The sequence below is a fragment of the Lolium rigidum genome, chromosome 4 (genome assembly GCF_022539505.1).
Source record: "Lolium rigidum isolate FL_2022 chromosome 4, APGP_CSIRO_Lrig_0.1, whole genome shotgun sequence".
NCBI lineage: Eukaryota > Viridiplantae > Streptophyta > Magnoliopsida > Poales > Poaceae > Lolium > Lolium rigidum.
In genome coordinates this window covers 44,219,075-44,291,163 of record NC_061511.1, presented here as the reverse complement: position 1 = coordinate 44,291,163, position 72,089 = coordinate 44,219,075, and the positions used below count along the sequence as shown (strand labels likewise).

General features: G+C 45.7%; 1 protein-coding gene and 1 long non-coding RNA gene across 2 annotated transcripts; both read left to right on the top strand.

Moving 5' to 3' along the window:
* The first annotated feature begins 48,338 nt into the window (after positions 1–48,338).
* LOC124707940 (diacylglycerol O-acyltransferase 2D-like) lies at positions 48,339–51,717 on the top strand. The gene is made up of 9 exons (XM_047239624.1): positions 48,339–48,724; positions 48,910–48,984; positions 49,096–49,181; positions 49,958–50,064; positions 50,168–50,323; positions 50,449–50,535; positions 50,753–50,850; positions 50,965–51,052; positions 51,369–51,717. Exons 1-9 carry the CDS (start codon positions 48,510–48,512, stop codon positions 51,468–51,470), a joined length of 1,014 nt encoding a protein of 337 aa, XP_047095580.1. The 5' UTR covers positions 48,339–48,509; the 3' UTR covers positions 51,471–51,717.
* Positions 51,718–53,846: 2,129 nt separating this feature from the next.
* Positions 53,847–55,490, top strand: LOC124708547. Its single transcript, XR_007005198.1, has 2 exons — positions 53,847–54,029; positions 55,231–55,490. It is a non-coding gene; the product is annotated as an uncharacterized LOC124708547 (long non-coding RNA).
* The last annotated feature ends 16,599 nt before the right edge of the window (positions 55,491–72,089 follow it).

The following is a 72,089-nucleotide window of genomic DNA, read 5'->3' as shown; positions in this document are numbered from 1 at the left end:
CAGGTAAGCGACATGCTGCCTAGATCGCATCTTGCGATCTAGGCAGCACAAGCCCCTACGTTGTTCATGCGTTGCTCGTACTCGAAGCGTCTTTGATGGCGAGCAACGTAGTTATCATAGATGTGTTAGGGTTAGCATAGTTCTTCGTATAACATGCTTACGTAGTGCAACCCTTGCATATCTAGCCGCCCTCACACCTATCTCAGGTGTGGGGGCGGCACCCCGCTTGATCATTATTTAGTAGATCTAATCCGTTACGATTGCTCCTTGTTCTGCAAGGATTAGTTTAATATCTGCAATAGTTAGGCCTTACGAAGGGGGGGAGGATCCAGCGGCACGTAGGGTGGCGTTCGCAAGTCCTAAACAGGATGTTCCGAGGATCAACTTCATGTTGGTTTTTAGGCCTTGTTTAGGATCGGCTTACGATCACCGTGCGTGGCCGCGAGGCCCAACCTGGAGTAGGATGATCCGATTATGCGGTGAAAACCCTAAATCGTCATAGATCTCATTAGCTTTATCTTGATCAAGCAGGATCACCATATATTCGTGCACCCCGTACGAATCATGGGTGGATCGGCTCTTTGAGCCGATTCACGGGATAACCCGAGAGCCGATCGAGGCTCGTATTTAATGTTTACGTGTATGCCATGCAGGAAACTAAGCGAGGCATCCCCATCACCTTCCTGACCAGGTATAGGTCAGGTGGCACGCCCTTGCACTTCGCATCGCCGCGTGTGACCAGAAGAGCATTGCGGGTCGTCGCTCGGAGGGGTCTCAGCCAGCCGCAGCTCTAGGCTCTTCCCGGCTCTACCGTGTTGACAGGCCGCTGCCCGCCGGTGGGTTTTGGCAGTCAACAAGTTCGCCCATGGACTACGGGTTCTAGCTGTAGCTAGTTGGTATTCTCTCCCCCATGTACTTCAATACAATGATCTCATGAGCTGCCTTACATGATTGAGATTCATCTGATGTAATCGGTGTTGTGTTTGTCAGGATCCGATGGATTGTTACATTGTGATTAGTCTATCTATAAAGTTGTGAAGTTATTGTTGCTGCAATCTTGTTGTGTTTAATGCTTGTCACTAGGGCCCGAGTGGCATGATCTTAGATTTAAGCTCTATACTTATTGCTTAGATTGTAACTACAAGTTGTTTGCACATGTCTACGTCCGGAACCAAAGGCCCCAAAGTGACAGAATTTGGGACAACTGGAGGGGAAGGCTTAGATATGAGGATCACATGTTTTCACGGAGTGTTAATGCTTTGCTCCGGTGCTCTATTAAAAGGAGTACCTTAATTTCCGAGTAGATTCCCTAGAGGCCCGGCTGCCACCTAGGCTGGTAGGACAAAAGATGTTGTACAAGTTTCTCATTGCGAGCACGTATGACTATATATGGGAAACATGCCTACATGATTAATAATCTTGATGTTCTGTCTTAATGCTATTTCAATCCTATCAATTGCCCAACTGTAATTTGTTCACCCAACACTTGTTATTGGAGAGTTACCACAAGTGTAGATAGCTGGGAACCCCGGTCCATCTATCATCATCATATACTCGTTCTACATGACATTGGAAGTAGTATCAACTATTTTCTGGTGCCATTGCTCTCATATTACTACTACTGCTGTTGTGTTACTGTTACTACTGCTCTCATATTACTCGCTGCTTTCACATCACCCCTGTTACTAGTGCTTTTCCAGGTGCAGCTGAATTGACAACTCGGTTGTTAAGGCTTATAAGTATTCTTTACCTCCCCTTGTGTCGAATCAATAAATTTGGGTTTTACTTCCCTCGAAGACTGTTGTGATCCCCTATACTTGTGGGTCATCAAGACTATTTTCTGGCGCCGTTGCCGGGGAGGCATAGCTCTACTCATAAGTTCACCTGGGGAGTACACTCTACCTCTCTCTCTCTTTTTGTTTTATTTTATTTTGTTTTGCTTAGTTTATTTCTATCTAGTATTATTTTGCTTAGTTTACTTTTGTCTAGTTTGTTTTTGTTTTGTTTTATTTTCCCTATATACCCGAAAATCCATAAAATTTTAAAAAAACGAAAAATTAAAAACTGTTGCTATGGGAGAACCTACAACCTATTTGGAGCATATTGAATTATATAATAATTATAGAGAATCAAGAACGGGTAAAGTTATGAGTGTCGTGATAGAAAAACTGAATACAATTGCTAAAATCTTGCTTAAACGCCATGATATAAACTGTTGCTCTAAACAGGATACTTGACGAGGGATCACCTCGGCAATGCCTACGTATTGTAGACTAGGGTTTCGGGAGAGAGCGACGATGGAGATTCCGGGGACGAGATTAGGCACACGACGTACCCAGCTTCGGGTCCCCTCGGTGGAGGATCCCTACGTGCTGCTAGCAATCTACTATATGATCATAAGTATCTTTACATGGTGCCGCCGTAGGCGGAGCTATGTTGTCTATCTCTCTGTTTATCTCTTGGCCCCTCTCTTTCGGGTGCCCTGGCTAGCTTTATATATGCAACCAGCCTAGGGTTTTACAAGAGTCCTAGTCGACTACTTCTTCGGGTTGCCTTGTTGGGCCTTCTCCATATTAGGTCTCCTCCATATTGGGCCGAGCTAGGTATACTAATAATGGGTACCCGAAGGGTATGCCCATGTCGGTAGCCCCGAGTTTATAGGGAAGTCGAAGACTTGCGTAGAAACTCCAAGCATAACCATCTCCGGAGTCGAAGAAAATACAAGGCAAGGTCCATGTCGTAGATCATGTGTAGCGTAGATGATGTCGATGATTCTTGAAATTATCGGGTGCGCGGCAGCGCTCCCGATGGGAGTAGCCCCCGAGTCTATGGGCAAGTGCTTGCACTTGGACATAGACTCAAGTTGTACTACTCGATGAAGAACTTAACTATATTTCTGGAGGACTCGATGAAATCCATGTGCTCCCGATGGGAGTAGGCTCCACTCGAGTCGTAGAATCGAGTTGAGTCTGCAAACCTTGATTGTCATAGATGTTGTCGAAGTTATTTTCTATCGGGTGCGCGACCAGCGCTCCCGATGGGAGTAGCCCCGAGGCTACAGCCAAGTGTTTGCACTTGGGTGTAGGCTCAACTTGCTTTAATCGACACCACAATTTTTCCTCTTTCTTGTATCTTATCGGGAGGATGAACAATACTCTCGATAAGAGTAGCCCCGAGCCTATGAGCAGGTGCCGCACCTAGGCATAGGCTCGAGTTGTACTACTCAATAATCAACTTGGCACAGCCCCTCTTTTTTATCGACTCCAGGTCTTTGCTATTTTTATTTGACATCCATATCTATATTGTACAGGGATAATGGTAATTGGGGCTAGTTCATCTGACGGATCAGGTACTAGTTAACTGCTCTAGTGGCAATCCGCAAAAACCTACTTCAAGATCATGTCCCTGGACATGATCTCGGGATACTGGTGTAAACTTCGACAGGTGCCGCTTAAGGTCTTACCATTCTGTCGAGTACCAGTCATATTTATCGGGTACCTAACGCGTCCGTTAGGATTTTTCTTCGTATCTGTTGATACGGATAAAAGTAGCAGAGCGCAGTCTTCGGCGATGCCACGCCCAGCAGAACGGATCTGGGGTCTTACCTTCGCAAATTTGCGGCATTCAGAAATTGATCGCAACTTTGGCGTTCTGAGAATATATTGTCGAGTGCCTTGTTCGGCTGATGCAATGACCCATTTTGCGGGTTCTTCTATTTTTTCTCAGGCTTAATGAGACAGCCGAATATATTGGTGCTTCTATATTGTCGTCAAGCACATCGCCGATGCTCTTGCTCAGAACAAATGACGAGTCAATGGACCCGAAGATTTGTCCATCCTCTTTTTTTTTCTCCCCTTTTTTTTTCTACTCCTCTTTTTTTTTTTTTTGGTTTCTCCTTGATGATAATTTCGTCGAGTTCCTCCCTCAGGAAAATTTCTTCGGGTCCTCCTTGAGGACAATTCTTCGGGTCCTCTTTGAGGACAATTTCTTCGGCACCTCCTTGAGTATAATTCTTCGGCACCTCCTTGAGGATAATTCTTCGGCACCTCCTTCAGTATAATTCTTCGGCACCTCCTTGAGTATAATTCTTCGGCACCTCCTTGAGTATAATTCTTCGGCACCTCCTTGAGGATAATTCTTCGGCACCTCCTTGAGGATAATTCTTCGGCACCTCCTTGAGGATAATTCTTCGGCACCTTCTTGAAGATAATACTTCGGGACCTTCCTGAAGAAAAAATTTCGGAACCTTCTTGAAGAAAAAATTTCGGCACCTTCTTGAATAAATTTTTGGCGGGTGCTCTTTTGATTTCGTCGGGTTCCTCCCTGAAGAAGATTTTGTCGGGTTCTCTCTTGAAGAAAATTTCGTCGGGTTCTCTCAAGATTTCGTCGGGTTCTCTTTTGAAGACAATTTCGTCGGGTTCTCTCAAGATTTCGTCGGGTTCTCTTTTGAAGACAATTTCGTCGGGTTCTCTCTTATATACTTTGAATTTTGCTTTCTCCTGCACAAACAAACAAAAAAATTTCTATCTTTTCCTTGACTCTCTTTTTCGCATGTGGTGTCAGATGCTCAGATTTGATGATATGTAAAGTGAATATATGCCGCGCATCCTCTGAGTGTCGGGTGCGAGAAAAGTAAACGATAATCAACTTTGTACAAAATAAAAGAACACTTAGCTTTTTGGACACGACGAAGTTAATGCATGATGAAATCTTCGAGTGTAGATAAGAAGTCAAACTGAAGTAGAAACCACCAAATATCGATAATAGATGCCGCCAAATTGTTGCCGAAGAAATAGCCAAGCCCCCGAGCGCTGCTGGGGTGATGTCATGATTGTTGCTTAGGCGCCATGTCGCAGTTGTGACCCTGGACGAAGTCATTGTCGAGCCCCCGAGCTTTGCTGAAAACATTGTGCCGAAGTAGTGGTCGCCTGGAATATTATATTGTAGCTCTGCTCAGAGGCGAAGTCGTTGTCGAGCCCCGAGTGTTAGATACATGGATATGCGACGCCATTAAATATGAAGCATATGAATCCGCCGATATCATAGAGGATGAATCCATTGACCCGAAGAATCCAGTAATAACCATAGAAGATGAATCCATTGATATTATATTGGATGAATCCATTGACCCGAAGAATCCAGTAATAACCATAGAAGATGAATCCATTGATATTATATTGGATGAATCCATTGACCCGAAGAATCCAGTAATAACCGTAGAGGATGAATTCGCCGATATCATAGAGGATGAATCCATTGATCCGAAGAAAATAGTTCCAGTAATAATCATAGAAGATTAATCCATTGAACCGAAGAATCCAATAATATAGAAGATGAATCCGCCGAAGAAAATAAATCCAGTAATAATCCTCGATGATAAATCCAGTGACCCGAAACGCCTCGGGTAATGTTGTACAAGAGTAAGCCAGTAATATTCATATAGATGAATCTTATAAGATGAATCCGATGAAAAAGAATCCAGTAAGCCGAAAAACATGAATCCACTGAGCCGAAGAAAGTAATTTCACTAAGCCGAAAATAAATTCACTTAGCCGAAGTAGATATACCCAGAGGCGAAGAAAAGAATTTCACCAAGTAATCGAGTGTATTTGTGGTAACAAAGTAATGGCAGAGCCCCCAGTGTTAAGTGTATTTGCTGTAATATTGTAATGGCAAAGCCCCCAGTATTTGGGTATGGCGAATAATTGACTCTTGGAAGATGAACACTTAGCTTTATTGTTGGATGCAGCGAGGTCGAGGTGGAAGTAGGTCGTCCGGAAGATGGAGTCGACGAAGCGGATGTACTTGATGCAGCGGAGCCGTGCGGCGTTTAGCCGAAAATATTTGATACGGTGGAAGTAATCGGCATGGAGGAGAGAATCGTCGAGTTCGCGGTGGGCGAGCCCCCGAGCATACGACTGTACGCGGCGAAGTCGTCGAAACTTGTTCCGATCTGTAGTTATATTACGGCGCAAAAAACTGTGCGCAAATAATAGTACAAGTCGAAGAAAATATTTGGCAAAATAAATTTCGCGTAATTGAAAATATAGCACCTGATAATCTTTGTGTCGGATGGTGAATTCGCAACAGATGAGTCCGCGACCCACAAGTGCACACTGAAGGATCCGTGCTGCCGTGTAACATGTATCCACGATGTCGAGATCTCCACGTGATGAAGACAGATGATTTTCCGCCCAGGGTGTAGCCGGATCCTCCAAGCTTAGAGAAATAACAATGTACGCACTAGAGGAATCAGAACCCGTACGCATTAGTCGCGCACTTTTTTCCTTGTAGAACTTCAATCCGGTTTGTTGCTCTTTTTTGGTGTTTCTCGTGGTAGGAGCCGGACGCGCAACGTACTGCTTCCTTTTAGAACTTCAATCATTGATTGTTTCCTGATATTTCCAGCCGATCAACCTTGATGATTACTTGTGAGCAACGCCCGCGTACATGACTTTTTTGATTTGTACGGCCCGATGGCTACAGACTTGATATTTTCTGATCGCTGATGATGTCGACATAATTCTCTCCTCTTCGTGCTTGGATTATCTGAATTGACGGGTCGCTCGCAACATACTCTTCCAGGCGGCCAGACGAGATCTGGTGACTGTCCATGACGCGAAAAAATCCGGCCGACCGGCAGCTGTAGTAGTTGATGATGAACTAAGTTGTTGATGATGAACTCGACGGATCCCGCCCGGATGACAAAATCCAGTCGTCGCAGATTCCCACAGACGGCGCCAATTAACGAGGGATCACCTCGGCAATGCCTACGTATTGTAGACTAGGGTTTCGGGAGAGAGCGACGATGGAGATTCCGGGGACGAGATTAGGCACACGACGTACCCAGCTTCGGGTCCCCTCGGTGGAGGATCCCTACATGCTGCTAGCAATCTACTATATGATCATAAGTATCTTTACATGGTGCCGCCGTAGGCGGAGCTATGTTGTCTATCTCTCTCGTTTATCTCTTGGCCCCTCTCTTTCGGGTGCCCTGGCTAGCTTTATATATGCAACCAGACCTAGGGTTTTACAAGAGTCCTAGTCGACTACTTCTTCGGGTTGCCTTGTTGGGCCTTCTCCATATTAGGTCTCCTCCATATTGGGCCGAGCTAGGTATACTAATAATGGGTACCCGAAGGCTATGCCCATGTCAATACTAAACATCTTAAATTTCAATGTGACCTTAGTGAGGAAGTTTTAATTAAGAACTATAATTGGAATAGCTATATTCATTTTGGGTTCGAAGAGGTAGAACAATTTGTCTTATTTATGGGAGCCTCTGAGATAGAATCCTTCATAGCTAAAAATTATGAAACTTGTGTTGTTTGTAAGGACCTTAAAGATTATGTCTCTTCTATTCTTAATTTTTGCATAGAAAGCTACAGTGATAATCCTTATATCATTGATTATAAAGAGAGACTCATTAATGCACAAGAATGCACTCACAATATGCGGGAACCGAGTGGAAGAAGAAATTGATGAACCCGAAAGCTCATTGGATGAAAAAGAGGAGGAAATTGATGAACACGAAAGCTCATTGGATGAAAAAGAAGAGGAGAGTGATGAACAAAAGGAGGAAGAATGGATTAGCTACCCATGCCAACCTTCTAATGAGAGTAACTCTTTATCTCTTACACTATTTGATTGTCCTCCATGCTTACCAAAGGAGGTTGAATGTTATGTTCCTGTGGATTCTCTTGAAATATTCCCTATGAGTAAAACTTGTGAAAATAATTATGCTCCTGTTATCTATGATAATCCATTCTACTTTGATAAATCTTATTATAATGCTTTGTTTGTGCCTGATGTCGAAATGCATGGTACTAAAGAGTTTTGCTTGGCAAATGTTTATGATAAATCTCTAGATGATGGTCCTATGTTACTTGATAATATTAATTGTACTACTAATGAAAATGGGATTGGAGAGGTCTTGACTTTGTCTATGAGTCCCATACCTTTTAAGATTGATCAATCATCTTGTTACATTATTGATAAAAGTGGGTTTGAAAGTTTTAATCCTATTATTTCTGAGCTTGATAAAAATTATGTGTTTCCGAATCATGAAAACATGCTTTATGTGATAGTTATGTTGTTGAGTTTGTTCATGAAGCTACTAAAAATTATTATGAGAGAGGAAAATATGGTTGTAGAAATTTGCATGGTACTAAAACACCTCTCTATATGCTGAAACTTTTGAAGTTACTCTTGTTTTATCTTCTTATGCTTGTCACTTTGTTCTTCATGAATTTATTTGTGTACAAGATTCCTATGCATAGGAAGTGGGTTAGACTTAAATGTGTTTTGAATTTGCTTTTGATGCTCTCTGTTGCATCAACTCTTATTTCTTGCGAGTGCATCATTAAAATTGCTGAGCCCATCTTAATGGCTATAAAGAAAGCACTTCTTGGGAGATAACCCATGTCTTTATTTTGCTACTGTTTTGTTGTGTCTTGGAAGTTGTTACTACTATAGCAACCTCTCCTTATCTTTATTTTATTTCAATGTTGTGCCAAGTGAAGTCTCTAATAGAAGGTTGATACTAGATTTGGATTACTGCGCAGAAACAGATTTCTTGTTGTCACGAATTTGGGTAAGATTCTCTGTAGGTAACTCAGAAAAATCTGCCAATTTACGTGAGTGATCCTCAGATATGTACGCAACTTTCATCAGTTTTGAGTTTTCCGATTTGAGTAACGGAAGTACCTCTTAAAAATTCGTGTTTACTGGCTGTTCTGTTTTGACAGATTCTGTCTCTGTTTTTTTGCATTGTCTCTTGTGGACTTTAAGTGAGGCTTTCTAGACGTGGAGAGCTGTAGCTAATGTTTTATTGAGTTCTTGCAATGTGTCACTACAGGGCCAAGGTGGATTAAAGTTTTTTGAGTACTAATCCCTCTAATGAAGTTTATGAGAAGTTTGGTGTGAAGGAAGTTTTCAAGGATCAAGAGAGGAGGATGATATATGATCAAGAAGAGTGAAAAGTCTAAGCTTGGGGATGCCCCCGTGGTTCATCCCCGCATATTTCAAGAAGACTCAAGCGTCTAAGCTTGGGGATGCCCAAGGCATCCCCTTCTTCATCAACTTATCAGGTTTCTTCTATTGAAACTATATTTTTATTCGGTCACATCTTATGTTCTTCACTTGGAGCGTCTGTGTGTTTTTATTTTTGTTTATGTTTAAATAAATTCGGATCCTAGCAATCCTTGTGTGGGAGAGAGACACGCTCCGTTTTTCATATGAACACTCGTGTTCTTCGCTCTTACTTTTAATGTTCAATGACAAAAGTTGGAAGCTATTGCATTTATTGCTATTTGGTTGGAAACAGAAAATGCCTCATATTGTCTTGAATAATTTGATACTTGGCAATTGTTTTGAGCTCTCAAGTAGATCATGATTAAGCTCTTGCATCATGTAGTTTGAACATATTAGTGGAGAAATACCGTAGAGCTTGTTGAAATTGATTTGCATGATTGGTCTCTCTAAGGTCTAGATATTTTCACGGTAGAAGTGTTTGAGCAACAAGGAAGACAGGTGTAGAGTTTTATAATTCTTGCAATATGTTCTTATGTAAGTTTTGCTGTACTGGTTCATACTTGTGTTTGCTTCAAACAACCTTGCTAGCCAAAGCCTTGTACTGAGAGGAAATGCTTCTCGTGCATCCAAAACCTATGCCATGTGTGTCCACCATACCTACCTACTATGTGGTATTTTCTGCCATTCCAAGTAAATACTTCATGTGCTACCTTTAATCAATTCAAAACTTTATTACTCCTTATTTGTGTCAATGTTTTATAGCTCATGAGGAAGTATGTGGTGTTTTATCTTTCAATCTTGTTGGGAAGCTTTCACCAATGGACTAGTGGCTTCATCCGCTTATCCAATAATTTTGCAAAAAGAGCTGGCGACGGGGTTCCCAGCCCCAATTAATTAACTTTCATTAATAATTCTCTTCACATGTTTTGCTTCGATTCATCAGTAAGCAACTTAATTTTTCAAATAGACACTCCTTCATGGTATGTGAATGTTGGAAGGCACCCGAGGATTCGGTTAGCCATGACTTGTGTAAGCAAAAGGTTGGGAGGAGTGTCACCCATAAATAAAAACTAAAGTACATGTGTAAACAAAAGAGAAGAGGGATGATCTACCTTGCTGGTAGAGATAACGTCCTTCATGGGAGCCGCTCTTTGAAAGTCTGTTTGGCAAGGGGGTTAGAGTGCCCACTACCATTCGTTGACAACAACAAACACCTCTCAAAACTTTACTTTTATGCTCTCTATATGATTTCAAACCTTAAAAAGCTCTAGCACATGATTTAATCCCTGCTTCCCTCTGCGAAGGGCCTTTATTTTACTTTTATGTTGAGTCAGTTTACCCACTTCCTTCCATCTTAGAAGCAAACACTTGTGTCAACTGTGCATTGATTCTTACATACTTGCTTATTTGCATTCATCATATTACTCTGTGTTGACAATTATCCATGAGATATGCATGTTGAAAGTTGAAAGCAACTGCTGAAACTTAAATCTTCCTCTGTGTTGCTTCTATGCCTTTACTTTGAATTTATTGCTTTATGAGTTAACTCTTATGCGAGACTTTTGATGCTTGTCTTGAAAGTACTATTCATGAAAAGTTTTGCTATATGTTATCTATTTGTTAGCAACTATAGATCATTACCTTGAGTCATTGCATTCATCTCATATGCTTTATAATAGTATGATCAAGGTTATGCAAGTAGCATGTCACTACATAAATTATTCTTTTTATCGTTTACCTACTCGAGGGCGAGCAGGAACTAAGCTTAGGGATGCTGATACGTCTCCAATGTACCTATAATTTCTGATGTTCCATGCTTGTTTTATGACAATACTTACATGTTTTGCTCGCACTTTATAATGTTTTTATGCATTTTCCGGAACTAACCTATTAACAAGATGCCGAAGTGCCAGTTCCTGTTTTCTGTTGTTTTTGGTTCCAGAAAGGCTGTTCGGGCAATATTCTCGGAATTGGACGAAATCAACGCCAAACATCTTATTTTTCCCGGAAGACCCCAGAACACCGAAGGAGAGTAGAAGGCGAGCCAGGGGGGCCCACACGCCAGGGCGGCGCGGCCAAGGGGTGGGGCGCGCCCCCTACTGTGTGGGCCCCCCAGAAACCCTTTTGCGCCGCCTCTTCGCCTATTAAAGCCGTCCCGACCTAAATCTTCGATACCAATTGACGAAACTCCAGAAAGACTCCAGGGGCGCCGCCACCATCGCGAAACTCCAATTCGGGGGACAGAAGTCTCTGTTCGGCACCCTGCCGGGACGGGGAAGTGCCCCGGAAGCCATCTCCATCAACGCCATCGCCTCCATCATGCTCCGTGAGTAGTTCCCCCATGGACTACGGGTTCTAAGCTGTAGCTAGTTGGTATTCTCTCCCCCATGTACTTCAATACAATGATCTCATGAGCTGCCTTACATGATTGAGATTCACCTGATGTAATCGGTGTTGTGTTTGTCGGGATCCGATGGATTGTTACATTATGATTAGTCTATCTATAAAGTTGTGAAGTTATTGTTGCTGCAATCTTGTTGTGTTTAATGCTTGTCACTAGGGCCCGAGTGGCATGATCTTAGATTTAAGCTCTATACTTATTGCTTAGATTGTAACTACAAGTTGTTTGCACATGTCTATGTCCGGAACCAAAGGCCCCAAAGTGACAGAAATTGGGACAACTGGAGGGGAAGGCTTAGATATGAGGATCACATGTTTTCACGGAGTGTTAATGTTTTGCTCCGGTGCTCTATTGAAAGGAGTACCTTAATTTCCAGTAGATTCCCTAGAGGCCCGGCTGCCACCGGCTGGTAGGACAAAAGATGTTGTACAAGTTTCTCATTGTGAGCACGTATGACTATATATGGGAAACATGCCTACATGATTAATAATCTTGATGTTCTGTCTTAATGCTATTTCAATCCTATCAATTGCCCAACTGTAATTTGGTCACCCAACACTTGTTATTGGAGAGTTACCACTAGTGTAGATAGCTGGGAACCCCGGTCCATCTCTCATCATCATATACTCGTTCTACATGACATTGGAAGTAGTATCAACTATTTTACGGTGCCATCGCTCTCATATTACTGCTATCGTTGTTGCGTGTTACTGTTACTATCTGCTCTCATATTACTGCTGCTTTCACATCACCCCTGTTACTAGTGCTTTTCCAGGTGCAGCTGAATTGACAACTCAGTTGTTAAGGCTTATAAGTATTCTTTACCTCCCCTTGTGTCGAATCAATAAATTTTGGTTTTACTTCCCTCGAAGACTGTTGCGATCCCCTATACTTGTGGGTCATTAGTGTCTCTACAATAAGATAAATAGCATGTTGGGTGAACCAATTACAGTTGGGCAATTGACAAATAGAGAGGGCATAACAATGCACATACATATCATGATGACTACTATGAGTTTTACTTAGGGCATTGCGACAAAGAACATAGACCGCTATCCAGCATGCATCTATGCCTAAAAAGTCCACCTTCGGGTTAGCATCCGCACCCCTTCCAGTATTAAGTTGCAAACAACAGCCAATTGCATTAAGTACGTGCGTAATGTAAACAATACAAATATCCTTAGACAAAGCATTGATGTTTTATCCCTAGTGGCAACAACACATCCACAACCTTAGGGGTTGCTTGTCACTCCCAGATTCAATGGAGACATGAACCCACTATCGAGCATAAATACCCCCTCTTGAGTCACAAGTATCAACTTGGCCAAAGCCTCTACTAGCAACGGAGAGCATGCAAGATCATAAACAACACATATATGATAGATCGATAATCAACTTGACATAGTATTCCATATTCATCGGATCCCAACAAACACAACATGTAGCATTACAAATAGATGATCTTGATCATGATAGGCAGCTCACAAGATCTAAACATTATAGCATATGAGGAGAAGACAACCATCTAGCTACTGCTATGGACCCATAGTCCAAGGATGAACTACTCACGCATCAGTCCGGAGGCGGGCATGGTGATGTAGAGCCCTCCGGTGATGATTCCCCTCTCCGGCAGGGTGCCGGAGGTGATCTTCAGAACCCCCCGAGATGGGGTTGACGGCGGCGGCGGCTCAGTAACTTTTCTCGTATCGTGGCTTTCGGTACTAGGGTTTTCGCGACGGAAGGATTATATAGGCGAAGGGGCAGAGTCGGGGGACGCTCGAGGGGCCCACCCCATAAGGCGGCGCGGCCAGGGGTGGGGCCGCACCCCCCTATGGTGTGGCCGCCTTGTCGCCCCTCTTCGTCTCCTCTTCGGACTTCTAGAAGGGTCCGTGGAAAATAAGACCGTGGGCTTTCGTTGCGTCCAATTCCGAGAATATTTCCTGTGTAGGATTTCTGAAACCAAAAACAGCAGAAAACAGGAACTGGCACTTCGGCATCTTGTTAATAGGTTAGTACCGAAAAATGCATCAAAATGATGTAAAGTGTATATAAAACATGTGAGTATTATCATAAAACTAGCATGGAACATAAGAAATTATAGATACGTTTGAGACGTATCAAGATGTCTTCTTCAACTCCACCTCCCTCCTCCGAGCCAATCATGGCGACGCCTATCTCTTTCGCCCCTCCCCCTTTCGTCCCCGTTCAGCTGGAACCCTCAAAGGATTCCATCAAAAACATCGAGGGGACGTCTGCCAACCCGGAAGAAACCGCGGGGGCAGAACAGATGGAGAAGAAGGCGGAGGAAGCAGCCGCTAAAAAATCCAAGGATCGCGCGCGGGACAGCGAAGCCAAGGGAAAATGGTGGTCCTGCACCACCACGGAAACCGAGCTCCGCAACCTCGAGGCGGAAGGTTTCTTGAAGCCCTGGTCCTGGCGGAAACTTCCGGGTTCATTGACTCCAGCTCCCGAAGCTGGAGAAATGGTGGTGACCAAGGCGCTCGTCGAGCGTGGCTTCTCCTTTCCGCCTAGCAATTTCTTCTCCGAAATTCTAAAGGCGTACGGGCTGCAGCCGCACAACATCTCGCCGAACAGCATACTGGCCATCAGCAACCATGTGACGCTGTGCGAAGGCCACCTCCGGGTAACCCCAGAACTCTCCCTCTTTCAGTACTTCTTCTCCGTCAAGAAGGAGAAGATTCCTCAAACTTCCGAGCTGGCCACCTGCGGGACAATCACGTTCAAGCTCCGCCCGGCCGCGTCTATCCTCCCACCGACCGCCACGAATCCGCGCGATACTGGTCTGGAGGCTTCTTGTATCTGAAGGACGTTTCCGACCCGGCGAGCGCGAGGGTGTTGCCAGCCTTCAAAAATGGCCCCGCCAGCGATACTCCGGCCTGGACGCAATGCCCGCATCTTTCCGAGTCACCTCAATTGACTCGTGCAGTTAGGCGGATCTGCAAGCTGACGAAGGACGGCCTGTCAGGGAAGGACCTTACAATGTCCTGGTTTACAAAGCGGATCCAGCCCCTTCAGCATCGGGACCGCTTGATGTTTCAGTACACGGGGCGCGATGATCTTATGCGCGCCTCCAAGGACAACCTTTCCGCCGACGCCATCGACAAACGGATCCTGCTTCTGATCAAGATTCCACGTGATCTTCGTATTCACGTGTGCAACAAGGACATTCACGTCAACGGATCGGGGATCACGGTACGCTTCTTGCTCTAATACCAACTGATACGTCTCAAACGTATCTATAATTTCTTATGTTCTATGCTACTTTTATGATGATACTCACATGTTTTATACACACTTTATGTCATTATTATGCATTTTCCGGCACTAACCTATTGACGAGATGCCGAAGAGCCAGTTGTTGTTTTCTGCTGTTTTTGGTTTCAGAAATCCTACAAAGGAAATATTCTCGGAATTGGACGAAATCAACGCCCAGGGTCTTATTTTTCCACGAAGCTTCCAGAAGACCAAAAGGAAATGAAGTGGGGCGACGGGGCGCCGACACCACAGGGCCGCGCGGCCAAGGGGGGGCCGTGCCGCCCTATGGTGTGGGTCCCCCGTCAGCCCTCCGACTCCGCCCTTCTGCCTACTTAAAGCCTTCGTCGCGAAAACCCCAGTACCGAGAGCCACGATACGGAAAACCTTCCAGAGACGCCGCCACCGCCAATCTCATCTCGGGGGATTCAGGAGATCGCCTCCGGCACCCTGCCGGAGAGGGGAATCATCTCCCGGAGGTCTCTTCATCACCATGATCGCCTCCGGATCGATGTGTGAGTAGTTCACCCCTGGACTATGGGTCCATAGCAGTAGCTAGATGGCTGTCTTCTCCTCATTGTGCTATCATGTTAGATCTTGTGAGCTGCCTATCATGATCAAGATCATCTATTTGTAATGCTACATGTTGTGTTTTTGGGATCCGATGAATATTGAATACTATGTCAAGTTGATTATCAATCTATCATATATGTTGTTTATGTTCTTCCATGCTCTCCGTTGCTAGTAGAGGCTCGGCCAAGTTGATACTTGTGACTCCAAGAGGGAGTATTTATGCTCGATAGTGGGTTCATGCCTCCACCGAATGCGGGACGATGACGAGAAAGTTCTAAGGTTGTGGATGTGCTGTTGCCACTAGGGATAAAACATCGATGCTTTGTCTAAAGATATTTGTGTTGATTATATTACGCACCATACTTAATGCAATTGTCTGTTGTTTGCAACTTAATACTGGAAGGGGTTCGGATGATAACCTGAAGGTGGACTTTTTAGGCATAGATGCATGCTGGATAGCGGTCTATGTACTTTGTCGTAATGCCTGATTAAATCTCATAGTACTCATCATGATATATGTATGTGCATTGTTATGCCTTCTTTATTTGTCAATTGCCCAACTGTAATTTGTTCACCCAACATGCTATTTATCTTATGGGAGAGACACCACTAGTGAACTGTGGACCCCGGTCCATTCTTTACATCTGAAATACAATCTACTGTAATACTTGTTCTTTACTGTTCTTCGCAAACAAACATCATCTTCCACACTATACATCTAATCCTTTGTTTTCAGCAAGCCGGTGAGATTGACAACCTCACTGTTACGTTGGGGCAAAGTACTTTGATTGTGTTGTGCAGTTTCCACGTTGGCGCCGGAATCCCTGGTGTTGCGCCGCACTACACTCCGCCACCAACAACCTTCACGTGTTCCTTGACTCCTACTGGTTCGATAACCTTGGTTTCTTACTGAGGGAAAACTTGTCGTTGTACGCATCACACCTTCCTCTTGGGGTTCCCAACGGACGTGTGTCTTACATGCCATCAAGACAGTTTTCTAGCGCCGTTGCCGGGGAGATCAAGACACGCTGCAAGGGGAGTCTCCCACATCCAATCTCTTTACTTTGTTTTTGTCTTGCTTTATTTTATTTACTGCTTTGTTTGCTCTCTATATCAAAAATACAAAAAAAATAGTTGCTAGCTTTACTTTATTTACTATCTTGTTCTCTATATTGAAAACACAAAAAAATTAGTTACTTGCATTTACTTTATTTAGTTTGCTTTATTTGCTACTGCTAAAATGGGTACTCCTGAGAATACCAAGTTGTGTGACTTCACTAGCACAAATAATAATGATTTCCTATGCACACCTATTGCTCCACCTGCTACTACAGCAGAATTCTTTGAAATTAAACCTGCTTTACTAAATCTTGTTACGAGAGAGCAATTTTCTGGTGTTAGTTCTGATGATGCTGCTGCCCATCTTAATAATTTTGTTGAACTATGTGAAATGCAAAAGTATAAGGATGTAGATGGTGACATTATAAAATTAAAATTGTTTCCTTTCTCCTTAAGAGGAAGAGCTAAAAATTGGTTGCTATCTTTGCCTAAGAATAGTATTGATTCATGGACTAAATGTAAGGATGCTTTTATTGGTAGATATTATCCTCCCCCTAAAATTATATCTTTGAGAAGTAGCATAATGAATTTTAAGCAATTAGATAATGAACATGTTGCTCAAGCATGGGAGAGAATGAAATCTTTGGTGAAGAATTGCCCTACCCATGGACTAACTACTTGGATGATTATCCAAACCTTCTATGCAGGATTGAATTTTTCTTCGCGGAACCTATTGGATTCAGGTGCTGGAGGTACCTTTATGTCCATTACTTTGGGGGCGGCAACAAAGCTTCTTAATGATATGATGATAAATTACTCTGAATGGCACACGGAAAGAGCTCCACAAGGTAAGAAGGTAAATTCTGTTGAAGAAACCTCCTCCATGAGTGATAAGATTGATGCTATTATGTCTATGCTTGTGAATGGTAGATCTAATATTGATCCTAATAATGTTCCTTTAGCTTCAGTGGTTGCCCAAGAAGAACATGTTGATGTGAACTTCATTAAAAGTAATAATTTCAATAACAATGCTTATAGGAATAATTCTGGTAACAACTATAGGCTATAAATTTGGCCTTTACAAAACATATTACAAATGCTCTCATAAAAGCTAGAGAGGAGAAACTAAAACTTGAAACTTCTATTCCTAGGAAGTTAGAAGATGGTTGGGAGCCCATCATTAAGATGAGGGTCAATGATTTTGATTGTAATGCTTTATGTGATCTTGGTGCAAGTATTTCGTTATGCCTAAGAAAATCTATGATATGCTTGACTTGCCAACATTGAAAAATTGTTATTTGGATGTTAATCTTGCTGATAATGTTATAAAGAAACCTTTGGGGAGGATTGATAATGTTCGCATTATGGTTAACAATAACCTTGTCCCCGTTGATTTTGTTGTCTTGTATATTGAATGCAATGTATCTTGTCCCATTATATTGGGAAGACCTTTTCTTCGAACTGTTGGTGCTACCATTGATATGAAGGAAGGTAATATTAAATATCAATTTACTCTTAAGAAAGGTATGGAACACTTCCCTAGAAAGGGAATGAAGTTACCTTATGATTCTATTATCAGAACAAATTATGATGTTGATGCTTCATCTCTTGACAATACTTGATTCACACTTTCTGCGCCTAGCTGAAAGGCGTTAAAGAAAAGCGCTTATGGGAGACAACCCATTATTTTACTTCTGCACTTTGTTTTGTATTTGAGTCTTGGAAGTTGTTACTACTGTAGCAACCTCTCCTTATCTTTATTTTATTGCATTGTTGTGCCAAGTAAAGTCTTTGATAGTAAAGTGAATACTAAATTTGGATTACTGCGCAGAAACAGATTTCTTGCTGTCACGAAATTGAGCAGCCCCTGCTGTAGAAAATTTATAAAAATCTGCCAATTTACGTGCGTGATCCACAGATATGTACGCAACTTTCATTCAATTTGGGCATTTTCATCTGAGTAAGTTAAGTGCCCCTGAAAAATTCGTCTTTACAGACTGTTCTGTTTTGACAGATTCTGCCTTTTATTTCGCATTGCCTGTTTTGCTATGTTGGATGGATTTCTTTGTTCCCTTAACTTTCAGTAGCTTTGTGCAATGTCCAGAAGTGTTAAGAATGATTATGTCACCTCTGAATATATTAATTTTCAATTATGCACTAACCCTCTAATGAGTTTGTTTTGAGTTTGGTGTGGAGGAAGTTTTCAAGGGTCAAGAGAGGAGGATGATACAATATGATCAAGAAGAGTGAAAAGTCTAAGCTTGGGGATGCCCCCGTGGTTCATCCCTGCATATTTTAAGAATACTCAAGCATCTAAGCTTGGGGATGCCCAAGGCATCCCTTCTTCATCGACAACTTATCAGGTCACCTCTAGTGAAACTATATTTTTATTCCGTCACATCTTATGTGCTTTACTTGGAGCGTCTGTTTGTTTTTGTTTTTGTTTTTGTTTTTGTTTGAATAAAATCGGATCCTAGCATTCTTTGTTTGGGAGAGAGACACGCTCCGCTGTTTCGTATGAACACATATGTTCTTAGCTTTATTCTTAATGTTCATGGTAAAGGTTGAAACTGCTTCGTTCATTGTTATATGGTTGGAAACAGAAAATGCAGCATGTGGTAATTGGTATAATGTCTTGAATAATTTGATACTTGGCAATTTTTGTGCTCATATAGATCATGTTTAAGCTCTTGCATCATGTACTTTGCACCCATTAATGAAGAACTACATAGAGCTTGTTAAAATCTGGTTTGCATGATTAGTTTCTCTAGAGTCTAGATATTTTCTGGTTAAGGTGTTTGAACAACAAGGAGACGATGTAAAGTCTTATAATGCTTGCAATATGTTCATATGTAAGCTTTGCTGCACCGTTTTATACTTGAGTTTGCTTCAAACAACCTTGCTAGCCTAGCCTTGTATTGAGAGGAATTCTTCTCGTGCATCCAAATCCTTGAGCCAAAAACTATGCCAATTGTGTCCACCATACCTACCTATTACATGGTATTTCTCTGCCATTCCAAAGTAAATTACTTGAGTGCTACCTTTAAAATTCTATCCTTTGTCTTTGCAATATATAGCTCATGGGAAAATAGCCTTAAAAACTATTGTGGTGAAGAATATGTAGCTATGTATCTTATTTCTTAATAAGTTGCTCGTTGAGCGGTAACCATGTTTTCTGGGGACGCCATCAACTATTACACCTTTGTTGAATATCATGTGAGTTGCTATGCATGTTCGTCTTGTACTGAAGTAAGGGCGATTTTCATGATCAAATGGTTTGAGTATGCATATTGTTAGAGAAGAACATTGGGCCGCTAACTAAAGCCATGATCCATGGTGGAAGTTTCAGTTTGGACAATTAATCCTCAATCTCTTATGAGAATTTTAACTGTTGTTGAATGCTTATGCATTAAAGAGGAGTCCATTATCTGTTGTCTATGTTGTCCTGGTATGGATGTCTAAGTTGAGAATAATCAAAAAGCGAGAAATTCAATGCGAACTTTCTCCTTAGACCTTTGTACAGGCGGCATAGAGGTACCCCTTTGTGACACTTGGTTGAAACATATGTTATGCAATGATAATCCATGTTAATCCAAGCTAATTAGGACAAGGTGCGAGCACTATTGGTATACTATGCATGAGGCGTGCAACTTATAAGATGTCTTATACATAACACATATGATTTGTTACTACCGTTGACAAAATTGTTTCTATGTTTTCAAAATGAAAAGCTGTAGCACAAAAATAGTAATCCATGCTTCCCTCTGCGAAGGGCCATTCTTTTACTTTATTGTTGAGTCAGTTTACCTATTCCTTCTATCTTAGAAGCAAACACTTGTATCAACTGTGTGCATTGATTCTTAAATGTTTACCTATTGCACTTGTTATATTACTTTGTGTTGAAAATTATCCATGAGATAAATATGTTGAAGTTGAAAGCAATTGTTGAAACTTATATCTTCCTTTGTGTTGCTTCAAAGCTTTCTACTAAGAATCTATTGCTTTATGAGTTAACTCTTATGCAAGTCTTATTGATGCTTCTCTTGAAAGTACTATTCATTAAAAGTCTTTGCTATATGATTCAGTTGTTTACTCATTGTCTTTAACATTGCTTCGAATCGCTGCATTCATCTCATATGCTTTACAATAGTATTGATCAAGATTATGATAGCATGTCACTTCAGAAATTATCCTTGTTATCGTTTACCTACTCGAGGGCGAGTAGGAACTAATCTTGGGGATGCTTGATACGTGTCAAACGTATCTATAATTTCTTATGTTCGATGCTACTTTTATGATGATACTCACATGTTTTATACACACTTTATGTCATTATTATGCATTTTCCGGCACTAACCTATTGACGAGATGCCGAAGAGCCAGTTGTTGTTTTTTGCTGTTTTTGGTTTCAGAAATCCTACAAAGGAAATATTCTCGGAATTGGACGAAATCAACGCCCAGGGTCTTATTTTTGCACGAAGCTTCCAGAAGACCGGAGAGGAAACGAAGTGGGGCCACGGGGCGCCGCCACAGTAGGGCGGCGCGGCCTACAGGGGGCCCGCGCGGCCCTGTTGTGTGGGGCCCCCGTGGCGCCTCCTGACCTGCCCTTCCGCCTACATAAAGTCTTCGTCGCGAAACCCCGATGCACCGAGAGCCACGATACGGAAAACCTTCCGGAGACGCCGCCGCCGCCAATCCCATCTCGGGGGATTCGGGAGATCGCCTCCGGCACCCTGCCGGAGAGGGGAATCATCTCCCGGAGGTCTCTTCATCGCCATGATCGCCTCCGGATCGATGTGTGAGTAGTCCACCCCTGGACTATGGGTCCATAGCAGTAGCTAGATGGTTGTATTCTCCTCATTGTGCTATCATGTTAGATCTTGTGAGCTGCCTATCATGATCAAGATCATCTATTTGTAATCCTTCATGTTGTGTTTGTTGGGATCCGATGAATACTGAATACTATGTCAAGTTGATTATCAATCTATCATATATGTTATTTATGTTCTTGCATGCTCTCCGTTGCTAGTAGAGGCTCTGCCAAGTTGATACTTGTGACTCCAAAAGGGAGTATTTATGCTCGATAGTGGGTTCATGCCTCCATTAAATGCTGGGACAGTGACAGAAAGTTCTAAGGTTGTGGATGTGATGTTGCCACTAGGGATAAAACATCGATGCTTTGTCTAAGGATATTTGTGTTGATTACATTACGCACCATACTTAATGCAATTGTCTGTTGTTTGCAACTTAATACTGGAAGGGGTTCGGATGATAACATGAAGGTGGACTTTTTAGGCATAGATGCATGCTGGATAGCGGTCTATGTACTTTGTCGTAATGCCCCGATTAAATCTCATAGTACTCATCATGATATATGTATGTGCATTTTTATGCCTTCTTTATTTGTCAATTGCCCAACTGTAATTTGTTCACCCAACATGCTATTTATCTTATGGGAGAGACACCACTAGTGAACTGTGGACCCCGGTCCATTCTTTACATCTGAAATACAACCTACTGCAATACTTGTTATTTACTGTTCTTCGCAAAAAAACATCATCTTCCACACTATACATCTAATCCTTTGCTTTCAGCAAGCCGGTGAGATTGACAACCTCACTGTTACGTTGGGGCAAAGTACTTTGATTGTGTTGTGCAGGTTCCACGTTGGCGCCGGAATCCCTGGTGTTGCGCCGCACTACACTCCGCCACCAACAACCTTCACGTGTTCCTTGAATCCTACTGGTTCGATAACCTTGGTATCTTACTGAGGGAAAACTTGTCGCTGTACGCATCACACCTTCCTCTTGGGGTTCCCAACGGACGTGTGTCTTACACGCCATCACCAACTCCTTTGCCATTCTCTACAAAATCATCTAAGTGTTTATGTGCTCAGCTGGGGGAGCTCGAGGAAAAATATCTCGGAACTCTAATCCGAATCCCTCACTCCGGCACCAACGACCCCGAGGCTGCTTCCGACGCGGAGATTCCTGAAACATCAGGCCCCGCAAAGCGGAAAAGAGCTGCACCTTCTGGCCCTGCCCCGAAACGCGCCCGCGAGACACCAAGTGACAAGGGATTAACTTATCAATGCCTACGGGTTGTAGACTAGGGTTTAGTTGGAAGTAGAGGGCAAGTAGATCTCGAAGGTTTCAGCCGAAAAGTACTCGACGATTATGAAACTAGGGTTTGAGAAACAATGATTCGATGATTTCTTTGTCCCTCGACCCCCCCTTATATTGGAGGTGGTGCTGAGGGATCCGTATTGTACAAGTTACAGAGTCCGGGAAGGTTTCTAACTCCTCCCGTAAGATTACAAATACTGCTTCCTATTACAACTCTAGCTTTCCTTAACAATATCTTGGGCTTCCGAATCTTCTTATTCTTCGAGTAGTGGGCCTTCGATAAACCCCGGGTACTATCTTCGGCAGGCCCATTGGGGATGCCTATGTCAGTAGCCCCGAGATTTTGCTTGAATCGTAGAGTCAGGGAAAATCTCCACTGTTTATTTTTACTCGACAACTTAAAACTTTTCTATATTTCTTCACATAAATTTCTATATTGTACAGGGATAATGGTAGTTGGGGCTAGTTCATCTGACGGATCAGGTACTAGTTAACTGCTCTAGTGGCAATCCGCAAAAACCTACTTCAAAATCACGTCCCTGGACATGATTTCGGGATACTGGTGTAAACTTCGACAGGTGCCGCTTAAGGTCTTACCATTCTGTCGAGTCCCAGTCATATTTATCGGGTACCTAACGCGTCCGTTAGGATTTTTCTTCGTATTTGTTGATACGGATAAAAGTAGCAAACCGACGTCAGAGACGGCGCCACGCCTCACAGAATGGATCTGGGGTCTTACCTTCGCAAAGTTTTGCGGCATTCAAAAATTGATCGCAACTTCGGCGTTCTGAGAATATATTGTCGAGTGCTTATTCGGACTGTTGGAATGGCACATTTTATTGAGTCAAAGATGACTTATATTGCTCTCCCGATGGGAGTATATGCAGAGTTATTTATAACTCGAAATATACTCTTTTGCTCTTCTATCTTTCTTCTTTTCATTCTGTCTTTCTTTTTTATAATTTCATCGGGCACGCGAACAGTGTTCCCGATGGGAGTAGCCCTCGAGGCTACAGCCAAGGACTTGTGCTTGGTTGTAGGCTCCACGCCTTATGCCGCTATATTTTCTTTCTCTCCCGAAGTTTTTTAATTTCCCGGGTGCGCGAACAGCGCTCCCGATGGGAGTAGCCCCCGAGGCTATGAACAAATATTTGTATTTGATCATAGGCTCACACCATTTCTATTTTGTCTTTCTTGATCTTTTCATTTTTTCAAAGTAGCCCCCGAGCATTTGACCAAAAACTTGTATTTGATCAAAGGCTCTCCAATATTTTTGCATGTCGCCTTTTGATGCAACTGTTGAGTCGAATTTTTCTTTCTGCTAAGGTGACGTTATTGCTGACGATAGCCACGATTGTAAGTCCAGAAATCGCGAGAAGTTTTCTCCCGCTGCCCTGCGGGCCCAAATTATCCATTATCTTGACACGTCGTGTAAGTGGGGGACACACGTTCTCCGCTTTTCCTGGCGCACGTACCGTAACTTCTCCAGTGTTAAAATACTTTTTTACCCTTGTTTCCACGTGGCTATCATCTGCCGCACACTTTTTCCATCCTACGGTCCGCCGCTTCGCCGCACCTCTATATAAGATCTTCTTCTTCTTCCTCGAGCACTTCCGCTCGCGCCGTTCTCCTGCTCTCCTCTGCAAAACCTCCTTCTGCGCCCCCCAACCTCCTAAGCTCATCTTCTCCAAGCTGCATTCCTGCGCCATTGTTGATGCCACCGCGTCGGTTGATCAAGCACAGCACGCCTGAATCATCAATGGCTGCCGCAGATCTGGGAAGCGCGGAGTGGGAAAGGTCCAAAATTTCCACCCAGGACATCAATCTCCTGAAGAAGCTAGGGATTAACAAGAAGCCCAAGGCGCTGTGCTTCCCTAGTGAAGAAAGCTACCCAACCCCTCCAATGGGGTATCGGGTAAGTTTCATCGACCATCTCATCCGCGGTCTTTCCGCCCCCATTCATCCTTTCCTCCGCGGATTGCTTTTTGTTTATGGCCTTCAACGTCACCACCTCACGCCAAATTCTATCCTCCATATCTCCATTTTTATCACCCTCTGTGAGGCCTTCCTTGGCGTCCAGCCTAACTGGGCGTTATGGAAGCGCATTTTCTTTTGTCGCCGCAATGGCTCTCCCAATGTCGCCTATAATATAGGCGGCGTTGTTATTTCCGTTCAGCCCCACGGTCGATTACTTCGACGTCAAACTCCCCGACTCAGTTCAAGGGTGGCGCAAGAAGTGGTTGTACATTCAGGAGGAAAATCATGGATGTGCTGAAGACAACATCCCTCCTTTCGATGGTGCCGAAAAAATCCTTCGCCGCCGCTCCTGGGATGCAGAGGCTACCGAGGAAGAAAAAACATTGAAAGAGGCCTTGATGACTCGCATCCGTGAGTTGCAAAATACTCGCGGCAAAGAGTTGTCAGGTATCCAAATCACAGCATATTTTCTTAGAACTAGAGTGCAGCCTCTTCAGGCTCGCAAATACCCTCTCTGGAAGTATGCTGGCGACAAGGACGTAGATCGGTTGTCAGCAGATTTGGAGGTCAAGGACTTAGAGAAGCTTGTCCGAAAAATCTCCTCTCTCAGCAAAAGAGATCCTGTCCCTTCTTCTTGTCGTGTAAAGCCGTACAGCGCCACCAATGCGCTTCCCAAGGTAAACTTTGTCGATTGATTTGTTATTGCCTCGCTATCTTTTGTAACTCCTTTTTGACATCTTCCCCTATTTTTGTACAGAACCATCCCAATCTTGTCTCGCTTCCTCCCCTTCCTGAAGGTGGAGAAGTCGAGGAAGGGCCGTTGTCACCGACGACAACCAAGATGCCCCCTCTTTTGTGAATGAACCCGCAGATTCTCACAAATCTGCGGGATCTTCTGAAAAGGAGGCTGCCTCTGAAGGCACTGCATCGGCACAATCTCCTCCTCCTGCTGTTTCTCCCAAGAACAAAAGGAAAAGGAATGATGTCGAAGATTCCGGCACCTCCAAGGCCGAAGAAGTTGCTCCTTCATGTCAGAAGGCAACTTATGATCCATACCTCGAGGCCCTCATCAGTTCGTAAGTCACTTTTTTTTATTTTTATTTTTGTACTCGAAGATTTTTTCTATCTTGCTTTTTATGCTGCCAACATTTAATCGCAGTGATGATGAGGGAGAAGTACCAGCTTTTGATGTGGCTGCTCGAACGAGTACGTCACATACTCTAATTGTTTCGGATACGCCAGTTGAAGGAGAAGTATCCTCGCCTCCTCAACAAAACGTCGGCGCTCCTACTCCTCCCTCAAGCCCCCTTGTCCCTTCACCGAAAAGGGCAAGGATTGAAACAATCCCGGAGCCTACCCTCCAATTGAGTAGCTCCTCTAACTCTCTCTTGGATGATGTAAGTTCTTATTTTTCTTGTCACTGTCTATATTTCCTCTGTTTGCTTCTTTCTGCCATCATATTTTTCCCATACCGACATTTTCTTTCTTTATTCTTCTTTGACAGCCTATGATCAAAGACCTTATTCGCATCGGTGCCCAATTCATTGGGTACCGTGAGTATGTGTTATCACCAGATTTTGGCTAAATCAGGAGGTGGGCCGCGATCAAGATGGGTTTGGAAGATTACATATGGAAGATCTATGAAGCGGCCTTGCACGGAGAATTTGGGCTAGTTAGCCCGTGTATCTTAGTATGATAGATGGTGTATCGATTTAGAAGTTAGAGTTTATCTCGTGCACGGTTTAGTGCACGCCCACATTAGAAAGTCCATCTGGACTATAAATATGTACCTAGGGTTTATGGAATAAACAACAACTCACGTTCAACCCCAAAACAAACCAATCTCGGCGCATCGCCAACTCCTTCGTCTCGAGGGTTTCTATCGGGTAAGCGACATGCTGCCTAGATCGCATCTTGCGATCTAGGCAGCACAAGCCCACGTTGTTCATGCGTTGCTCGTGCTTGAAGCGCTTTTGATGGCGAGCAACGTAGTTATCATTAGATGTGTTAGGGTTAGCATTGTTCTTCGTTTAAGCATGCTTACGTAGTGCAACCCTTGCATATCTAGCCGCCCTCACGCCTATCTCAGGTGTGGGGCGGCGCCCGCTTGATCATTATTTAGTAGATCTGATCCGTTACGATTGCTCCTTGTTCTACAAGGATTAGTTTAATATCTCGCAATAGTTAGGCCTTACCAAGGGGAGGATCCAGTGGCACGTAGGGTGGCGTTCGCAAGTCCTAAACGGGATGTTCCGAGGATCAACATCATGTTGGTTTTTAGGCCTTGTTTAGGATCGGCTTACGAGCACCGTGCGTGGCCGCGAGGCCCAACCTGGAGTAGGATGATCCGATTATGCGGTGAAAACCCTAAATCGTCGTAGATCTCATTAGCTTCATCTTGATCAAGCGGGACCACCAAGTATTCGTGCACCCCGTATGAATCATGGATGGATCGGCTCTTTGAGCCGATTCACGGGATAACCTCGAGAGCCGATCGAGGCTCGTATTTAATGTTTACATGTATGCCCTGCAGGAAACTAAGCGAGGCATCCCCATCACCTTCCTGACCAGGTATAGGTCAGGTGGCACGCCCTTGCACTTCGCAACGCCGCGTGTGACCAGAAGAGCATTGCGGGCCGTCGCTCGGAGGGGTCTCAGCCAGCCGCAGCTCTAGGCTCTTCCCGGCTCTACGGTGTTGACAAGGCCGCTGCCCGCCGGTGGGTTTTGGCCGCCAACACATTCTGGCACGCCCGGTGGGACAATCGTCTACATCAACCACATCGCCATCTACATCTGAGATGGCGGGCGGCACGCCAGTCACATGCGATGAGATCAAAGCCATCCTCGAAGCCGAACTCATCGGCTCTTCCCACCAAACCCACTCCCATGGCGTCAGGGGGAGGGGTTCCACGCCCGAAGGCGCCCTCAATGGGATAGATTTATCCACCCCGTCGGAGGAGCGCACCAGGTCGCTGAAGCATGGGGATCTGCCCAAGGAGCCCAGAAGGAAACATGACGGAATCAAGGCAACCCTTGGAGCCGAACTCCTCGGCTCCTCTGAGAAGACCCGGCCACACGATATCAAGCTCGGTAGAAACCCACGTCCGGGGCCCGGTGTCGACACGGTGGATCTCAGCCACCCCATAGGTCAGCCAAAGTTTTCCTTTGGTGTCAATATGGCGGGATCTGCAAGCCGCCATGACAAAGAGGAAACAGAAAGCAGCCACTCCCGTGGCAAGGATGAAGAGGGGGCCGATCCGCGCGACCAGCCCCAAGGTGAGGACAGGCGGTACCTGGCAAGGGAGGGAATAAGAAGCATGCGGTATCAACGCCCACGCTCCAAGCACCCTCTCAACAAATACAAGCAACACCACGACCGACGTCGGCGCTACGACGCGGATGATGAAAGGAATTTTCAGTCTGATGCCGAGGTCGGAAGGTACCGCCAACATGGTAGAAGCAACGACGGGTACGATCGTCGCGCCGAAGGGAGGCCAAGGGGGCAGAGTGACATGGATAAGCACTGGGACTGCCCGTTCTTCAAACATTGCTGGGACTCAGGGATGAGCCGATTGCCAACAATCGAGGACTGCCCGTAATGCAAACAAAGGAAGAAGGGTGTCGCTAACGTGTACCGTGTTCAGCCGGCTAGGGCCTTTCCCGTATCGGAACAAGCGTGCCGAGTCCCCTCAGATGGAAGATCTCGAGGAGCTAGAGGACGGTGGTGAAGAATACAAATATCATCAGCCCAGATGGTGCCCTGATGGGCTCAGCCGTTCCCATAAGCAAAGAGTCCAGCGTCTGCGTGGGTTGGAAGAAACCGAAAGATTATACCTGCGCACGCTAAGGAAGGCACGGCCTGATCTGGCCGCCAAAATTCTGCGAACCCTGGACGAGGAAGGTCAGCCACAAAGAAAAGAGTGGCGCCCCGAACGAGAGAAAAGCCGATGATGAAACATCGGCGGCACAAATATGGTGTTTATCCTCCCTTCGGAGTTCAGTGCTCCAGGATTAGATGAGACATCCGTGGCACAACTTGACTGCGGCCCACGGCCGGTTATCTTTGAGAAGCCACGAGACAGGAGCTACAGGCATCTGAAAGCCCTGTACTTACGAGGGTATATCGATGGGAGGCCTGTAAACGGGATGCTGGTGGACACCGGAGCGGCGATTAACATCATGCCGTACTCTATGCTACGTCGGCTGGGACGCTCGAGTTCGGATCTAATCAAGACCAACGTAACGTTGAGCGACTTCAACGGCCAAGCGTCCGAGGCACAAGGAGTTCTGAATGTGGATCTGACCGTAGGAAGAAAAACCATCCCTACGGCGTTCTTTATCGTTGATAGCACGAGCAGTTATGCTGTTTTTGCCGGGAAGAGATTGGATCCACGCCAACTGCCGCATTCCCTCCACGATGCACCAATGCATAATACGGTGGGATGGTGATGAGGTAGAGGTTGTCCAAGCCGACGACTCGGCCGAAGTTTCAACGGCCGGCATGAACGCATGGGAAGCGAGCAGGCCAAGAACCCCTCTCGGGCATCAAATTGGACGATCGCGAGCGCATCGATGTGACAAAGGGAAGGGTTAAGCTAGTTTTATCCACCGGCCCGACCATGTAGTTGAAGCCAAGCGATGTGCAAGTTGGCGAGGCTGATCCTTGTGATCGGCCCCAAGGGTCTATGAAGGAGCATTACAAAACCTTCACCGAGCAAACAACGTGGAGGCTGATTCCGATGATCGGCCGTGAATATCCTCACCATCCATACTGCCTGGGTTCAACACATTCACGGTCCAACAGAGCCGATGTCATCAATTCTCTTAACAGAATCGGCTCGGGGGGGGCGCCCAAGTGGATAAAACACGAGGATATGCAGTAGAAGAGTCTCATCCTTTGATGATGGATATTGGAGTATGGGGGCCGATACACAAGTCGGCCGAAAAAATTCGAAAATTTTCAAGAATAGCCGATGCACAGACATCGACTTAAGAGCAGGGGGCTAGTTCCCTCCAAGAGATATTGCGCCCAGAATCTGGAGGGTGTCAGAAATGTGAAGACGTTCTCACCGGAAGTTGCTTCAGCCTGCCAAAGATGATGATCTGATCAGCAAGGCGCAAGGTTTGGACTGAAGAAGCTCGGGGGAGGGCGGCTCGCCCTGAAATTCCCTCACTTTAAAGAGCCGATTTTGTTGAATCGGTTGATACGGCGTTGCGAGTTGGAAACCAAGGATGATCGACGTGATCAGCTCGCTGCTATTCTCACCCGACTAAGGCCCGGGGGGCAGCTCACCTTGAAGGTTCTCTGCTCCGGGAGCCGATTTCGTTGGAATCGGCTAAACTCTGCACCACAAGTTACCTGAAGAATGGTGCTTATGTTGCAAAATTATCATAGCCTGCTGGATCGGCTGTATGGACCCTCGACGGAAGGGAGGTGATCGGCTGGTGGCCCTGCAGGATAGCTCTCTTGGACAAGGTTGAGCCCGCCCCGAAATTTCAACGGTGATGATCCATTCTTTATCCTCGCCTTGGCTGAGACTCGGGGGGCAGCTCGCCCTCGAGGTCTAACCAACTCTGTCGAAATGGGCTCACTCTTCGTGACGGCTCGTTCAAGAGACAGTGATTGTTGTAGAAGGAAGCTGCCGGAGCTGAGCGAGCAGAGTTCGGAGAGGATAATTTAAAGGAGACCTGACATTATTTCAGGAGTTTTGCCGCTAAGTTCAACATGCCATCTTGAGAGATCTGCGGATTTGCGCGATTAGGGCTTGGCCTTGTTTGGCAAGGAGTTTGGGTCTGGGTGGATCTATCTCGAAATCTATCGTGAGAGACCGATGCGATGCCATCGGCTTGTTGGGCATTGTCCAGTTTGGCAATCGGCGAGAATCGAACGAAAGACAATCGGCTAAATTATCATAAAGGGAATCGGCAAAATCGAGTTGGGGAATTCCTTCATTGATAAGCCAGATTTCTTACATAGAAGAGCTGATTGCTCTCAAAAGGAAATACCGGGGGATACATTGCCCCGTCTCGCTCATCTGCTAGCCCTATGCTAAGACCCTATCTAGGGGCCGCTGCTGCCCTCGTCGTCGTCGTCGCCGTCGTCGCCACTCGCCGGCGCTGCTCCCTGCCGGCTCGTCATCACTGCTCCAGGCGGCCGCCGACGGGACCCTCGTCGTCTTCATCCTCTTCGTCGGCGTCGTCGTCCACCGTCGACGTCGCTGAAGTTCCCGGGCCGCAGGTGGCGGCGTTTGGCCGGCGGCTCGTCGGAGGAGCTGTCTTCATCCTCCTCCTCCTCTTCCTCCTCCTTCACCTCCTCGGAGGTGGTGAAGTCCGCCCAGGAGAGGCGGTCGTCTTCGCTCTCCTCCACCACTTCCTCGTCAGCAAGGAAGCGGAGGTCGCTCTCCCCGTCGGTGTGGGATTTGTCATCCTCGGACCTAACGGAGGAGTCATGGTCCTCTTTGTCCCACTTCGTTGGGGCGAGGATGTCGTACGCCGCTTGCGTACCCCACGAGGGCGTCGACTCTCGGATGGGAGAGGACACGTGGGAAAGATCCGACGAAGAAGAAGAGGAAGAGGAAGAGGACATGGTTGCGGGGGAGGGTTTTTGGAGTGCTACTGCGGAAGGGGTAAAGAGGAGAAGCTGTTCGATGCGGCTAAATAAAAGGAGGTGGGGGTTTTTAATTTCCGAGCAGTTCTCGAGGACATGGTGCCAAAACTTGTCAAATCGTGCGGAGAAGTTGGGAAGGCAAGTCGTCATGATGAGGCATGCTGCGACAGTTCCGCTCTGCTGTGACACGACCCCTCTGAGGAAAAAACAGAGTGGTTTTGACATTATCATTACCAAAACCAGGGGGGCATGTGTTATCACCAGATTTTGGCTAAATCAGGAGGTGGGCCGCGATCAAGATGGGTTTGGAAGATTACATATGGAAGATCTATGAAGCGGCCTTGCACGGAGAATTTGGGCTAGTTAGCCCGTGTATCTTAGTATGATAGATGGTGTATCGATTTAGAAGTTAGAGTTTATCTCGTGCACGGTTTAGTGCACGCCCACATTAGAAAGTCCGCTGGACTATAAATATGTACCTAGGGTTTATGGAATAAACAACAACTCACGTTCAACCCCAAAACAAACCAATCTCGGCGCATCGCCAACTCCTTCGTCTCGAGGGTTTCTATCGGGTAAGCGACATGTCGCCTAGATCGCATCTTGCGATCTAGGCAGCACAAGCCCCACGTTGTTCATGCGTTGCTCGTACCGAAGCGCTTTTGATGGCGAGCAACGTAGTTATCATTAGATGTGTTAGGGTTAGCATTGTTCTTCGTTTAAGCATGCTTACGTAGTGCAACCCTTGCATATCTAGCCGCCCTCACGCCTATCTCAGGTGTGGGGGCGGCGCCCCGCTTGATCATTATTTAGTAGATCTGATCCGTTACGATTGCTCCTTGTTCTACAAGGATTAGTTTAATATCTGCAATAGTTAGGCCTTACCAAGGGGGGGAGGATCCAGTGGCACGTAGGGTGGCGTTCGCAAGTCCTAAACGGGATGTTCCGAGGATCAACATCATGTTGGTTTTTAGGCCTTGTTTAGGATCGGCTTACGAGCACCGTGCGTGGCCGCGAGGCCCAACCTGGAGTAGGATGATCCGATTATGCGGTGAAAACCCTAAATCGTCGTAGATCTCATTAGCTTCATCTTGATCAAGCAGGACCACCAAGTATTCGTGCACCCCGTACGAATCATGGGTGGATCGGCTCTTTGAGCCGATTCACGGGATAACCCGAGAGCCGATCGAGGCTCGTATTTAATGTTTACATGTATGCCCTGCAGAAACTAAGCGAGGCATCCCCATCACCTTCCGACCGGGTATAGGTCGGGTGGCACGCCCTTGCACTTCGCAACGCCGCGTGTGACCAGAAGAGCATTGCGGGCCGTCGCTCGGAGGGGTCTCAGCCAGCCGCAGCTCTAGGCTCTTCCCGGCTCTACGGTGTTGACAAGGCCGCTGCCCGCCGGTGGGTTTTGGCCGCCAACAGTATGCCAGCCAGACTGAAGGTAATAATTCTTTGCTGGTTCTTGTTTATAACTTCTTGCTCTTGTTTTGTTGCAATTTTGACAGTCCTTGACTATTTTGGCAGAAAAACTTGCAGAAGCCAACAAGCTTGCCGACACGCTTACTCAGAAGTTAGAACAAAGTGAAGCGGCTCGCAAGAAGGCTGAACTTGATGCTAGCAGTGCTAAAGCGGAGGCTGATAAAGCCAAGGCAGAAGCTGCTGGTGTCAAAGATCTTCAAAAAAGACTTGATGATGCCAAAACTGCTTTGAACGAGCACAAAGCCGCGCAGGCTACTCGTGAAAAGGCGATCATCAAGCGCTTGATCGCGCAGAACCGGCGCTTTGTCGGTAATTTTGTCGATCCATTCTATTTTTCTTAGACCTGCTCCCTCTCCTCTTTTTTTTTATTTTTTACTTTACTTACTGTCGACCAACATATATTTTTGCGACAGGTAAAACAAACCAAGAGTTCGAGCTTGAAGATCCTGATAACGATCCTCTTCTTGATGCGCTCGCTGTCCTTGAATTTCATGGAACCGAAGCTCGCGAAGGCATTGAACAAGCTGACGCAGGATTGTCACGGCTGTTCCCCTTTTTCTTCCCGAAGAAAACGGAACCCAAGACTTTCCTTGCTCTTGCCAAGGACTTCAATCCACCAGAAGATCTTGGGTTGAAGATGCGCCAGGAGAACATGAAGGTTGCTGTCGAAAGCACTGTTGCCTTGGTCGCTGATAGCCAACAAACTATCGACTGGGCGAAAGTAGGCGACACAGAACAGATAGAGCAAACGAAATGGCGATCGTTGATCAAGGCAGCAAAGCCCAACACGAAGAAAATCCTGTCCTATCTCGGGATCAAGCCATCTTCAACTCCTAGCTCATCAAAGCCGGAGGTCTAGTTGAATGCCCCTTCTTTTTATTTTCTCTGTTTCTTTAGCTATTGTCGCCATATTAGCTTTGGCGACAATTATCTTAGTAGTCCTTTTGAAGAACTCCTTTGTAATATCCATGTAAATTTCTTTGAAGATCAATGGAATTCTGTCTTGTGCCATCCTTTGATATTGGAATTTTCTTTTCCAGTTGGTATTTGATAATTACTCTGCCGATCCTCATTCTGCCGATACTTCTCCTGCTTCCTCCTTCTCGAAGAAAACACTAGTCACTGATAACCTCATCGAAGGTTCTTCAAGACAACATTTGTCGCAAGATTTGCAAGAACTGCGCCAACAACTCCAATCCATGAAGAAACAAACTCTTGCGATGATGGAACAATCTCGAAAAGCATCCGATAGAGAGAATATTGCTCTTCAACAAGCAAAAGAAGCCATTGCTGCAAAGGATGCTACTGTTGCTGAGGCTGCCAAAGCTTCTTCTCGAGAAAATTATATGCTTCAGCTAATGATTGACGCCAGCCTGGACATGACATGTATGTTTCCTGTTCATAACCATGCTGGATGTTGTTCTTTGCTATTTTTCCTTCCTTGACAATTTATTTGCTGTATCAGGCTCATTTTTGGATACTGCTGCCGAAGATCAACGTGTTGAAGCTCGAGCCAATGTTCTGCTCAAACTGGCTGCACAACATGGTTCTAACTTTTGGGTTACTCCTGAGCGTACCCGCCAGATTGTCAGATTCCAAGATCGCGCGGCTCAGGTCCGTGACTTCCTTGACTTCTGCACGAAGACTTTATTTTTAGTGTATGGAACCATGTTTCCTCGCGACAAGATGCCAGAAACTCTTCCTGCATTAATGGAAAAATTTCGAGATGCTCCTCGAATCCATGGCTTTGTGCGGGCTCAACTCTCTGCTGGCGCAAGATTTGCTATGATGATGATAAAGATTTGCCATCCAAAATTGCCCATGAATCAAATAGTTCCCACGTGCCTGGCTAAAATGTCGAAGAAGAAGAGAAATATGAGCAAGATTGATGATCTGGTGACTCCTGTAGCTGAAGATATGATGGATGAACTTCTTCGGATGGACGCTGAGTTCTTTGTGAAGGGTAGCTATGCTGAGCATAGTACTCGTCCTTCCAATGAACGAATAACCATAGACCATGTGCTAGGTATCCATTGAGGGTTCTCCTTTGTTCTTGCTGTAATTTCACCGTTGATACATCTTTGTAAACATGATCTATATTGTAAAGCTGCCAACTCTGTACTTATGTATTGTTTCTATTTTTGATCGTCGAGCCCCCGAGCCTTTGGCTGGAGCTTATGCTGTTTTGTTATCCCGAAGATTTTTTCTTATTGCGAGAAGATATATATATTTTGCTGTCGATGGGCACGAGCCCCCGAGTGTCTTGGTGGTGACGTCCTATATTTTTGTTGCGAGGTTTTTAGACCAAAGCAATAAAATTTTGACGAGTACACTATATTTATGATTGTTAGCTTCCGATGTTATATTTGGCGAGGTGTTCTTGTACCCAGGCAAAATATTTTAGTAAGTCTATATTATCTATATTGTATATATTTTGCAACTTGAAGGCATTAAGCCCCCGAGCGTGTCGAAGGATAAGAAGTATATCTTCACTATCTTTATTATATTGCAGCACCACGAGCCCGCCTCATTAAAAACCTTTCCGGCCCCACTCGGTGCCTCGAAAAGGAAAAGAGTACGTCTGAAAACTCGCGGGCGTTTCAGTACATTGTATTTTTATAAAGGAGGACTATATTTCGACTCTAAGCGTAGAACCGCCTGAGCTGCGCCACGTTCCAGGGGTTTTTCTCGGGAACCCCTGTCTTCTTGTCCTTGATCCTGTATACTCCTCCGTCGATGACTTCCGTGACGACGTAAGGTCCCAACCATGGTGACTCGAGCTTCTCGGTACTTTGCTGGTTGAGCCGTAAGACCAAATCACCGACCTGGAAAGATCTGGGCCGCAATCGTCGACTGTGGTAATTCTTCAGGTCTTGTTGGTACTTGGTAACTCGTGATAGTACTTCATCTCGAGCTTCATCGAGTGCATCCATATCATCCTCCCGAGCTTTTCGTGATGTTTCCTCGTCATACTCTGTTACTCTTGGAGAATCGTGCTCTATTTCAATTGGTAATACTGCTTCGGCTCCGTGGACGAGGAAAAACGGAGTTTCTTGTGTCGCCGTATTTGGCGTTGTTCGGATGCTCCACAAAACACTTGGCAATTCTTCTGGCCAGGTATGTCGAGCCTTTTCGAGCGGTCCTAGCAGACGTTTTCTAATGCCATTGCAGATGATACCATTGGCTTTTTCGACTTGGCCATTGGTTTGTGGATGTCCTACTGACGCAAAGTGCAATTTAATGCCTACTTCTGCGCAGTATGCTTTGAACTCCTTAGCTGTGAAGTTAGTGCCGTTGTCTGTGACAATGCTATGAGGCACTCCGAACCGAAAAACGAGGCCTTTCACAAACTTTATTGCCGATGCTGCATCTGGTGAATTTATTGGCTTCGCTTCTACCCACTTGGTGAATTTGTCGACAGCAACCAAGAGGTACTCATATCCTCCTGGCGAAGCTTTGTGCAACTTGCCTACCATGTCGAGTCCCCATTGGGCAAAGGGCCACGACAATGGTATTGGCATCAGTTCTGCCGCCGGAGAGTGAGGTTTTGCGGCAAATCTCCGGCACGCGTCGCAGGTTCGTACTATCTCTTTTGCATCCTCGATTGCTCGTCAACCGGTAAAATCCTGCCCGAAAAACCTTGGCTGCAATAGCTCGACTGCTTGCGTGGTGACCACATATTCCTTCATGCACATCCTTTAGGATTATTCTTCCTTCTTCGGGTGTGACGCACCTTTGCAAGACGCCTGAAATACTTCGCTTATATAACTCCCCTTTGACCACTGTGAAAGCTTTGGATCGTCGAATAATTCGCCTTGCTGCAACTGGATCGTCGGGTATTTCCTTCCTGAGGATATATGATATGTACGCTTGCATCCAAGGAACTTCTACCATCATCACAAGTTCTTGGTCCTCTTCGTCCTCCACGGCTTCTTTGAGAGACGCCGAAGTTTTTCTTCCTTTGCTTTTTCTCGCATCTTCTTCGGCTTCGTTGATCTCTCCGCTATTTCTTCCCAAAATACGCCTGGCGGGATTGGAAGGCACTCGCGACCCGATGTTTGCGAGGACGTCGGCTTCATCATTGCTCAATCTACTGATGTGATTTACCTCGCATCCATCAAACAGCTTCTCAAGCTCATTGTACACCTCCTTGTATGCTATCATGCTATCATTGACTGCATCACATTGGTTCATAACTTGCTGAGCCACCAATTGTGAGTCGCCAAAGATTTTTAGTCGAGTTGCACCGCAAGCTTTCGCCATCTTCATCCCGTGTATGAGGGCTTCGTATTCTGCTTCATTGTTGGATGCATTTGGGAATGTCATCCGTAGGACATATTTTAACTTGTCGCCTTCAGGTGATATGAGTATCACTCCTGCGCCAGCTCCTTCTACTCTCTTGGATCCGTCAAAGTTCATAGTCCAAGTTCTCGACAAATCAGGGGTCCCGTGTTTTGCGGCTCCATCCACTCGCGATGAAATCCGGCAAAACTTGCGACTTTATTGCCTTTCTTTTTTCGTATGTGATGTCCCGAGGGGAAAGCTCTATTCCCCAAAGGGAGACACGTCCTGTAGCCAATGGATTGTTCAGTATGTTTGAGAGAGGTGCTTCATTGACTACTATTATCGGGTGTGCCGAAAAATAGTGGCGCAACTTTCTTGCTGTTGTAATCACTCCATATGCTAGTTTCTGGTACTACGGGTACCGCTATTTGGAAGGCGATAAAACATCAATAATGAAATATACCGGCCTTTGCACTCCATGGAGTTTTCCTTCTTCTTCTCTTTCGACAACTAGCACCGTGCTAACCACCTGGGGTGTGGCTGCGATGTACAGCAGGAGAGGTTCCTTTTCCTTCGGCACCACCAGGACTGGTGGTGTTGAGATTGTGCGTTTCAGATCCTCGAAAGCTCTATCGACTTCTTCGTTCCACTGGAATTTCTCCCCTTGTTTTATCAAGGCGTAGAACGGTAGTGCTTTTTCTCCCAGCTCGGCGACGAATCCGCTCAAAGCTGCGACTCGCCCGGTTAATTGCTGTATTTCTTTCAACTTTGTTGGCTTCCTCATTGTTACGATGGCTTGTATTTTGTCAGGATTTGCTTCAATCCCTCTTGCTGAAACTAGGAACCCAACAAGTTCTCCTGCTGGGACGCCGAAAGAGCACTTCGTCGGGTTCAGCTTGAGGCAGAATCTGTCGAGGTTATCAAAAGTTTCCTTGAGATCTTCGATCAGCGTCGTCCCCTTTTTTGACGTTATGAATACATCATCGATGTATACTTGCACATTTTTTCCAATCTGTGTTGCCAAACACTTCTGCATCATCCTCTTATATGTTGCTCCCGCGTTTTTCAAACCAAAAGGCATTGTTCTGTAGCAAAACACGCCGTAAGGTGCGATGAACGCTGTTTTTTACTTCATCTTCTTCTTTTAATCTAATCTGGTTATAACCAGAATACGCGTCCAGGAAGGAAAGACGTTCACATCCTGCCGTGGAGTCGATAATTTGGTCGATCCTCGGGAGGGGAAAGTGATCCTTTGGACAATGTTTATTGAGACACGTAAAATCGACGCACATGCGAAGGACTTTAGCGTTTTTATTTGGCACCAACACTGGGTTTGCCACCCATGTGGCCTCTGTGTGCAGTTCTTTGATAAAACCAGCTTCTCTCAGTCGATCAATTTCTGACAGCATAGCCTTGCGATTTGGTTCCAAACAACGTCGCAAAGGTTGTTTGATTGGTCTCGCTAGTGGATCCAAGTTTAGGTGGTGCTCGGCAAGTTCCCTGCGTACTCCTGGCATGTCAGCTGGACACCATGCGAAGATTTTCCAGTTCTCACGGAGGAACTCGACGAGCGCGCTTTCCTATGCGAGGTCCATGTCGTTTGCGATGGATGTCGTCTTTTTGGATCCGTCGGGTGAATCTGCACCTCCTTAGAATTTCTCTCAGTGTTAAAAGTTGATTCTTTGTTTGGCCTTCCAACGTCTGGCAGCACGTCGTAGTCAGTCATGAGCCTTGACGCCAAATACTCAGCTTGCATCCCGAAAGTTTCTGATATTCGATGAAAATCCTTATCACATTTATCGGCTAGGGCGAAGCTTCCTTTGACTGTGATTGGTCCTTTAGGTCCAGGCATCATCCACAACAGGTACGTATAATGTGGTACCGCCATAAATCTAGCGTATGCTGGTCGTCCCAACAGAGCGTGGTATTGCGACGGGAAATCTACAACTTCAAACTCCAACTTCTCGATTCTGTAATTTTCTCGGGTCCCAAACTGAACGTCGAGATTAATTTTCCCCAGCGGATAGCTTGGCTTCTCTGGTGTGATACCGTGAAATCTCGTGTCTGTTGGCTTCAAGTTTGCTAGGGATATGTTCATCTTCCTTAATGTATCTGCATACATAAGGTTTAAGCTGCTGCCACCATCTATAAATACGCGAGACACGTGAAATCCTGCGATGACCGCTGGTAGTATGAGTGCTGACTGCCCTGGTCGAGGAACTTGCTGTGGATGATCTGCTATAGTGAAACCAATATCTTGCCCTGACCAATTAAGGTACTCGACTGTTGGTGGAGGCATTTTCTCTGCCATGAACACCTGCCGCGAAATTACTTTCTGAGCTCTATTGGATGGCCTTCCCTTCTGAATCATCGAGACTGCTCCGTTAAAATTAGGATCGACGTAAGGTGGTGGTGCAGGTGCCGCCGCTATTCTGAGCTGATGTCGATTGTCGTCCGTAATCGCGGGAGGAGGTGGCAAGTGAACCTCACTTCTGGGTTCCCGAGGATTTCTTTGCGCTGCCTGTGCATTAGCATGCCCTGCATATCTTAGCATTGCTTGGAAATTACGACAATCCTTCTGCAGATGTCCCGACTGTCTTTTCCCGTTGCTGTCGAGGAAAAAGTGCATCTGACACGGCCCGTTCATCATTTCTTCGGGAGACACGAAAGGCCTTTGGAACCTTGGCCCGTTATTTTGCCTATTGTTTCGAGATTCATCTCTATTGTCGCCTCGTTGCTCATTACTTCTCTTGGTAATCATCTCTCGTTGTTTCCTCCTGCACTTGCTCGGAAGCCAGGCCGAGATTTGTCTCGGAGCATCATAGCTCGAGTACTGTCGAGGAAATTGTCGTCTTGGTTGATAATTTCGACCACGGTCTTCCTCTGGCGACCTATGCCGTTTGTTGTGGACAGCATCTTCTCCATCTGCCCATCTGTTTGCTATTTCCATTAATGCGGACACTGTCTTTGGATTGGTCGTTCCCAAATCCTCGACAAAATCTCCACGCCTGATCCCTGCGACAAACGCATCTATTGCTCTTTCATCAGATATATTTTCTGCCGAGTTTTTGATGATGTTCCACCTTTGGATATATTTTCTCATTGGCTCGTCAGGCTTCTGTCGACACGCCCGTAATTCCTCTAGAGATGCGGGTTTCTTGCAGGTGGACCTGAAATTCTTGACGAATATGTCCTCGAAGCTATCCCAACTGTCGATAGACCCGGGAGGAAGCTTTTTGATCCAAGATCGTGCGGCTCCACTTAAATGCACTTGGATGCTTTGCATAGCTGTTGACCTGGTTCCTCCAGTTACCTTCACCGTCTCGAGGTAATCAACTAGCCAGTCCTCTGGATCTTGCAGGCCGTCGAATTTCTTGAAGTTATCAGGCAACTTAAATCCCGAAGGGACTCGAGTTTTTCGTACTCTCCTTGTGAAACACGGCAAACCGCACATATCCTCGTCGTTTAATTCTCAAACGTATCTATAATTTCTTATGTTCCATGGTACTTTTATGATGATAGTCACATGTTTTATACACATTATATGTCATTATTATGCATTTTCCGGCACTAACGTATTGACGAGATGCCGAAGAGCCGATTCTGTTGTTTTACGCTGTTTTTAGTTTCAGAAATCCTAGTAAGGAAATATTCTCGGAATTGGACGAAATCAACGCCCAGGGGCCTATTTTTACACGAAGCTTCCAGAAGACCGAAGGAGTCACGAAGTGGGGCCACGGGGCGCCGCCACACTAGGGCGGAGCGACCTAGAGGGGGCCCGCGCGGCCCTAGCGTGTGGGGCCCCCGTGACGCCCCTTGACACCGCCCTTCCGCCTACTTAAAGCCTTCGTCGCGAAACCCCCGATCACCGAGAGCCACGATACGGAAAACCTTCCAGAGACGCCGCCGCCAATCCCATCTCGGGGGATTCAGGAGATCGCCTCCGGCACCCTGCCGGAAAGGGGAATCATCTCCCGGAGGTCTCTTCATCGCCATGATCGCCTCCGGATCGATGTGTGAGTAGTCCACCCCTGGACTATGGGTCCATAGCAGTAGCTAGATGGTTGTCTTCTCCTCATTGTGCTATCATGTTAGATCTTGTGAGCTGCCTATCATGATCAAGATCATCTATTTGTAATCCTACATGTTGTGTTTGTTGGGATCCGATGAATATTAAATACTATGTCAAGTTGATTATCAATCTATCATATATGTTGTTTATGTTCTTGCATGCTCTCCGTTGCTAGTAGAGGCTCCGGCCAAGTTGATACTTGTGACTCCAAGAGGGAGTATTTATGCTCGATAGTGGGTTCATGCCTCCATTGAATGCGGGGAGTGACGACAACCTCTAAGGTTGTGGATGTGTTGTTGCCACTAGGGATAGAACATCGATGCTTTGTCTAAGGATATTTGTGTTGATTACATTACGCACCATACTTAATGCAATTGTCCGTTGTTTGCAACTTAATACTGGAGGGGTTCGGATGATAACTTCGAAAGTGGACTTTTTAGGCATAGATGCATGTTGGATAGCGGTCTATGTACTTTGTCGTAATGCCCTGATTAAATCTCATAGTACTCATCATGATATATGTATGTGCATTGTTATGCCTTCTTTATTTGTCAATTGCCCAACTGTAATTTGTTCACCCAACATTTATCTTATGGGAGAGATACCACTAGTGAACTGTGGACCCCGGTCCAATTCTTTACATCTGAAATACAATCTACTGCAATTGTTCTTTACTGTTCTTCGCAAACAATCATCATCTTCCACACTATACATTTAATCCTTTGTTTACGACAAGCCGGTGAGATTGACAACCTCACTGTTACGTTGGGGCAAAGTACTTTGATTGTGTTGTGCAGGTTCCACGTTGGCGCCGGAATCCCTGGTGTTTCGCCGCACTACACTCCGCCACCATCAACCATCAACGTGCTTCTTGGCTCCTACTGGTTCGATAAACCTTGGTTTCTTTCTGAGGGAAAACTTGCTACTGTACGCATCACACCTTCCTCTTGGGGTTCCCAACGGACGTGTGTCAACTGCACGCATCAGCTACCCGGAGGGCGGAACAGGAAAAAACAGCGCCTCAAGCAGATCGACACCAGCAAGCAGCTGCAGCCAAACATTGACCAATTTTCATGACGTCTTCGTGAGTACTTAATTTCCGTCTAAAATTCCTTTGCTAGCTTTTATCCAGGCATTTCCTAAGTGTTACACCTTTACTTGTATGCAGCAAAACTTTCGAAAGCAAGCTCTCCAAGAACCCCAAGAAAAAGGCTAAGCCATCTCCGGCTTCTGTGCCCATTACACCGGAAGTGGAGGTTCCGCCCAAGGCCTCTTCCTCCGCCAAGCCGGATCCCAAGGATGTCATCAACCTTGATGATGTCCCGGAGGAACCAACTGCTGAATCCGGCAAAGGCGATTTCGGCAAGGGCGCATCCTCGCCTGCACCTCCGCCTGAACAACCCGCTGTTACCTCGGCTGGAGCTCCGGCTGATGATGCCGAAAAGAAGTTACTCCTAAGTCGTGCCACTGGCACGCCCCAGACGCATCCTCATCTTTTTCCGGTCCTGCAGAAAATCCCCCTCTCCTGCAGAAAATCTCCGTCCTGATGGACAAAGTGTGGGGACCCGCGGACACGGAACGACAAGAGCTGAACGACCTCAAAGGCGAGCTCAAAATCTTTTTCGCCAAGCACAAGAATGTGCGTCAGGTAACACCAGCCCCCAAGCAATGGTTTGTGCATTTTCCAAGTAACATGTATGAGCCAATGTCTATTCGACGGTACTCCAGAGGAGGGATCCTCCTGGAGGGGAGAAGAAGTAGGGGCCATTGGGCGGAGAGTCCTCGGGACGGTGGTACGCGATTTACCCAGCTTCGGAACACCTGCTCGAAGACAGGGCCTACTGCTGCTTGTCTGGAATTATCTGGGCATTTTCGCGTTGTTACAATGAGTTGTGGTTGTGCCTCTAAGGCTCCCAGGATCCGGCTTATAAAGGCGCACGAATCTAGGGTTTACATGGAGAGTCCTAGCCGGATTACAGGTTGCCTAACTACTGTACAATATCTTGCCGTGTATGTCAAGGATCCGCCTTCCATCTACGTCATACTGGGTCCGGGTTCCTCATGGGCCTCCACGGATCCGGCCTCCTCCGAAGTTCGGTTAGGATCCGGATTCCCGATCCTGGGCTGGACTTCATCCTTCATGATCAACAGCAACTGGGCCGCCCGATGGGCCACATGCCACAATACCGTCTGTGGTCCACCCGTGCTTGCCGGATCTAGGCACTGTCGATGCTACACCCATGAAGTATACCCACAACACTCTACTTTCCCTGCGTCCATCGTGGCCATCTTCCGGACTTGTCGCCGCGTTCTTATGTCGCTTGCGCCTCAGTAGTTTTTTTCCTTAATCTCTTCCTTTCTGCTTCATGGGCCTCCCTGCGCACCTCTTCCTCTGCATACTATGTGTAGCCTCATCATCCATCCTCTTTAGATTCACCTCGCGATTTTGAGCTTGCTCTGCCCTTAATTTCTGGATCTGCCTCTCTCGCTCTGCTTTATCATTAGCAACAACCTTTTTGTGATGCTCCTTCTGAAAGAACCTTGCCCGTGCATGCCATTGTTTCTCCTCAACCTCAGCTCCCGGCGCGCCCAGTCCATCTGCTCTTTGTCTATCCAGGGAAACCATTTGCACAAAACACTAACATTAAACTAGATACCTAAAGACATGCAAATATACCTAACTAAAATTCTGTCAAAACATACCGACGGCCTGGTTGATGACGAAGCTGAAAATATGGCGGGAGTGTTGTGGCGGAAGATACGGGCGGGAAATATTTTACCGGGAGAGCATATGCGGGAGATATGTGTGGGAAAATATTTGCGGAAGAGCTGACATGGAACCCTAAAACAAACCTTAAAATGAAAGAATGCATATCTTCAGATATTAGTAGGCCGGTCGGCCTGTAGCTGGCCGGTCAGTCTTGCCATCTGACACGGCAGGAACAGCCGACACCCTCTCGGCCTCCTATTGGCCGATCGGTCGTCTGTAAGCTGACAGAGTCACATAGCTGCAAAAGTTTGAAAACATGTGCTATTCCTAGAAAATAATAATAATTTCGTATTATTAAAAAATCGCTGAAGTCGGGCCAATACGGCTGGAATATCTCTTTCTTTGAAGTCGGGCTACCCACGACCGGACAGGACGAAGGATTCGTACTGACGTCCTTGTAGGTGGAAAAAGAAGAAGAAAGTCTATTTTATGATCAAAATGAACCATAAACTTCAAATCCATGTCGTTTGTAATGGCCGAGAAAAAGAATGATCCTAACCAGGATTACAAGCTACTATCACCGACAGTGGGTCCATGTGACATATTCATCTTTCTCCCTAATATTTTCCCCTTCTTATATTGAGCGCACTCGCCACACATCCCTTCATCCCACACGCTCCTTGAGCTGATGACCTCGGCCCGGATCTAAAAGAGAGATAAAACAAATTAAAGAAAGAACATAGGTAAACACGGTCTGTTGATTTTTTCAAAAATGAACACGGTCTGTTGATGAGATGAAGAACACATGTACGGCTCGGGAACGACGATGAAGGACTCCGGTGAGGCTTCAGAAACTACGTCAGGTGGGGCTACACGACCCAATGAGGACAACCAACACGTATTCATCTTACACATCAGCTCTTTCACAGGGAGAAGTAGTGTTGAGAGCGTACAGTATCAGGGGATGGCAGTTTGTGAGATCTAGGGCTTACCTTGTCAATTAGGAATGGAGGGAGAGGTGGGAGTGCGGTTAGTATAAGTGGATGAGAGTTGATAATATTTAGGGTATGAGTAGAAGCCGTGCGCCAGAAGTAGTGGGGAACTGTGACTGGGACAAATTTTATGTATTATGTAGAAAACAAGGCCGAAAAATAGGGTTTAAGTTTGTTTTATGGAACACATCTACTATACCCACATCGCCTGAGCACCAGATAAAAAAGCGTTGCTACTGTATGCGACCTACCACGATACTATTATGTGCTGGTATGCATTCTGTCATGCCGCATAAATATTCGACACCTTGATAGTCAATGATAAATAGCATTGGTCGGCAAATCACATTTTGCAGGTAGTTTTTGCTTGTGACGTCCAAAAAAATCTGCCGAAATGCGGGTCATTTTTGTAGTGCACCACTTCATGCTCTGCTATTGGCGCTTGCCCAAGAACACTGCCGAGACCATCGCCGCGTCCATCAACAGCAAGGGTTGTAGCCCATCGAGCACGGGCGAGCGCGCGCACATTGTTATCATCTTGGCGTTGCTCCACCTTACCGTCGTTTGGTAGTACGTGGTGGCCAGCGCGAGCGAGCCCATGGCATGGCCGTCTTGGAGGACGATGCCAAGTACATCACGAGCACTTACAAGCATGCCCAGGTCATCTTCATGTATGGTGCGGCCGCAAGCTCTACTATTGGAGATAGTGATATAGAGACAAATAATAATGTATATTTATTATATGTCAAATATTCGTAATTAGTTTCATGCCATGTTATAACTGTATTAAGAGGAAAATATTAATACACGTGTGGTATTGTAAACAACCAGGAGTCTCTAGTAAGCACACAAGTACATGACTAGTTCATTGAGGTCAATTGTTGGTTGAGGTCTTCCCGATGATGGACACACGTAATTGACAAGTGAGATCATATCATTGGATGAATGATATGGTGGGCATACCCACAACATAAGTATTGTAACATGATCAAGCGATATCGAGTTCAATGTTGCAATGCTTATAAAGTGCATAGTGACTTAATCTTTAGACCGTGAGATCATATTAATCATCATCCCCGGAGGTTGCCTTAGCTGCATCAACCGTCACACCGTGATGGGTGACCATAAAGGTGTAGTTAGGTATATCGATGGAATGGTTAAGGCCTATGTTATCAAGAGCGGGATTTGTTCCGTCAATGCACAGTAAGATACTTTTATAAGGGCCTACTCGGTGATGTTACATCCATGAAAGCTGCGCAGCGTATGTCTAAGTCACGGGCATGTAATCTCATGTGAATGAGTCGCTAACGAGACTGAACTTGGAATTGAGATACCGATTATCATGTCTCCGACAAGTGCCGGTATCAAATGAACAAAAAGAATAAGACTAATTGCATAGGTTCAAATGATGATCATATCTTCATGGAATACATAGTGATCGCAACGATTCTCCGGACTCCCTTAGTGACCACATGGTTGGTGACCTAGTCCCTGACCATAGCTATGATATTTAAAAATCGTAGGGTAACGTACTTAAGGGTTAAAGAAACTCAATGTAGTTTTGGATTCATCGGAGCTAAGATATATATTCAGAATATGGTTCCGGAGAAGTCCGAAAGATGTTCGAAATAGTTCAAGAGGTGTATCAAACTAATGGAAATTAAAGGATATGTTTAATATATTGATTGCATGAATTAATACATTAAAATATATTTAATTTAATAAAATTATGATTTATATTTAATTAAAAAGGGCATCCCTATTTTATTAGGCCCCATATGGAAGAGGCTAAATAAAAAAGAAAAGGAAAAAAGGGAAGGTGTGACCGGCTTGGCCTAGTGGGGCCTAATAAAATAGGGATGCCTAGAGGCCGACGGCCTACCTCATCTCCTCCTTTGTTTAGTCCCACCTTGCCCCCCTTTGCCCCTATATATAGTGGTTCATTGGGGGTAAAATAAAGATCCAATTAAATAGAGAAATATCTCTTCCTAGTTTCCGACTCCCTATGGTTCCCCGAAGAATTGCATAGAGAGGAGATAACTGCACCCAGTACGCGGGATTGCTGCCGGGATCCGGATCCAGAAGATCTACTTCCGCAACTTAGCTAGATCGAAGCCGGAGCATCGTTGAGCATCGTACGTGTGCGTAACTACAAGGCGTTCCACCTGCTACACCTAACGTCGGGGAGAGGACTTCTTCAGGAGGTTGGCGACGACTATTCGTCTACATCATCCACGTTCTAGCGACTGTTAACCGCTATCATTCTACGAGGGCACGTTGCCGATATGACATCCGTTGCTGTATTACTACACAGATATATTTTGGGCGTTTTAGGGTTCGTATGAAAGTAGGAAATTTTTGTTTTCTGCTACGAGACCCAACATCTATGACATCAATGGGCGTGAGTGCCTCGACATGGTTGCGTGCATCACCGTCAACGCCCTCGGTCACTGCGACCCTGAATTCGTCGACGCCGCCACAAACTAGTCCAAGCGCCTCGCCAATGCTAGCAGTTGCCACTGTTCCCCAGTTACACCTCCTCCCCTAGCTCCTCGAACCCCAACTCGTGCCGCAATGTCTAGCTCCTAAACCCGACCAAGCTAACTCTACAAACCCTAAACCCAACATGGCTAGCTCATCTTCCCCGTCCCACCACAACCCTCGATCGTATTAACAGACTTTTTATTCTCGCACACGTAGGTGGATCTCGCCAAGCGGCTCGTGGAGGTCCTCTCCGCTAACCTCGTGTTCTTGGCGAACTCTAGCATTGAGCTGCCCGCTGCATGCTAGTTGTTTTTGCGAGCTCGTCGCAGAGTGCTTGTTGTTGTGTGTGCTTGCTGCTGGCGCATGTTAGCTATTTGCTATATGCTAGTCGTCGTTGTTCGTAACTGCTGGTTAGAGAGATAGGATAGCAGTAGAAGTTGATAAGGCATGTGGGCCGATGTGTAGAAGTTGATAAGGGGCATGTGGGCCAATGTCGTAAGTGACATTAGGAATTTTAAGTTTTATTTTTGTGTTTCAAAGAATAGCTCAAGATTTGATTTAGATCGAAATTAAATAGTTTAAGTTAGAGCATCTCCACGGGTGGCTCTCAAATAGTAGCCGACAACACATATACCTGCTACGTTTTTGGTCGTCGGCAGCAAGTGCCGGTCAAAAAATTTCAATGCTACTCCCTATATCCACTCCCAATAGGAAAAAAAATCCCCAAATCAACGAAGTGGCATGGGTTTGGTGTCGGCGACCGCAATAGCCTCTCTTGGCAGAAGGGTTGGTTGGGGCTCACCGTCTATTATATTAAGCTCAGGATAGCATTGATTTCATATGGGGTCACCCATGAGCACTTTCTCTCAATATGACCCCTAAATCGCCGCCGGGCATGATTTGGGGCTCCTGGTGGAGATGCTTTTGTAGAAGGTAGGAAAATAGAGTTGGGGATTCATTTCACCCAACCTCTACGATTTTAAGGTTGAAAATAGATTTTTTCCTAAAGGGAAAAAAATCGACCTGGCAAGGTATGCATCGTGGCGCCGCGCGGCGGGATGGGCGCCGCCACGTCGCCGGTTGCATGCGACGCGCACACGGCACACACTGGAACAGCAACGACCAGAAGCAGACAGCAATGGTCTTTAAAAGGCGGTGTGGCCCGTCTGAAGCGCCACATCCGACGGCCGACGCGCCACCGCACGCGCACCAAAAACCGACGGGAAGCAGCTTGGCATCTTGCGGGACGGATCCGCCCGCTTCTGCCGCGGAGCCAGCGTGAGCGTGAGCGTGAGCGTGAGCGAGCAAGAAACACCTACCCGCCCACGGCGCGCGCGGGAAGCGGCGGAGACCGGCCGGGACTTTTCCTTCTCCCTCTTCTTCCCCGCCTCCCGCCCCGGCCCTCCTGCTCATTTCATTCATCCCCATCCCGACATGGGCGCCAATGGCACGCTGAGCGACGCGGCGGTGGCGGCGGCGGAGGAGGAGAGGCCCGAGGGGGAGGACGGCGAGGCGATGATCTTCCGGGGCAGCAACTACTCGCTGCCGCGGACCATAGCGGCGCTGGCGCTCTGGCTGGGGGGCATCCACTTCAACGTCATCCTCATCCTCGCCTCGCTCTTCCTCTTCCCGCTCCGCCTCGCCGCCCTGTGCGTCCCGTCCCCATCCCCATCCTATCTTTTTCGAATGGTTCCCTTTTTCAATTGCTGCTCATCAAAGCGCCCCTTTTTCTTCCCACGAAGCAAAAGAGCATCTTTTTCTTGTTCCTTTTCCTCTTATGCTCATGTCCACCAGTCCATGTTTGCTGACTCGTGTCATCCCCATCCTGATGCAGGGTGGTGGCATTGCAGCTCGTGTTCATGGTCATCCCGCTCAACGACGAGGACAAATGGGGCCGCAAGATCGGCAGGTTCGTCTCCCTCCCCGGTCTTCCTTTTTAATTGCTAGTAGAATTTATTTGCTCGATTTTGTTCCTGGTTGACGATGAACTGACGGGTTGCGTGCGGCTCCCCTGGTGCAGGTTCATCTGCAGGTATGCCATGGGGTATTTCCCGATTAGCCTGCATGTGGAGGACTTCAAGGCCTTCGATCCCACCAGGGCTTACGGTGAGTTCCCCGCAAAACGGTTTCCGTTTTTGTGCATGCTTTGATCATCATATCTAGCTCTGGACTAGATTCCCTGGGCTAATTCGGTTGCTGATGATATACATCAAAAAGGGGAAAGAACAGAGTTAGGCTGGTGCCAATGCACCGCCCGCCTCCCGCCCCGCCACGTCAGCTTTTCTCCCACTCTCACCCCACTCTCACCCCACCTTGCCAATGCATGAGCTATAGTCCCACTCTCACTTCTCTCCTCCACATCACCATTTCTTTTCCACATTAAGTTATTTCATTCGATTTTGTTTAGACATTCAAAATAATGCAAGAAATTATTTTATTCAACTTAAAATGTTACCGATTACATCATAAAATAGTGCCAGCTCTATTTAAATTGTTGTGCAAAAAGCCCCTCAAAATTTGGCTCAAAACACCCTAAAATGCCAAAATTTGGCTCAAAACACCCTAAAATGCCAAATCCTACCAATTTTTCCTAAGTCCAGGGGTTTTCTGCAAAACCCCCTTTGTCTTCTACCTCCCGCCCCGCCTCTCGCCCACCCCGCCATCGCTGCCGCCCCGCTCCCGCCTCCCTCCCGCCTCGCTCTCGCCGCCAACGCGGGCGGCAGCCGGGCGCCCCCGCCGGCGCCCCTCCCTCTCGTCTCGCCCGCCTCCCGCCTCTCTCCCGCCCCGCGCCGGGCGGTACCGCCCCCGCTCTCTCCCGCGTTGGCACCAGCCTTAGGAAACTGAGTTTCTGCTCTACTGATGTATGCATACTATATTTGCAGTCTTCGGCTATGAGCCACATTCAGTGCTGCCCATCGGTTGCGCAGCTCTCGCCAATCATGTCGGGTTCATGCCTCTGCCCAAACTCAAAGTCCTCGCCAGCAGTGCGGTAAGGCCCCTGAATTCTCCCTTGTACCACAATTTTGTCACTGATGATGACCTGAATTTAGTCGGCTGTGTTCCTTATTCTCTTCATGGTTCGTTTGTGCTAGGTGTTCTACACCCCATTCCTGAGGCAAATATGGACATGGTTAGGGCTGATTGCTGCGACTAGGAAGAATTTCTACTCCTACCTTGAAGCCGGTTATAGTTGCGTCGTGGTGCCCGGAGGTATACAGGAGATTCTTCACATGGACCATGACTCGGAGGTTTGTGTTTATCAATGACTTTCTGGCTTGTACCGTTCCCTTGCACGAGCAGCATTGACTTTCGAGTTAAAGTATGTTAAGTTTGTCAGCTACGCGTGGAGATCCAACCCTTGCGTGTTTTGCAGGTTGCTTTCCTTAATTCGAGAAAAGGCTTTGTCAAGATAGCTATGCAGTCTGGCTGCCCTTTAGTCCCTGTTTTCTGCTTCGGACAGGTAGCAAGATTGTTTTAGTTGGCGTTAATAAAAATTTGATTGCTTTAACTGTAAATGTCGAAAGCAAACTAGAACAAATACAGTCCCTGCTTTCTGCTATGCAGTATGGCGTATATTTTAGTTCATATGCTCACCAACTGTACTATTGGCTTCTTATCGCTGAATACATTCATGAGGAGTTACTGTTGCTGATTATCTGTCGTTGTTATCTGGTCAGAGCAAAGCTTACAGGTGGTGGAGACCAGGAGGCAAACTGTTTGTGAACATTGCTAGAGCACTCAAATTCACCCCTATTATCTTCTGGGGAAGATACGGGTAACTCCCTGCAACATCCTTTTTCTTTACAGATAGTTAAAATAAACATCGATGTGCTTATTTGCAAATTGGTCTAAATGATTTTCCATCGCCTACTGGCGCATCTGAATGCAGGACACCGATTGCTTTCTCGACACCTATGCATGTGGTTGTTGGTAGACCCATTGAGCTGAAGAAAAATCCTCTGCCTACCATTGATGAGGTGAAAACCATAATGATGTTACTGCTGCCAGGAACAATTTTGTGGATCTACTGAAAACTCAGCTATTAGAAAAACTTAAGCTGATTACCATCTAAGAGTTCACATCTGCACATTTCACATCACCTTGGACAGGAACATGCACTTCTTCCACCGAAATTAAGCCATCGATGAAAATGAAGTGTTATACAAAATGACTTTCCTGACAGTGGCACAATAGTATTTTCTTTTGTTAATACCTCATTGCCCAAAAAAAACATGCTTGCATATTGCTTTATTAGTTTTCAGTTTCCTAAGAGAAGTTTCCTGCTGCCCACAGATAAACGAAGTACACGGACAATTCGTGGGTGCCTTGCAAGAACTGTTCGAGAAATACAAGGCAAAAACTGGATATCCCAGCCTCCATCTAAGAGTCCTGTAATTGAGGAATCATATAATATTGCAGTGGTAAGCTTAAGCTTAGGCTTCAAGAATAATGGCTATGCACTAGGCTATCACATTAATTCAGCGACGCTTGCGGTGTGTTCGACCATTGCGCGAAGATCGAATTCTGTGGAGTTGTTGTACGGCCATTATGTAGCTATACGGGCACGTGTTGATGATCATAAGGCGCCTCTGATGTAAACGGATTGCCACTGGTTGCTCATAAGTAAAGCCTTGTAAACGTAGATCCTTCGGAGGAAATCTTAGTTCGTCCTGGGAAATTCAATTCGGCACATGGGAGCATATGCTCCTGCCACCGGAAAATATTTTCAAATGTTCAAAAAAAATCAAACAAAAAATTTCTCACTAACGTATCAACATTTTACGTGCGCACATCAAGTCTTGCGAAAAATCGACATTTTTTTTGACTTGTATAAAAAAGACAAATCAAACGTCTCGTACACAACCTTTTTTTACACAAAAATTTGTCTTTTTTACATATAACACTCAAAATGTCGGTTTTCTGTGAAACCACTTTCTGAACGTGTAAAATTTCAAGATGTATCCACTAAATTTTATGTTCAAATTTTTCAACATTTTAAAAGTACATTTAAAATGATGTTTAAAAACCGGGAGCATATGCTCCCGGGTGCCAAAACGGCACTCCCGTTTCGTCCTTTGCTTTTTAGCTTGGATGATTGCAAATCTGCGATAAATGTGTGACGTGCTCAGAAGTGTTCATGTGTTGCTATATCGCGCACGCGAGGCACGGGGATGATGACCCTCTCCTCTAAGCAAGAGAAAGCTATAAGGGTTAGTTCGGTTGCTCGCCAAGTTATTTTCGCACTCCTCGAGAAGAATTTGGTTCGTTTGCTTGGTCTGCTTGCACCGTTTTCGTGCACCGAACGTTTGCTTGGTCTGCTTGCACTGTTTTCCTGCACCGAACGAGTTTTTAAGCTGCCAAAATATTAGTCCGTCAAGACCAAACGATTCGAATAAAAATAATGCATTCAAGGACTCGAAATATTTGCGAAGAAGATGAAGGATGGAGATTTTACCCGATTTTTCGTATAAAATCTCGGGGTTACTAATATGGGTGTGCCTAATGGACATATCACACGTGTCCTTGGTTACGTTACCCGGAGACTTGAAGGCCCATGCCGAAGATATGCGGTCCAAGAAAGTAGAGTCAATATAGGAAAACTTGTAACAATATATGGAAAGGCCCAACACGGCCCGATGTTTTATATACTTGTACGACATGGAAACCCTCATTTTCAAAAAAAAAAAAAAAAAATGAAACCGTGTCTAGGAGGAACTAGACACTTTTTGATATAGTAGAAGCGGGACTTGGCGTGACAATTCCGAAATTCGTCCCTGACAGGAATCGAACTCTGGTCGTTGGAGTGCGCCACTGCGACCCCAACCACTGGGCTAAGCCCACGTCGTCATTGCCCTCTATTTTCACGAAACCCTAAATTTACATCCGTAAGCATTGACGAGTTGATACCTCGTCACTTAGTATCGTAGGATAATAGGATCTGTCAACCATGGGTAACATCACGAAATTTGAAGAGGTGAACATAAGCCATTTTATAGCACATAACCAAACACCATTTTTTCCCCTCTAGCTACCATATTTTTAAATGGGGCGGCCTATCAAACCTGCACCGAAACAAGTTGTTGTGAACCAAACTATGTGCGTAAACAGGTTTAGCTTCGATTTCCACTGATGCAGCAGCTGACGGGCATAATCGGGAAAACAAAAAAAAAATCATGCAAGTAACTAAACAAGCCTTAACTCAACCTTTCCATGGCCGAGCACTGGTTCGCAGCCAGAGTCCATCTCCTACCTCCGTTCGTCCAGTTTGCCCACCCACAAAATCCCCTCACTCTGTTTCCGGCTGCCACGGACGTGCACCCTCGTAGCCCCTCCTCTCTCCCCGGCTTGAGCAGCGGCGGAGACGCGATCCACCCTTCCGAGCCAGGGTCCAGCCGCCGCCAACGCGCACCCCCGTATCCCCTCCTCCTCGGTCGATTTGAATGGCCCTACGAACTAGGGTTCCGGCCGTCGCCGACGCGGACCACCGTGTGGCGCATCTGGTCGATCTTGGGCCAGGAGCCATCCGCGGACATGAAGTTTTAGGAGGGCCGCGCGGCCCAGCCGGTCAAGTACTGAGCCGAGGCACAGGCGGTCTCGCCGGCGGTTGCCACCGAGCGCGGTGACGAAGCTGAAGCTGCGGGTGGCCGAGGCAGAGGCGGTGTCGCCGGCGGTTGCCGCCGAGTGCGGCGACGAAGCTGCAGGTGGCCGAGGCAGAGGCGGTGTCGCCGGCGGTTGCCGCCGAGCACGGCGACGAAGCTGCAGGTGGCCGAGGCAGAGGCGGTGTCGCCGGCGGCAACCGCCGAGCGTGTCAGACGGCGTCCCGGACAAGGCTGACCATGGTTGGCGGCGGAGTTAGAGCGGCGGAAGTTGCGGAGGTCTGGTGATTGACGGCTAGTGCCTCACAGAGTCTCCACTGATGGGGCGACGAGGCCTGAAATCCAATCATAGGACTAGGTAATGCTTCTGCCTCAATCCATAGCTCTCTCGAGATGAAATCATATCATCATGAACTCTAATTTAATTGGTGGTTCGCATTGCTCAGTTAATTATGACTTATGAGTTCACGGTAGCTTAGTATATTTGGTTACCATTCTGTATGCTCTTTTGGAATATTTGTCGGCACTGTATTTGTTTAGAGTTAATTATATATGAACCAAGAACCTTCAGCTGCTTAAAAATAATAAGCAATTACCCATTTATCAACAAGCTCTTTCGCTAATTTTCTGTTGGGACTTGGTTCTTACCAAAGGCTGCATACACACCGTAACAGAAAACCTGTTCACTCAAATTTGTTAATGATGTTTTGTTAGTTACTACCACAATTGCATTCTTAAGACCTGCTGAATTAAAGTACGCCACACATACATCTTCACCATTTGATCATCTTCACCATTTGATTGGTGTTCAATTCACACTCCTGATGTTTCTGACCAAGAGAGTACAAAAACAGAACCAACCCCTATCTTTCTCACCAACATGGTACAAGAACAGAGGCATTCCTCATTCAAATCAGCGCTAAGGCAGCCCTAGTACCAAAGTTATCGTCAGTTGGTTAATTGGTTAACCAAGCAACTTAGCGTTATGGTCATCTTGTGTCAGCAATGGCTATTGGCTTGACTTCTGCTGCCTTTACGGCTGCTAGCTTAATTTACCTGATTGTCATCTTTTCTTAGCCAATGTTGCTTTTGTTTATATTTAATTTCTAGAACTGAAATTATATTTAACCAGGTAGTCTAAACATCTGGTACATATTTGTAATGTTGTGGTATAAATCATAGATTGTACTATACTATATAGAAGACATAGTGCTACTATAAACTGGTGTCGAGCATTCCTGCTGTTTTTCTAGCAGTTCCATTCACTGATTAGTACAATGAGCTCCTATAACTTTGCTAGTGCACTCCATGTGTTCCTGTCTAGTGTGCTGCAGCTACCTAGCATGAATGGCCGGTGCTGGGAAAGCAGCTACCCTTAAGTCACTCTCATTGACATTATGTGATATACTTTCGTTGCTAGTCCTATAAAAAATTGGTACTTCTGTTGCTAGCTTACCTTGCATTGCAAGATTATCCGCGGTAGTACTGCTTTAATTTTGTCTCAGTTGAGATACAAAATAAAGGAACTCCTAACTTGTAATTGTTGTCTTGTATGACAGGTTGATGCTGATGAAAGAATTTGGCTGGAGCTGGATGGAGGAATGATATCATCACCTATTTTTAGAAGGATCATAAAATTTGTGTACTTAGCCAGAATATTCTTCTTATAGAAATAACGAGGCATGTGTTTTAGCTCCGGTCTGTCGAGCATATATTTAATCGTGTGTTCATGTAGTCTATGATGAGATGTTTAAGCTCCATGTAAATTTATCTCGCCAACTGAATTTTTTCATGGCATTATATTGATGTTTCTTTGTCTTGTCGTGCAAAATCATTTAGGTTCACCACTCTCCATAGACAGCTCGATCTCCATCCGAGGAGCACCGCATCTGCAAGGGGAGCTCAGATGTTTGTTCTCGTTTAGTTTTTTCAATAGAGCACACATAAAGACGCTGGATAACTATGTATGTGCCCGGCTTTTTATTAGTTCCTCATTTCTAACGCCAAACCCCTTCAACTTGGCATATGAGTTGTAGTACTTGTAATCTTCTTCCTCTCAAGAAAAAGTTTCATTAACCTCCATACCCTCCATGACATACACTGCAATTATGAATCAATGCTAGACTATATTATAAGTCTGAGAGTCAAATTAACACATGTTTCAGTATGAATATGAATATGGCAATATCGGTGTCATTCCATTCTTAAATTCTTAAATTATTCACATGGTTTGCCACGGGTGAAACTTACAATGGATCTGCATAGGGATTCAGTCACCCTGCACATTCTCAGTTTCTAGTCCTGCTACCAGCATCTAGGCAACATAAAAAAAGATAAAACTATTCAGAGGGGTTTGCCATGGGTGAAACTCACAATGGAATCTGCATAGGGGTTTGCTGCTTGTGGAATTCTCAATATGATGCAAATTTACGAGCTAATTTCATCTCAGAGTGTGAATTTACTTAGGATGAGGGCATGGCAGATGAGGATGCGGAGTCGCTGCGGCGAGGTCCACGAGTGGGCGACCCCAGTCAAACACGACGGCGAAAAGCGGGTGTGGCGGGAGCGCGACGGGGAACAGGAACAGAGATACGTCGGTGCCGGCGACCAAGACGACGGCAGGAGGATGCGCAGAGGCGCAGAGCGATCGCGTGAGGCAGAGGACAGACGACGACCTCGGTAGTAAATGGGCTGAGATCTTGGCCCAGCAGCAAGTTCCATTACGGAAAAAAGCTTCCACTATTTCAAAGAGTTGGAAACGTCTATGATACCCTCAGAAAAAAAATGGTGACATGTTTGTATACTGCTCCCTGCAGTATAGGGTACCGTAAAAACCCTCGGAACCGTTTAATGGTCTCTACCCTATCAGAACGCTCCATTACTTCAACTTAGCCTCTCTACGGTCACTGCTGCAATTTCACTTCTTCCATCCTCTTCTTCTATGACGACTGACCTCCTAAACCATCCTCATCTTCTTTGTGAGAGTTTAGGAACCACACATTGTGGTATCTTGTATTGATCTATATATAGGGGGAATACAAGACAGAGTCCTTGTCACATACGACACGGACACATACAGGATTACACATATACAACCGTGTCTCTATACAAATACATATACGGTTACATATTCTAACACCCTCCCTCAGTCGAAAATGAGCGTCCTACGAATGTTGAGACTGTCCCGAAAATCCAAAAAGAGAGGAGATGGTAATCCTTTAGTGAAGATGTCCGCAAACTGTGAAGAACTCGGCACATGAAGTACCCTAACATCGCCTATGGTTACTCGATTCCGTACGAAATGAAGATCAATCTCCACATGCTTGGTGCGCTGATGGTGCACTGGATTCTGTGTCATGTAGACTGAACTAACATTATCACAGAACACAATAGTTGCACCCGAGACTGGCCGATGAAGCTCCTGAAGAAGCTGGCGAATCCAACAAGTCTCTGCCACCAAATTTGCAACTGCCCGGTATAAGAGAAGGAACCAGAAGGGGACGCCGGTGATGACAATGAGGAGAAGCAGCGGGAGCACATGGCTTCTCCTCCTTGTCATCACCGGCATCCCCTTCTGGTTCCTTCTCGGGTGGACTGGTGGAAGAAGCTTGGACCGGGTAGAGAGCTCCGAAGCTATTGCATCTGAGAATCTCGGTCCTGGTATGCAGATCCTTCACAGAAAAACCAATAGGGTCAAATTCAACAGAGACATGATTATCAGTAGTGAATTTACACACTGACAGAAGGTTTTTGACAATGTGAGGAGCTACTAAGACATTACGAAGGTAAAGTGGGCGGGTGGAGGAGGAAAGGGGACGTGCGTGACCGGTAGCAGTGACCGGAAGAGAGGAACCATTTACCGACAATGACCACACGAGAAGAAGGTGAAGGGGGAGACACGGATGTGAGCATACCGGGGTCGGACGCGAAGTGGGAGGATGCGCCAGTATCCAGTACCCATTCACGAGGAGGAGCTTGCAGTCCCATAGTCTGGAACTGATTGAGCAGAGCCTGCTGGTCCCAGGAGGCCGCCGAAGGTGCCGGTGGCGGAGGCGCATCGATGGGAGCGGTGTTGCCGTAGCCGTGGGGCAATGGTGGAGTGCCATAGCCGTAGGGGGGAACCGCACCATATGGGCTGTGCGCGTAGTAGGCATGAGAGGGCGGTGTGGGGCGGGGCACGTAGTGTTGCCGACCAAGCAAGCCGGCCTGGCAGTAGGGCCACATCTGGAAGGCGCCGTTCCAGGGAAGCTGCATCGGCGTCCAAGATGGGGCGGCTGGGGCCGGAGCCATAGCGGGCGTGACCTCTTTGTCCTGCTTCTCCTTGTCCTGCTTCTTTTTCTTCTTCTTCCCCTTGCCGTCACCCTTGCCAGGGTTAGGGTTTGGTTTGGGCGTGGTGGAGTAGAGAGCCGTGTCACCGGAGCGGGATCGACGGTTCTTCTTCTTCATGTCCTGAAGCTCAAGGAGAGACCGGCATTGGTCGAAGGTCATCCCAGGCATGAGGGAGATGAGATCGGCGGCTGAGTCGTATTGCTCGGGGAGGCCGTTAAGACACTGGATGACGAGCTTGGCGTCGTCGACTGGAGCGCCTAGATCAGTAAGGCCATCAGAAAGGCTCTTAACTTTGGTCAAGTAGTCCTTCATCGTCAGCTCTCCCATGTCAAGCCCGTCGAGCTCGGTGGAGAGATGAAGCTGGCGGTTGATCTTGTGGTCGGTGAAGAGGCCGTTGATGTTGTTCCAGAGATCGACGGCTAGAGGATCATCGCCCTGTGTCATGACTGCGTCGAGGAGGCCAAGGGAGACAGACCCATAGAGCCACGAGACGACCGTGGCGTCGAGGAGAGTCCACTCCGGCGTCGGATCGGACGGAGCAACCGCGTCGATGTGATCCAGCAGGGCGTACTTGCGAAGGGCGGCGCGGAAGAACGTGCGCCATTGGCGGTGAACGCCGGTGTCGAGGGCGAACTCGACGGGAACATGTCCCTTGATGGAGGAGAGGCCGGCGGCTTGGGAATGCAAGGAGGAGATGGAGAAGAGTCCCGCGCTTGAGTTCGCGGAGTTGGCGATGGCAAGCTTGCTGGCGGCCTCGCGTTCCTGCTTCTCCTTGAGCTCTCTCGCAGCGCGCTCACTGTCGTCACCCATGGCTGCCAAGAAAGGATCTAGGGTTTAGGAGGGGGGTGGCTCGCAGAGGTGGCGGCGGAAGAGGAGGGCGACGCGGTCAGGGTTAGGGTTTTGCGTCTGATACCATGTGAGAGGTTAGGAACCACACATTGTGCTGTCTTGTATTGATCTATATATAGGGGGAATACAAGACAGAGTCCTTGTCGCATACGACACGGACACATACAGGATTACACATATACAACCGTATCTCTATACAAATACATATACGGTTACATATTCTAACATTCTTCTCCTTCCCCTTGTGGAGCTAGCTCTTCTTTTTCTCCTTCAGAATATCCTCAGAACTAGCCCTCAAAAAAGAAAAAAAAAATCCTCAGTACTACAAATATGGTTTTTGAAAATCATACTCCCTCCGTTCCTATATATAAGCCATATAGTTTTTTGAGAAAAAATCCAGAATATAAGGTTTATTGCGTTGCCCTACTTGTATGGACAATATTTTTGGAGATTTGATTAGGTTTACTTATCTTATGCGAAGTCCTCTATTAGCTCACGGCAATTACTTACGGTTAACCCTAGCCAAACATGGTGTAATTTTTCCTAAATAGGCGTTTCTTAATTTCCGTGCCAGAAATTATATGGCTTATATTTAGTACCGGAGGGAGTATTAGACAAAGTTTCACAGGGTCGACTCAGGGAGTCAAAGACACATTTCGCTTCCTTTGAACCTTTCTTCGCTGTCAGAGAACGAATGTTGGGAATTTCGAGGTGAGTGTGTCAAATTGGCTCTCCAGCATATAAAATGCTTTATATTTGCTAAATATGTAAGAATATACTCATTCAGGCTCTAAACAATTGTCGCAGGTTCCATGAGCCTAGTAACAATGGATTAACTTATTAATGCCTACAAGTTGTAGACTAGGGTTTTAGTCGGAAGTAGAGGGCAAGTAGATCTCGAAGGTTTCAGCCGAAAAGTACTCGACGATGTAAAAACTAGAGTTGCGTGGCACAATGAATCGATCCTCTCTTTGTCCCTCGACTCCCCCTTATATAGGAGGCGGAGCCGAGGGATTCGTAATACACAAGTTACAGAATCCGGGAGGGTTTCCAACTCATCCCGCAATATTACAAATATTATTTCCTAATACAACTCTATCTTTCCTTAAAAGTAACTTGGGCTTCCGATTCTTCTTATTCTTCGAGTCGTGGGCCTTCAGTAAACCCCGGGTACCATCTTCGGCATGCCCATTGGGGATGCCTATGTCAGTAGCCCCCGAGATTTTGCTTGAATCGCAGAATCAGGGAAAATCTCCAACTTTAGATTCGTTCAATAGCTCTGCCGAATTTTATCACATATCTTACGTAATTATATATTGTACAGGGATAATGGTAGTTAGGGCTAGTTCATTTGACGGATCAGGTACTAGTTAACTGCTCTAGCGGCAATCCTCAAAAACCTACTTCAAGATCACGTCCCTGGACATGATCTCGGGATACTGGTGTAAACTTTGACAGGTGCCGCTTAAGGTCTTACCATTCTGTCGAGTCCCGATCATATTTTATCGGTACCTAACGCGTCCGTTAGGTTTTTTCTTCGTATCTGTTGATACGGAAAAAAGTAGCAAACCGACGTCAGAGACGGCGCCACGCCACTCAGAACGGATCTGGGGTCTTACCTTCGCAAAGTTTTGCGGCATTCAGAGATTGTTCGCAACTTTGGCACTCTGAGAATATATTGTCGAGTGCTTTTTCGGCTGTTGGAATAGCACATTTTATTGAGTCAACGGATGACTTATATTGCTCTCCCGATGGGAGTATATGTAGAGTTATTTTTATAACTCGAAATATGCTCATTTTTTCTTCTTCCTTCTCTTTTTTTTTATAATTTCATCGGGCACGCGAACAGCGTTCCCGATGGGAGTAGCCTCCGAGGCTACAGCAAAGGACTTGTGCTTGGGTGTAGGCTCAACGCCTTACGTTGCTATTTTTCCTTCTTTCTCGAAGTTTTCATATCTATCGGGTGCGCGACCAGCGCTCCCGATGGGAGTAGCCCCCGAGGCTATGAGCAAATGCTTGTATTTGATCATAGGCTCTCGCCATTTCTATTTTGTCATTCTCGAATTTTTCATTGTTTCAAAGTAGCCCCCGAGCATTTGATCAAAAACTTGTATTTGACCAAAGGCTCTCGGAATACTCAATAATCTTCTGTTGTCGCCATTCTTATGAAGCTTCATAGCCGAGATTTTCTCTTGCCAAGGTGACATCATTGCTGACGATAGCCACGATCACTGTATCGGGAAAACACGAGAACTGCGCTCTCTCTGCCTTGCGGGCCCAAATTTCTCATCAAATTGACACGTCGTGCAAGTGGGGTACACACGTCCTCCACTTTCCCTGGCGCACGCACTGTAGCGCATGTTCCTTCACTTCTCAGTGAAATTGCGTTTTTACCCCTTGTCCACGTGTACACCATCTATCTCACAATTTCTCCATCCAACGGTGCGTCGATTCACCGCACCTCTACTTAAGGTCGTCGTCTTCCTCCTTCCACACTTTCGCTCGCGCCGCTCCTCTGTTCTCCTCTGCCAAAATCCTCCATTGCGCCCCATAGCTCTTGAGCTCAACCACGCTCGCGCTTTTCTCCTCCACTCTCGTTGATGCCACCGCGTGCGCGACTCACCAGGCACATCACGCCCGAGTCCAAGATGGCCGCTGAAGATCTGGAGTGGGAGAGATCCAAAATCTCCAATCAAGATATGAACCTGCTGAAGAAGCTCGGGTTCACAAAGAAGGAGAACGCCCTGCGCTTCCCCAAGGAAGAAAGCTATCCATCGCCTCCAATCGAATACCGGGTCAGTTTCGTTGACCACCTCATCCGCGGTCTTTCTCCCCCAATCCACGAGTTTCTTCGTGGTCTCTGATGGCGTGTAACTGACACGTTCGTTGGGAACCCCAAGAGGAAGGTATGATGCGCACAGCAGCAAGTTTTCCCTCAGAAAGAAACCAAGGTTTATCGAACCAGGAGGAGCCAAGAAGCACGTTGAAGGTTGATGGCGGCGGGATGTAGTGTGGCGCAACACCAGGGATTCCGGCGCCAACGTGGAACCTGCACAACACAACCAAAGTACTTTGCCCCAACGAAACAATGAGGTTGTCAATCTCACCGGCTTGCTGTAACAAAGGATTAGATGTATAGTGTGGATGATGATTGTTTGCAGAAAACAGTAGAACAAGTATTGCAGTAGATTGTATTCGATGTAAAAGAATGGACCGGGGTCCACAGTTCGCTAGAGGTGTCTCTCCCATAAGATAAATAGCATGTTGGGTGAACAAATTACAGTCGGGCAATTGACAAATAAAGAGAGCATAACAATGCACATACATGATACGATGAATATTGTGAGATTTAATTGGGCATTACGACAAAGTACATAGACCGCTATCCAGCATGCATCTATGCCTAAAAGTCCACCTTCGGGTTATCATCCGAACCCCTTCCAGTATTAAGTTGCAAAACAACGGACAATTGCATTAAGTATGGTGCGTAATGTAATCAATAACTACATCCTCGGACATAGCATCAATGTTTTATCCCTAGTGGCAACAACACATCCACAACCTTAGAACTTTCCGTCACTCGTCCCGGATTTAATGGAGGCATGAACCCACTATCGAGCATAAATACTCCCTCTTGGAGTTAAGAGCAAAAACTTGGCCGGAGCCTCTACTAATAACGGAGAGCATGCAAGATCATAAACAACACATAGTTAATAGATTGATAATCAACATAACATAGTATTCTCTATCCATCGTATCCCGACAAACACAACATATAGAATTACGGATAGATGATCTTGATCATGTTAGGCAGCTCACAAGATCCGACAATGAAGCACATGAGGAGAAGACAACCATCTAGCTACTGCTATGGACCCATAGTCCAGGGGTGAACTACTCACTCATCACTCCGGAGGCGACCATGGCGGTGAAGAGTCCTCCGGGAGATGAATCCCCTCTCCGGCAGGGTGCCGGAGGTGATCTGCAGAATCCCTCGAGATGGGATTGGCGGCGGCGGCGTCTCTGGAAGGTTTTCCGTATCGTGGCTCTCGGTACTGGGGGTTTCGCGACGAAGGCTTTAAGTAGGCGAAAGGGCAACGCGGGGGGCCACACGAGGGCCCCACACACCAGGGCCGCGCGGCCAGGGGGCAGGCCGCGCTGCCCTATTGTGTCGACGCCTCGTGGCCCCACTTCCTTTCCCCCTCGGTCTTCTGGAAGCTTCGTGCAAAAATAGGACCCTGGGCGTTGATTTCGTCCAATTCCGAGAATATTTCCTTTGTAGGATTTTCTGAAACCAAAAACAGCAGAAAACAACAAGCTGGCTCTTCGGCATCTCGTTAATAGGTTAGTGCCGGAAAATGCATAAATATGACATATAATGTGTATAAAACATGTAGATATCATCAATAATGTGGCATGGAACATAAGAAATTATCGATACGTCGGAGACGTATCAGCATCCCCAAGCTTAGTTCCTGCTCGTCCCGGAGCAGGTAAACGATAACAAAGATAATTTCTGGAGTGACATGCCATCATAACCTTGATCATACTATTGTAAGCATATGTAATGAATGCAGCGATCAAAACAATAGTAATGACATGAGTAAAAGAATGAATCATAAAGCAAAGACTTTTCATGAATAGTACTTCAAGACAAGCATCAATAAGTCTTGCATAAGAGTTAACTCATAAAGCAATAAATCAAAGTAAAGGTATTGAAGCAACACAAAGGAAGATTAAGTTTCAGCGGTTGCTTTCAACTTATAACATGTATATCTCATGGATAATTGTCAACATAGAGTAATATAACAAGTGCAATATGCAAGTATGTAGGAATCAATGCACAGTTCACACAAGTGTTTGCTTCTTGAGGTGGAGAGAAATAGGTGAAGCTGACTCAACATAAAAGTAAAAGAAAGGTCCTTCGCGAGAGGAAAGCATCGATTGCTGTATTTGTGCTAGAGCTTTTATTTTGAAAACAAGAAACAATTTTGTCAACGATAGTAATAAAGCATATGTATCATGTAAATTATATCTTACAAGTTGCAAGCCTCATGCATAGTATACTAATAGTGCCCGCACCTTGTCCTAATTAGCTTGGACTACGGGATCATCGCAATACACATGTTTTAACCAAGTGTCACAAAGGGGTACCTCCATGCCGCATGTACAAAGGTCTAAGGAGAAAGCTCGCATTTTGGATTTCTCGCTTTTGATTATTCTCAACTTAGACATCCATACCGGGACAACATGGACAACAGATAATGGACTCCTCTTTAATGCATAAGCATGTAGCAACAATTAGTGTTCTCATATGAGATTGAGGATATATGTCCAAAGCTGAAACTTCCACCATGATTCATGGCTTTAGTTAGCGGCCCAATGTTCTTCTCTAACAATATGCATGCTCTAACCATTAAAGTGGTAGATCTCCCTTACTTCGAGACAAGACGGACATGCATAGCAACTCACATGATATTCAACAAAGAGTAGTTGATGGCGTCCCCGAGAAAACATGGTTATCGCACAACAAGCAACTTAATAAGAGATAAAGTGCATAAGTACATATTCAATACCACAATAGTTTTTAAGCTATTTGTCCCATGAGCTATATATTGTAAAGGTAAAGAATGGAAATTTTAAAGGTAGCACTCAAGCAATTTACTTTGGAATGGCGGAGAAATACCATGTAGTAGGTAGGTATGGTGGACACAAATGGCATAGTGGTTGGCTCAAGGATTTTGGATGCATGAGAAGTATTCCCTCTCGATACAAGGCTTAGGCTAGCAAGGTTATTTGAAACAAACACAAGGATGAACCGGTGCAACAAAACTCACATAAAAGACATATTGTAAACATTATAAGACTCTACACCATCTTCCTTGTTGTTCAAAACTCAATACTAGAAATTATCTAGACTTTAGAGAGACCAAATATGCAAACCAAATTTAGCAAGCTCTAGGTGTTTCTTCATTAATGGGTGCAAAGTATATGATGCAAGAGCTTAAACATGAGCACAACAATTGCCAAGTATCAAATTATTCAAGACATTTTAGAATTACTACATGTAGCATTTCCCGATTCCAACCATATAACAATATAACGAAGAAGATTCAACCTTCGCCATGAATACTATGAGTAAAGCCTAAGGACATACTTGTCCATATGCAACAGCGGAGCGTGTCTCTCTCCCACACAATGAATGCTAGGATCCATTTTATTCAAACAAAAACAAAAAACAAAAACAAACCGACGCTCCAAGTAAAACACATAAGATGTAATGGAATAAAAATATAGTTTCAGGGGAGGAACCTGATAATGTTGTCGATGAAGAAGGGGATGCCTTGGGCATCCCCAAGCTTAGACGCTTGAGTATTCTTAGAATATACAGGGGTGAACCACCGGGGCATCCCCAAGCTTAGAGCTTTCACTCTCCTTGATCATATTGTATCATCCTCCTCTCTTGATCCTTGAAAACTTCCTCCACACCAAACTCGAAACAACTCATTAGAGGGTTAGTGTACAATAAAAATTAACATGTTCAGAGGTGACACAATCATTCTTAACACTTGTGGACATTGCATAAAGCTACTGGACATTAATGGATCAAAGAAATTCATCCAACATAGCAAAAGAGGCAATACGAAATAAAAGGCAGAATCTGTCAAAACAGAACAGTCCGTAAAGATGGATTTTATTGAGGCACCAGACTTGCTCAAATGAAAATGCCCAAATTGAATGAAAGTTGCGTACATATCTGAGGATCATGTACGTAAATTGGCATATTTTTCTGAGCTACCTACGAGAGAGCGGGTCGAAATTCGTGACAGCAAAGAAATGCATATCTGCGCATGACAATCCAAATCTAGTATGAACCTTACTATCAAAGACTTTACTTGGCACAACAATGCACAAAACTAAGATAAGGAGAGGTTGCTACAGTAGGAAACAACTTCCAAGACTCAAATATAAAACAAAAGTACTGTAGTAAAAACATGGGTTGTCTCCCATAAGCGCTTTTCTTTAACGCCTTTCAGCTAGGCGCAGAAAGTGTGTATCAAGTGTTGTCAAGAGATGGAGCATTGACATTACCTTGGGTGTTGGGAGTTTTCTCAACCATGCATAGTATGTTGGATACATAAGTTTCAGCGGCTCCCTTTTCATTAGTCTTGGGCTTGCTGCTCTCATCAAACAAATTTTCAGGAACAAGCCAAGCATAATTATTATCTAGAGCTTCATGCATACTAATATGGGTGAAAAATTCTTCTATATTATCTCTTCCAATTATAGACCCTTGTCCCACAGGTATATCTTTTACAGTAAAATTAAAAGGAAACATGTTGAAATAAGTAAAGCAAATGCAAGTAACTAAATTTTTTTGTGTTTTTGATATAGAGTGCAAGACAGTAAATAAAGTAAAACTAGCAACTAATTTTTTTTGTGTTTTAATATAAGTGCAGCAAACAAGTAAGTAAATAAAATAAAGCAAGACAAAAACAAAGTAAAGAGATTGGATTGTGGAGACTCCCCTTGCAGCGTGTCTTGATCTCCCCGGCAACGGCGCCAGAAAATATGCTTGATGGCGTGTAACTCACACGTTCGTTGGGAACCCCAAGAGGAAGGTATGATGCGCACAGCGAAGCAAGTTTTCCCTCGAAAGAAACCAAGGTTTATCGAACCAGGAGGAGCCAAGAAGCACGTTGAAGGTTGATGGCGGCGGGATGTAGTGCGGCGCAACACCAGGGATTCGGCGCCAACGTGGAACCTGCACAACACAACCAAAGTACTTTGCCCCAACGAAACAGTGAGGTTGTCAATCTCACCGGCTTGCTGTAACAAAGGATTAGATGTATAGTGTGGATGATGATTGTTTGCAGAAAACGAGTAGAACAAGTATTGCAGTAGATTGTATTCGATGTAAAAGAATGGACCGGGGTCCACAGTTCACTAGAGGTGTCTCTCCCATAAGATAAATAGCATGTTGGGTGAACAAATTACAGTCGGGCAATTGACAAATAAAGAGAGCATAACAATGCACATACATGATACGATGAATATTGTGAGATTTAATTGGGCATTACGACAAAGTACATAGACCGCTATCCAGCATGCATCTATGCCTAAAAAGTCCACCTTCAGGTTATCATCCGAACCCCTTCCAGTATTAAGTTGCAAAACAACGGACAATTGCATTAAGTATGGTGCGTAATGTAATCAATAACTACATCCTCGGACATAGCATCAATGTTTTATCCCTAGTGGCAACATCACATCCACAACCTTAGAACTTTACGTCACTGTCCCAGATTTAATGGAGGCATGAACCCACTATCGAGCATAAATACTCCCTCTTGGAGTTAAGAGCAAAAACTTGGCCAGAGCCTCTACTAATAACGGAGAGCATGCAAGATCATAAACAACACATAGTTAATAGATTGATAATCAACATAACATAGTATTCTCTATCCATCGGATCCCGACAAACACAACATATAGAATTACGGATAGATGATCTTGATCATGTTAGGCAGCTCACAAGATCCGACAATGAAGCACATGAGGAGAAGACAACCATCTAGCTACTGCTATGGACCCATAGTCCAGGGGTGAACTACTCACTCATCACTCCGGAGGCGACCATGGCGGTGAAGAGTCCTCCCGGGAGATGAATCCCCTCTCCGGCAGGGTGCCGGAGGTGATCTCCAGAATCCCCCGAGATGGGATTGGCGGCGGCGTCTCTGGAAGGTTTTCCGTATCGTGGCTCTCGGTACTGGGGGTTTCGCGACGAAGGCTTTAAGTAGGCGGAAGGGCAACGCGGGGGGCCACACGAGGGCCCCACACGCCAGGGCCACGCGGCCAGGGGCCGGGCCGCGCCGCCCTGTTGTGTCGGCGCCTCGTGGCCCCACTTCCTTTCCCCCTCGGTCTTCCGGAAGCTTCGTGCAAAAATAGGACCCCGGGCGTTGATTTCGTCCAATTCCGAGAATATTTCCTTTGTAGGATTTCTGAAACCAAAAACAGCGAGAAAACGGCAAGCGGCTCTTCGGCATCTCGTTAATAGGTTAGTGCCAGAAAATGCATAAATACGACATATAATGTGTATAAAACATGTAGATATCATCAATAATGTGGCATGGAACATAAGAAATTATCGATACGTCGGAGACGTATCAGTCTCCTCTTTTTCTATGGGCTACAGCTGCATCAGCTGACACCCAACTCCATCCTTCACGTGTCGATTTTTATCACACTTTGTGAATGCTTCCTCAGAGTCTAACCTAATTGGGCTCTGTGGAAGCGCATCTTCTGCCTCCGCCGCAATGGCTCTCACAACGTCGCCTATAACATCGGCGGTGTTGTCATTTGCGTTCGCTCTGATGTCAAGTACTTCGACGTTAAGTTCCCCGACTCCGTCCAAGGGTGGCGCAAGAAATAGCTCTATGTGCACGAAGAAAGCTCCGACTCAGTGGAGTACAATATTGCTCCTTTCGACGGAGAAGCCAAGATTCTTCGCCGCCGTTCCTGGGATGCTGAAGCCACCGAAGAAGAGAAGTTGGCGACAGAGGCGCTGATGACTCGCATCCATGAGCTCCAGAACACCCGTGGAAAGGAACTGTCGTGTATCCAGATCACAGCCTACTTCCTTAGGATTAGAGTGCAGCCTCTCCAAGCTCGCCAAAATCCCCTTTGGATGTACGCCGGTGAAGAAGATGTCGACAGGCTCTCCAAAGACCTTCCTATGAAGGATTTGGAGAAACTGATCCGAAGAATCTCGTCGCTCAGCAAGAAGGATACTATTCCATCCTCTTGCCGCATTAAGCCATATAGTGGCACCAATGCCCTTCCCGAGGTAATTTTTCCTATTTAACTACTATCTTGTCTTCTCGATATTTTTAGTATTTGTCGACTACTATCTTGTTAGCGTCTGTTGCATAACTTTTTTGTCGACACTCCTTGTTTTTTGCAGAACCACCATCTTCTAGCTTCTCTTCCTCCTCTTCCTGAAGGTGGGGAAGTCGAAGAACGTACTGTTATCGCCGATGACAACCAGGGTACTTCTCGCCCTGAGAGTGAAGTCGCGGGTTCTAAAAAATCCGCGGCTTCCTCTGAAAAATAAGCCGAGTCTGAGGCCACTGCCTCAACACGCTCCCTTCCTTCCGCTGTTTCTCCAAGGAACAAGAGGAGAAGGGACGAAGGTGCCGATTCTGGCACCTCCAAGGCCGGCGCACCTCCTGCCGAAGAAGTTGGTCCTTCTGAAAAGAAGACAACTTTCAATCCTTACGAGGATGCCCTTGTCAGCTCGTAAGCTCTCTATTGCTCTTTGTTGTTTGCTCTCGATGTTTTTGTCTATGTTGATTCTTATATTGTCGCCTTTTACTGTAGCGGTTACGAGGATGAAGATCAACCTATTGACGCGACTGCTCGAACGAGTACGTCGAGCACTTTAGTTGTCTCTGAAGCTCAGCCTGATGGAGATGAAACCTCGCCTCCTCAGCAAAACATCGAGCATCCTACTCCACCTGCAAGCCCCCGTGCCCCTTCGCCAAAGAGGGCAAGGGTCGAGGCAACCAAGGATCCTATCTTACTACTTGGTAGCTCCACGACTCCTTCCGTGGATGATGTAAGTTGTTCACTTCTGCTCTTCTGTACCGAATATTTCAATGCTGTCGACTCTTTTTTTTTCGTTTCTCTTTTACTTTTTGCTGTCGAACTTGTTACCTTATTGATGCTTCCTTTCTCTATCTTTATTTGTCAGCCCTTGATGAAGGAATTCATTCATCTCGGTACCCAATTCGTCGGGTACCGTGACCATGCTAAAAAAGCCGAAGGTACTATTTTGCTACTTCTTCTGGTACATGACCTCTCCATCACTTCTTATCATGACTTTGATTGATGTCGACTATTTTGTCAGAAAATCTCGTAGAGGCCAACAAGCGTGCCGATTCTCTTGCTCGTAAACTAGAGCAAAGTGAAAAAGCTCGTAAGAAAGCTGAAGCAGATGCTGCCGCTGTTGAAGATCTTCGAAAAAGACTTCATGACGCGGAAACTTCACTGAGTGACAACATAGCTCAACAGGCTGCTCGCGAAAAAGAAATCCTTAGTCGCCTGGAGTTGCAGAGTCGACGTTTTGTGAGTAAGTACTCACATTTGTTTCATTTCTGCGGATCATTAAATTTTTCTTGGCTTGCTTTTTCCTGACAAGCTTCTTTTGACTCACTTAGGGAAAACGCATCAAGATTATGATCTGGAGAACCCTGAAGGTGATCGCCTTCTGGACGCTCTTTCCCTCCTTGAGATTCACGGAGATGAGGCGTGTGAAGGTCTTACCGAAGCCAGAGCAGGTCTGTCGCGTCTTTTTCCTTATTTCTTCCCGAAGAAAGAAGAGCCCAAGATTTTCACAACTCTCGCCAAGTGCTTCAACTCTCAAGAAGATCTTGGGCTTAAACTTCGCCAAGAAGGCCTGAAGATTGGCATTGAAGGCACCATTGCTCAAGTTGCTGACGACCAACAAGACGTCGACTGGGCTAAAGTTGGCGATATAAAGGAGATGGAGACGAAGAAATGGAAATCTTTGATTAAGGCTGCCAAGCCCAACTCAAAGCCGATCCTTGCCTTCCTTGGCTGCAAGCCAACTCCTGCTCCCAGCTCGTCGAAGCCGGAGGTCAAGTAGACCACCCTGTCTTTCTTTTGTTTTCTCTTTTCTTTTGATGCTGTTGCCAGAATAGCTTTGGCGACACGTATCTCATTAGTTCGATAGGATATCCTCCTTATGTAATGCCTTGTAAATATTTTGAGAATCAATGGAAATCTATTTTGCTTGATGATTGATGTCGAAACTTTTATTTTCAGTTGATATTTGACAACTATACTTCAACTCCTCGACTTGCCGATGCTTTTCCTGTTTCATCCCAGTCGAAGAAAACGCCCGTTGATGATGCATCTATTGAAGATTCCTCGATTAAGGGTTCAGGATCAGACTTGAAAGAACTCCGCCAACAGCTTCAGTCTATGAAGAAACAAGCACTTATAATAATGGAGCAGTCTCAAAAATCGTCGGAGAGGGAAAAATTGCGCTACAGCAAGCTCAGGAAGCTATAGCTGCCAAAGAAACCGCTGTGGCTGAAGCTGCGCAGGCTGCCTCTCGAGAGAACACCATGCTTGAGTTGATGATTGAAGCAAGCTTGGATATGGCGGGTACGTTCCTTAAGCTGATCCTTCCCCTTTTTTCTTTGCCTGTTTTCTGCCTCTAACTGGTATATTGTCGCCAAATAGGTTCCTTTTTGGATGCTGATGCCGAAAATCAAAGAGTTGACATGAGATCAAATTTGCTTATTAACCTGGGACTTGACCATGGCATCCTTTTCTGGGCTACCCCGGAACGTACCCGATAAATTGTCAGATTCCAGGATCGCGCGAGTCAGGTCCGCGATTTTCTCGACTTCTGTACAAGGACGTTGTCCTTAGTTTACCGCACCATGTTCCCGCGCGACAAGATGCCAAAAACATTTCCTGCTCTGATGGATAAATTTCGGGATGCGCCTCGAATCCATGGATTTGTGCGGGCCCAAATGTCTGCCGAGGCGAGGTTTGCTATGATTATGATACAAATCTGCTATCCGAAATTGAACATGAGTCGAATTGTTGCCAAGTGCCTGGCCAAGATGGCGAAGAGGAAAAGGAATATTGACAAAATCGATGATGTTGTGACCCCTGTAGCGGAAGACATGATGGATGAACTGCTTCGGATGGACGCTGAGTTCTTTGTAAAGGGTAGCTATGCTGAACATAGTACTCGTGCTGCAAATAATGAGCGAATAACCATAGATAACATACTAGGCATTAATTGAGAGTTTTGCCTTTGTCTTGTCGAATTTTCTCGATAGTTGCATCTTGTATATTCTAAACATAATCTATATTGTAAAGCCACTAGATATGTTTTCCTTAATTTTTTTGTCAAGCCCCCGAGTGTTTCGGTGGCGAATTTCTTTATTGTGTATGCGAGGTTTAAACCAAGGCCAATAAATTATATTGAGTATGCTATATTTGCGGGTACTAGCCCCGAGCCTTTTTTGTTGATCCCTATTTTGTACCTTCATTTATTTTGCGAGGTGCTTTGCACCCAGGCGAAATACTTTCGGTAATATATATTGTAACTTCTGGGCGCAAGCCCCCGAGCCTGTCGAAGAAAAAGATATATATCTCCACTATCTTTATTATATTGCAGCACCGCGAGCCCGCCTCA

What these genes read in the sequence shown, in the direction of transcription:
- LOC124707940 (XM_047239624.1), top strand. Translation starts at nt 48,510, where the DNA reads ATGGGCGCCAATGGCACGCTGAGCGACGCGGCGGTGGCGGCGGCGGAG. An exon ending in CCGCTCCGCCTCGCCGCCCT is followed by an intron (nt 48,725 to 48,909) that starts GTGCGTCCCGTC and finishes ATCCTGATGCAG; the next exon opens with GGTGGTGGCATTGCAGCTCG. An exon ending in TGGGGCCGCAAGATCGGCAG is followed by an intron (nt 48,985 to 49,095) that starts GTTCGTCTCCCT and finishes CCCCTGGTGCAG; the next exon opens with GTTCATCTGCAGGTATGCCA.